General features: G+C 51.5%; 1 protein-coding gene across 1 annotated transcript; it reads right to left on the minus strand.

Moving 5' to 3' along the window:
• Positions 1-10,595: 10,595 nt before the first annotated feature.
• IGSF9B (immunoglobulin superfamily member 9B) lies at positions 10,596-59,005 on the minus strand. Its single transcript, XM_044258230.1, has 20 exons — positions 58,855-59,005; positions 47,475-47,672; positions 45,489-45,635; positions 40,142-40,293; positions 39,750-39,867; positions 38,254-38,395; positions 37,761-37,906; positions 35,055-35,197; positions 34,599-34,739; positions 34,399-34,515; positions 33,972-34,122; positions 32,760-32,871; positions 30,144-30,319; positions 28,887-29,113; positions 27,915-27,999; positions 25,278-25,439; positions 24,857-24,902; positions 22,631-24,280; positions 14,770-14,891; positions 10,596-12,063 (listed from the first exon to the last, which is right to left on the minus strand). Exons 1-20 carry the CDS (start codon positions 58,916-58,918, stop codon positions 11,855-11,857), a joined length of 4,308 nt encoding a protein of 1,435 aa, XP_044114165.1. The 5' UTR covers positions 58,919-59,005; the 3' UTR covers positions 10,596-11,854.
• Between the last annotated feature and the right edge of the window lie 12,014 nt (positions 59,006-71,019).

Here is a 71,019-nt window from a genome sequence, read left to right on the forward strand (position 1 = left end):
GTCTGCCTCTTGGATGGGCTCTTCATAGATGCTTAGCATTTGGAGATTTTGAGGGGAAAGCACCTGGTTAAGAGTGTAGCTGTTTCCATACACCTCCATTCCCCGACAGAGAGGAAAGGGAAGGACAGGAAAAAAGGGAGATGACACACTCCCCCTTTCATTACAACTAACCCACTTCCAGAGCCAACCTGGGTCTCCCTTTCAGACCCCTGGTTAGTGCATTCACTTTGGCATTGTACACCTGTAAGCACACACACGTACACATCCACACAGGCACACATACACAAATGCCTGGTTTCCTTTCAGAGCAGAACAGTGTCCCATCTTCACCATCATTCTCTGCTCCAAGGTGTCCCCTTGACCCACAGGTCCCCCAGCCCTAGCCCCAGCCCCAGGCTTGGCACACGCTGGCATTCCCAGACTTTTGAGAAGAGGGTGAGAGAGAGCAGGAAGCTCACCAGAGACAGGCTATACAGAGTGTAAGTATGTTCATATAAGGCTTTGGTACAGCACCGATTTAATGTTCTTATAGTTTGATTTCTAAATTGTCTCTTAGAAGAAAAAAAAAAAAGCTTACTGAAAAAATAGTGTTTTTATTTACTTTTGAGTTACATACCTGAAGTTCAAAAAGTAAGCCTCTATTTGCCATTCAAATTCACACTGAAAGGTGTTCTGTGTGCAGCTGTACAATTTGTTGGTTTGTCTTTAATAATTAACCAAAGTCAGCCAACCAATACCATGAAGTCAGCTGCCCATGATAACTGACTTTAACCAGTCCATACATAAAGAAAAGGGAGAGAACACAAACGCCACCCCCATGTCTCCCACCCCTAACCCCTAGGGGAAAAAAAATCAAATAGAAGACAAAATACAGCAAGATTTAAGGAACCAGTGGGACGAAGGAGGTTCAGGCCAGCTGGCCTCTTCAAGAACAGCACCATAAAGCACCCTAGCGCAGTTATGTGGTAATACTTGACATTCAAGAATGGAAACGAGGTTTGAATGGTCTTCACAAGAAGATCTGGCATGGGTGGGGAGCAACTCCCAAAGAAAGCTGAATAAGGAAAAGAAAGAGGTTGAAATGAGAGCAAGAACTCCCACGATGGAACTGATAGTCACATCCAGATTCATCAGAAAAGAACTCATAGAAGAGCCTACCAGGCATCTGGAGGTATGGAGTTTTTAAGAGGTCTTGGGGAGGAGGCATTGGGAGCCCCTCCCCACCCGCACTGCGTACTCTGTGTGTCCACAGGCCACCGGGTGAAATGGGCAAAAGAAATTCATACAAAATTGCCTCCAGGTGTGTGATGGAAGAAGTCTACTCAGGATGACAGAATCTGTCCTGGTAGAAGAGAAAAAGCTGAAGGTGAAGAGAGCCAAGCATCCCTGGCATGAAGCAGGATGTGGTCCCTGCGAGTCAATGGTTGTGGAAAAGGAGCAACGGGGGAAAGCACATGCCATCCGTGCTGCCCTTGGTCTCTGGCCCCACAGATGGTAGTGTGGAAATGAAATCTGAATGAGATGTCAAAAGATCTTTTGAGATTGATGTATACGACTTGGTACATGAGGCTTTAAACTGCTATTCTTCCCTAAACCAACCATTCCATCTAAAGTTCCAGCAGTTGAGATCATTCCATAAAGCATTCCCTCCCAGTCCCTGGGCACTGCAGTGTGGTTTACTAAACAACAGGAGAGACCCCCACCGTCCAGTCCAGTATCCTGGCCAATCCCTTAAGGACAAGAGGAGTGCTGTGCAGGCTTTCCTGTTTCCCCACCTCCCATTTTTTATATTTATATTGCCCAAAGTGGGGCAAAATGGACATCTACAGCTAAGGAGAGTGGAAGGGCCTACCAACAAGCCAAAGAGCAATAGATAAACCCCTCTTCCCCAAGCTCCTGGTTGATGATAAAGAGGGAAAGAATATGACCCACCCAGATCCCTGGGTGAAAAATTCCCAGTGACTGAGTCTACTCCAAACTCTTGTTCCATCTAGCAGACAGAGGTAGCAAAAGTAAAACAACTCCACAGGTTCTGCCACCAGCTACCAAAAGGGAAAAGCAAATCCCTTCTACCTTCAAAATAAATCCCTTCTACCACAGGGGGACCAAGGAGCATGGTGCAAGCTTATAGAACAGCTCACGTTCCCAACAGGGGCTATGGGCCTCGCCCATCAACCTGTCCCATTAACTGAGAGGTTCAAAGATAGGAAATCTTGCTTACTCCCTATATAATCAGATCTCAAACCATTTTGCTTCCTGTGCCTTTGTAAAAGGCTGGTTCTTCAGAGAAACTGGAGATCTACATTAAGTTATCTATCCTTCCCCCCTTCAGTATCTATCTTTTCACCATCTTTCTGAGGGCTTATGGCCAGGATCATGAAAAGGGTAGAAGAAAGCATTACATCCCCTCCAAGCTCCAAAATTCCAAGGTAAGGGCTATGTCCCCTGTCTTCACTTTTCCTTCCCTAAATGAAGAGTCAACTAAAGGTTAACGAATAAAATGGGAATGTGGTCAACAACTTTTGACCTTGTATACTTTGATGCTGCTGAGGATTCTTAAGGATCAAGCCTTGAGTATAATGTGGGAAGAAGCAGAGTTTTAGAGCAACTGTAGATCTACTGAGGGTACTAAATATCTGAGAGGCCCGGGATGCTAAAGTGATTTATTTTGCTGGTTGCATGAGTACCATAGATGGGACAGGGTTTATGGAGAAAGAAAGGATTATCACTTTAAGAGAAACAACAAACAAACAAACAAAAGCCAATAATGGAAAGCCCTCTTTGTGTGGAGGCTTGGGTAGGTTAGAAGGGGTTAGGTTGTGAGCTGGGAAGGGACATAGAATGTGCTGCTTTGTCTCTTGCCCAACCTCCCTGAAAAATCTTACTAAGAAACACCTGGCTATATCCTCCTTTGGCCTCCTGGAAGACTGCAGAAAAAGTTAGTGAAGGATGGACATACAGCAAATTGGACTCATATTAAAGCCCTTCCTGTACTACATGGACAAAGCCCATTTTCCTTCAGTATCCTTGGAAAATCAGAAGTGTTTTGAGCAAGTTATCCTGGGGCCTCTAGGATAGTGCCTGAGAGAATGTCAGAGCCCTATAAGGTCTACATGGGGGTAGGGGGGGCAGTCAGGTCAGAAGTCATCCCAATCTACTCTTCCCTTAAAACCCCCAAAAGATAAAGAGAGTCCCTTCCAGTGGCTGAAGCATCTGAGTCTATCTAATGACCAGACTCCCTAAGACAAAAGCTCTTGGGTAACATGACACTTTGGTTGGGGAGGAGGAGTTAGTATTGCCTTTTGTAGCTGATGAGCAGGATGAGAGCAGAGAGATTGCAGCCACAAGTCTCTCCCAGGCTGCCTGTACCATCTGGCCCTTTGCCAGCCTCAAAGACATTACTCTGAGCTCTTGGTAAGTCGGAAGAAAAAGCTAGCATCCAAGAGACAACTGTTGACTCTGCGAGGTGCCCAGCCCTTGCAGCATGTGAGGTCTTGAATTCTCAAGGAGGTATTCTTCAGACCACACAGAGTTTCCTCCTCCAATACAAGTGAGCTCCCACTCTCTAGAATCTCCAATTCTGGGCCAAATTCTCCCAGTATATTGTTGGGTTCTGTTGGTTCCAGGCCAGGTGGCAGGAGGTTCTACACAGCCTCATCCTTCCCATTGTGCCCAAAGTTCTCTCACACCTCATCTTCCACTCAGTATCCCAGGATCGGACCATCCCATTTCCAACAACACCTCATTTTCCAATTAAAATAATAACTGTAAAAAGCATCTATGATATATCTATTTTAGATATCACATTCACAAGGGTTCCAAGAATCTGCAGCAAAAATGACCAGGGTATTCTTCTCCATGTCTGAGCCTTTGCAGGCAGCCTGGCCCAGCTCTCTCAAGATGCTGCTGTCTCACAGCAACACCCTCCAGGAGTGTTCTGAGTCAGGGTGCTACAACCAGGACAAGTACTTCTGTAGGCCCACAGGTAATCCTAACCTTCTCCTTTCTAATGCTGCTAAGACAGATTCCTTCAGAGGAACTGGGTGCCAACCCTCAGCAATAAGAGGATAGATTCACACAGTCTTCAACTCTCCATACTCACTGTAGTAAGCACCTGTGCCAATGTGCTCAAGCCTCAGTGTCCTTACTAGTGACAAGAGATACTGGATCTGTGTTCCTTGTGGCTATCAGATCCAGCAGCTTCCCACAACCTTCAGCTCACTTGTCCTTTCTGCAAGTGGATTATTTGTTTTGCTATTTTTTTAAAATTTCATATACACACATTTCTATCAGAAAGACCCAAGCATCTCTGAACAGAGAGTATCTCAGAGGAAGAAAGGCATGGAGAAAGGATGGGGGAGATGGGGACATCAAGGCATGAGCTAGTATTCTAGACCACCTGCGGAAGGCAGTCCTGTTCAAAACATCTCTAAGCACAGGTACAAAAATAAAGCAAACTATGACTTCATATAGATATATAGATATATAGATAAGCTAGCTAGATAGACTTTATATAGGTTTTCTGTATATTTATATATGTGCACCAAGGGCGTGAGCCCCACTCCTCCTGCCTAGCTTGAGTCTCCTGTCCTCCCACTTCCCACTCCCCAGATGCCCCGTTTGCCTGAAGCCTCCCACTCTTGACGACTGCATCTGATCCTTGCACCCACCCACCCTTACATAAGTTCCCCTCTCTCCTTAAAATAGAACAAATTATATGTACTTATATAATTTTATATACAATCTCCATAAAAAATACACTAAAGATGGTATACTCCTAATTTCACCCTCCTACCTAAACAGAAGTTGCCTATCAAAGAGTCAACCAGAAAGAGGGTCATCTAGGCCTGCCTGATGCTACTCGGGCAAATTAGTGTGTCCTTATAAACCCTACACACACACACACACACACCCCAAACCACAAACACACCCCATACCAACACACAACAAACGTGCCAGACACAAACACCCACATTCCGCAAACACACATAACACACTCTGACCTACACATACCACAAACACGCCAAACAAAAACACCCACATCGCACCACAACACACGTGCCCCCAAACACCACATACACACCATACCCACTCACATCCACACACTACTACTCTCACACCCCACACATTCACACACACAGACAAACCGGACACCTCACACCCACACAGTGCACACATTCTCACTTCCTGAGCCCAGGAAAGGAACACAGACTAGACAGCTGGCTGGGACTGGAGGCCGGGACATGACCTGGCAACTTTAGAGGGGCATGTGAGACAGCCCCATTTCTCTGACCAGCTAGGACGCTGTCTACTCATGACAGACCTCTGATGGTTCACGTAGGCAAGACAGATATTCATTGACAGAATGACAGTTGCCTTCCAAGGGTTTCAGGATGACCATGAGGAGGTTTATTCCTCTCCATCACAGAAGAGATTTCTAGATGACCGAAGCCAAAAGGAAGCAAAAAGCCTCTAAGTCCTCATTACCCATGAGGGGGGGGTCAGCATTTGCCCCTTCCACTACTATGGAAAAACCCCACACATCACCCAAAAGCATGCTCACAGTATTTCTAAGGCTGAAAAATGTAAGTCCCCCATCCCAGCCCCACCCATCTCCCCTCCCAGATTCCCTGCCCCACCCAACCATCTCCCCATCATAAACCATGCACAAGTTCAAGATCCCTGGAGCCATAAAGAAGTGGGGTAAGAAAGGAAAGGCCTAACTGGTGTGTATATGGAGTGGAGGTGGAGAGCTTGCCCTAGTTCCTAAAATAAATCCAGGAAATCCAGTGCCAGGGAGAGGTGGGGATGGTAGAGCACATTTCGAGACTAAAAGGAAGAGACCCAGACAGCCATTCACGTCCCTGTCTAGGGAGACAGAAAAGGCAAATGGCCAAGGTACCAGGGACAGGAACTGAGAATCCGTACCCGATTCTCCCCAATCCGGCTCTCCCAGCCAGGAGTCCAGAGCTAGCAATTACTTCTTCAGCCCTCTTCAGAAACCCCAGATACTACTATAGACCCATAACTGAAAAGAATATCTAAGTGATTTCAATTGCTGGTTGCTGTCCTACCAACGTATTTATTAATCAAGATATTGCAACTTTTCCTCCTATAAGGTATGACAAGCTATTAATGATATTGGTACTAATGCCTAATTTTTCTTTATCCTACCCAGAAATCTTTCGGGTAAGGAGGGTCTTTAAATCAGACCCAATCTATTGGAAATTATTTGATCAGCTTAAAACAAGGTTATGAAAATACTTCTACCCTCTCAGCAACCCAAACCACCAAGCACATGGTGAGGATATTTGTTCATGAAAGACTTATTTGAAAGTATAGACAGGGGGCCCAGAAATAAAGCACTGGACCAGTTTGGTTTTACAACCAGTTGGAAGGAGGGGTGGTAATGGATCCCCTCCCTAACCCAACATCAAGGTAGGAGGGCTAAAGTCCCACCTGGACTTGATTTTTATGGACTTCTTCTAAAGAAGAGATTTTTAATTCTGCCTCTCGATCTGAAAAGAGGCAGTGTTGGAGACATCAAAAAGGACAGTGAATAGCTGGTCTAACTTTAGGGAGAAACTCGTTTGTCCTTCTATGTCAATCAGACTGTGGCCATACCCTGTCAAAGGAGGAGAAAGTGAGAATCAAACCTCTAGGTATAAAGCCACTGTGTGGCTTCATGGTCTGAAGGCAGTCTCTGTGCCTCAAGAAGAAAAGGTGACAAATAAAAAAGCAAACCCCAGTCCTTCCTCTCCATCACCAGCAACATCTTACGAGCAGTTTAAGATCATGGGAGACAGGGAAAAGGCCATCTGCCACTTCCACTTATGAAAACAAACTAATGAAGCTTATGAGAATGAGTCCTGCTTCTCCAGTGACACAGAGCTGGCAATACGATGGGGGTCTCAAGACAAGTCTAGCTTTGGGCCTGAGGAACTCTTAAAAACAAAACACATGAAGCTGAAAGACATCACAGAGAATATGACCATGTTTGGTTTGGGCACTTAGTGTTATAGGCTAATTCTAGAGGAAGCAAGGAAGTCTGGCTAAGCAGCAAGACCTCTTACAAGATCCAGTCTGGGCCTATGTGCCAAGACACCTTACTCTTTTTTTAATGACTGTATCACCCTCCCACACCTGTCCCCCCAAATGACCTTCACTGCTACTACTCTCCAGCCTGCCCCACCCCAGACAACTGCTCCTCTTTCTTTTCTTGGGTTGACCGCCCCCCACTTGTACACTGCACCCTTAGGGGTTAACTAAGTTATCACATGCCCCATAGAGAAAGGTAAGGCTTAATGTCCCTCAGCTTTGGCCTGTCGTATCTCAGAATCCCCACCTTCTTTCTACTTTGCGATTGACCTAGCTCTATATTCCCTTTCCAGCCTTACAGACACTACGCCAAAGAATCTGACCTCCTTTCTGTGCTCCAACTCTCTCCCTTTCTTGAAGTACCCCACCCGATCAATTCCCTTATTCAGTTTAGATCTGGACCTTCTCCCCAAAGCAACAAGTGCAGCCCCATAGGGCTCCAGCCCTCTGGCCTGCCAGAGCCTGTCTCCCTTTATTTTGGAGAAGATATGAAGGCAGAGCTTGCCCAAAAGGGCTGGTGAAAATGCACACTCTTCCCCAGGGGGAGCAGTGGGGATGCACTCAGGGGAGCTGCTTTTCACTCCTATCCATCTCTCCCCTTTCACTCCTTCCTACTGCTCCCTGGAAATCCCTGTGATGGCGCCCAAAGCTTTACATGCAAGCAAAGCAAGCCCAAGATTAACCATTAGCTTCTCTTTTCTTATGTTTCTATGTAGTAATAAAATGTACTTTATGTACAATTCTCCCCCTAGCCCACCCCAACCCCCCAGAAGGCTTTTCTAACAAAACTGGAAGAAACAGCTACAGCCACACATCCCTTGGCCCTGGATTCTAATCCCGGCAAGTGGCAAAGTCACCCTGATGCTTTGTGAAGTCTGTTTCTCCCTTGAAGCTACTGTTTTGTCAACTCAGCAAAAACAAACAAACAAACAAAAAAACCCAAGATTTAAAAAAAAAAAGCTTGTCAGAAAATTCCACATCTGAACCCTACCCAGTTTCCTCTGTGTAAAAGACATAGGAAAACAACTGGAATCAGTACAACCCTAAATATTTTTGATCCCAAATCAAAATAAAGACAGAGAGCATTGAAAAATATTAAATAATTACTCACCCCAATCCACCCCTGTTTGAGATGCCCCTAAGAGCAAGATCATTGGACACAGGCTCTTCAAAGTGGGGCACAGACCCCACCAGGCCTGTGGGATGAAGCACCCTTCCTTCCTTCCTTCCTATAGAGAAAGTAGAATCTCCAAGGGTCTCTCATACCACCCCCCACCCCATCTCTCAAGGAAAGAAGCTAGGGAGGCAGGTGGGGAGACACAGTGGTGGGGCTCACCAGCACATGCTGAACTTGGTCACAAATGATGATCCACACACATGACCCCACGCAAGCCATGAAACCCACTCTGTGTGGTCAGCCAGCCATCAAGAAACAGGATTCGCCTTCTCCTTATAGCTCATTTATTCCCCAAGCAATTGCAGTCTCAGACCCTCCTACATGCTTTCAGCTTCAGGCTCCTTCAAGAATCATGTACCCTTGTCCCAGTCTGCAAACCACTTAACCCTGAAACAGTCACAGTTTCTAGTCAGGGTGCAGAATGAAGGGGCAGGCAGAAGTCTGAGACACAGGAGTAGGTTCTTATCCGAGCTGCTTCTACAGCAACGGTACCAGACCATAAAAGAGGAAGTCTGGAAGACATTTGATGGCCCACAGAGTGGAGCACAAAAGTCATAGGAAGCTCACGAGTGCACATGGCAATTGTTCAAGGGCAGAGTACAAAGGACATTTGGTCCCTAGAAATGGCTACACCCCCATCACACAAAGGTACACAACCACACCCTCACATATGTGCACACACCCAGCATGGGAGTGTGTACCTACGACCTTTACCCTCCATCACACAGACAGAGGGGACTATATTCTGCCAATTTCCACTGCAGCTCTTCAAGGAAGGACTGAAATAGCTCCCAGGGGTGCAGGAAGGCTGCCAGCCTTCAAGGACACTGTCACAAGGAGGCCGTCTTGGGAGGAGAAGTGAGTGTGAGGCCACTGAGAGATACGTTTGTTGTGTGTCCTTTGCCTAGCCTTGGGGATGCCCCAGCACAACTGCCACTGGGTGGCCAGCAAAAAGCACAGCTCCCACTATTTGGTCTGATGTGCTGAGGTAAGGGGCACTGCCAGAGGAAGAAGAGAAGACAGGAGTCAGCACCTTTGTTAGCCCTGGAGATAGCTTGCTGGTGGGCCCCCTGGGAAAGCACAGCCATAGTCTGAGGCACCTCAGCCCAAAGACTGGCTCTCAGCCTTGTAGGATATCCTAGAGAGGCAAAGCCTTCCACCTCATCTTCCCCTCTTCTTTGCTAAGCTCAGGACCTGGAACTCCTAGTGCATGGGGATCAGAAGATTGGCCCAACTCACCCTGAAGTCCTACAGCTCTGGCATCCCACATTCACATTTCAGCCAGGATCCACCCTCGTCAGCAAGCCACACACCAAGAAAGGCTACAAACTGAGCCAGTGTGAGACCTGTGTCCGTTCCCCACACGCCCTAGGAGAGGTACTCAGCGTGTCACTCATCGGGCACGGTAGCAGAGGTAGTGCTTCCTCGGAAAAGCAGACGGAGTTGCCCAACCTCTGCTTTCCCGTTTCGCTGGAGCTGCTGCCCAGTAGTAAAGTCAGGGGTTTTAGATGCCCAGAGAATGGCATTAGCCAGAAGGTCCAGGCTCCACCCCAAGGACGCAGGCCCAGCCCAGAAGAGTAGAGCAATCAGCAAGATGAGGGCCAGAAACTGCCCCTCCCTCCTCCATCACAATGACTCATCGCCCTCAGAAATGAACTCTGGTTGTGTGACAGGTGACAGAACGGTCCCCCCTCGCTAGGCGAGAGAAAGGAAGCACCAGGGCTGGTGTGGCAGAGAAGAATCCACTCCCCTCAGATGGAAGCTCCCAGCAAGGAGCAGCTCCCCAGCTCTCAGAGCCTCCCCCTGCCAAGGTCATCGGAGCTAAGCCACTAGCAACTGCAGGGAGACCAGCAGAAGCCTCCTTGGCTTTGACCTGGCCAACATCCAAGCAGACAACAGGGGAGAGGCAGATGTCCCCAAACCCACCAAGACAACAGCACCAAGAAGGAAATACTTCAAGGAACCTGAAGCCACCTTTATTCCCAGGCAGCCAGGGGGCAGGCTCCAACAGAAGAAGAGGGGAAAGAGCAGACACACCCCCATATATCTTCAGGACCTTCTGCCCTGCTCTTGAGCAGCACCATTATCTCACTGGGAGAGAGAGATCCATCTTTAGTCACTGTAGGACAGCCTCACAGAAGCTTCTGGGTGCTAAGAGCTTGAACTAGGACAAGATTTTGGCAGAAAGAAGGATCAGAGCCCAGGCCCCCACCTACCACCCCTCCCACCTTCACCCTCCGCCTCAGCCAGCTCCATGTAAATAAACCTCGAGGGAATGAGGGGTGCCAGGGGACCCCCAGAACCCAGAAGCCTGAGGCACCCTTGCTTCATCCGATCCCATCCTGTTGGAGCTTGGGTCCACGGGTTGGAGGAAGGCCCAGGGCAAAGAAGAGTCTGCAGGCGGCACGTGGAGAGATGGAAAGGAGCCGCAGGCGGGCTCCCCACAAGTGGCAATTAATCAATCTGGGGAATTAGCTCCCACAAAAAGAAAGGAGGAATCCAATCAGCGCCTTTGGAACAGCACTCTAGAGGGTGCCGAGCCAGAGGCAGGATATAAATAGAGCCGCAGCAGCCTGGCGCTCCACACAGATGGCTCCAGAACAGGAGCCGGCCCTTGGGCCACAGGGCCCCCCGCCCGGCTGGACCAAGAGGGCCTGACAGATGAGTGTGCGTTTGTGCAGGACCTGCCTCTTGGCCCTCCTGCTAAGCAGCTTCTACTCCTGCAGCAGGAGCCAACCCGTGGAAGAAAGAAAGACACCAGTCTGCCCTTTGCTGGCCACCCTCTCTTCACCTAGGAACCAAGAAGTAAGGGCTTGCATTTAGTTCTGTGGTAACTCATTACCTCCCCCCCCAGAGCAGGCAGCTGGCCATCATGGCAAGCCCCATTTCTGCTCTGGAAGGGAGAAGGTAGAGAGATGAACGGTGAGTTCAGCGGAGAAGGCATGAATCCTGTTTCAGGAGGAATGACACCCTGGACAGACATCAGGACGCCCAGCCGGCTCTCTGCCGATCCTCCTTACAAACCGCACAAGTCTGCTGCCCTCCTCTTCCTTCCTTCACTGACCACAGAAATAAACAGCACTTTGCTTCAATGTACATATATATACATAGAGAAACCCACAAACTACATACAGATGCATTTGTATCTATATCTATATATATGTAGAATTGGAAGATGGGATGGGCAGTCCAGCCCTCTTCCAGGACTTGAAAAAACTGAAACAGAAGCAGAGAGCAGTAAAAGCCATTGCTTTCCCCTTCTTCACTTCCAAAGGTATTTGAAGAGGTGAGAAAAATCAAGCCAGTGAAGAGGGGAGAGGTGGGAAGGAGGCCGATCTCTCCCTGTCCCCAGTTCACTTCCTGATCTCTACCTACAGGTCTGCCCCTGGCCCGCTCTCCCCAAAGTGAGACCAGCTGGCCAGGATCTGGAGGAGGCTGCACTCTCGCTGGAGAGAGAATGAGCAGAACAAAGGTCGGAGCAGCCCCCCAGACTACCCCTCAGCGGGCACACCGTCATCCTCCCTCCCCCGCCCCTCAGCCCAGCGTGACCACACTAGGACCACTTAGAGTTGTGTCGCGTCACAGCAAGGTGGCGTGGCCAGGGTCGTCATGATCCACGCTGTTAAGAATCGCCGTCTGGTCTTCCGGGAGCTGGCGGTGGCACAGGTCTGAGAGGCGGGCGAAGGGGTCAGGCCGGGAATGTCTCTTCTTCTTTCGGAGGCAGACGGCTTCTTCGGGCCACAGAACCTGGGAATCTGGAAGCTGCTGAGCCTGGGAGGCAGAACCGTCTAGGGAGAAGGGAACAGGGGCACCAAACAAACAGGAAAAAAATAAAGTGGGTGAAAAGGAAGGTGGTCCCCCTCACATGCTCACCATTTTCATCTGCTGAGACATATATCCTGGCTCTCCAGTATGAGAATAAGAATCACCAAGTGCAACAGGGCCCGGGAGCCTGGTGGCCAAAAGGCCTCCTGTTCTAGAGTCATCTGTGCTGAGAACCAATGACCTGAGTCTGCTCCCCTGGTCGTTCCGAGGGTCAAGAAAGCAGGATGGGTCTAGTCCATCAGCATTTCTTTTTTATCTTTTATTTAATATTAAATACTTTTATTTAAAGAAGATTGGCCCAACTCACCCTGAAGTCCTACAGCTCTGGCATCTGTTATCTAGTATTTCTAGTATTTAAATTTTTATTAGAGTAATATCTGTTTATTTTTTAGTGCCTCCTGGGAACCAAGCATCATTCTAGGTTTTGGGGATCCGGGCTTCTAAGAGTGGGTTGGAACTCAATACATTTTCTTCACCTCCTTGTCCCCCAGCAGTGACAGACTTTACCCAAGATTTACCCTTGCAACAGAGCCAGGTGTGGCCCTTCCTAGACTCCCTGGGCCCCTCTTCTATCGCATGGCTCTTCTGCAGATACAGCAGTAGAGTGCTGGGTGTCTAGAAAACTATACTTTAGTGTGGAGTAAGAAGGAAGAGACAAACGTTAAGGACTTAAAAAATAGAGAAATGAAATTTCCAGATACTGAAAGACCTACAGAGAAAGAGGCAAACAGGGCCACGTGAGGGCAAAGGACCACAGCACAGTTCTAGTCTCCGAAGAGGAGTAGAGTCTCGAATGACAAGCCTTCCGAAGCTCTGAGTGAGAAGGGTTCCCAGCAGAAGGAGGGGCAAAAGTGAAACCCACGGCTTACGAGCGAATGTGCCGTACTTCAGGGACCGAAGGAAGGCTATCATAGCTGAAGCAGAGCACGCAGAGGTCAGAGAGGCAGGGAAGACGGAGAAGGGTATCGTAAGGAGCTTGAAATCTGCTCTGGTTGCAGTGGGAAGCTTCCGGAAGGTTTTCATCAGATGCGTGTGTGTGTGTGTGTGTGTGTGTGTGCATGAGTGTGCACACTGCCATGACTGAAAGAGGATGCTGTTACATCTTATAAGATCACTTCGGTTGCTGAGTGTAGAACATACTGTCGGAGGAGCAAAGGATGAAGCAGGACAACCTGGAGGCGGGTGCAAATGTCAGGGTGGGGAGGGCAGTAACTCAGAGCTCAGCTTTAGCCATCGAGGTGGACAACAGTGGTCAAATTTAGGATCTGCTATCAGAGTTGGGAGCATAGACCTTACCAAATGGATTGGACGGGATGTGTGAGAGCAAGAGAAGGAGCAAGGCTCACTCCCCCAGCAGCGAGGTCAGGAGTGGTGACCTTTAAGAAGCTGGGAAGGAAGCGAGGAGAGACAGATTTGGAGAGGATGATCAATAACTCTATTCTGGACATTTCAGAGGCGTATAACATCTAAGTGCATGTTCAGCAGGCAACTGGAAATATGAGATTTGAGCTCATGGAAGAGACCGGAGCTAAAAACAGACATTTGAGAGCCATCAACATATTACAGGGCACAGGATGGCGAGACAGAACAAGGGGGAGTACACGCATCTGAGGTGGCTCTTTCTGTTAAAACAAAACAAAACGTAAATACATAGGTAGGTAGGTACATGGCTCTTCAAATGCAATGGGCTTAAGGGGGCTGAACATTCAGCTTTAGGCTCCAATTTCTCACCCAAACCCTAAAAAAATCATTTTCCTCTTTTCTGCCCCAGTATTCCCATCTATAAACAAATAGGGTAAGAGCACCACCCAAAGGCTAAGTGAGAAACAAGTGCTCACTTCTTCCGAAGATTCCGGGGGCCTCTGAGGACCTCTTTTCCATAACCCAGTCCCTAAAGAAAGTTACTCTCCAGTAATTAAAGGTCTGCAAGGAAACGGTTCAGCTGCCTTTTTTTTTTTTTTGACACCCTGTGACAAGATTCCTAAAACCATTGATTAAAAAGAAAAAAAGAGTACATAATAAATACTAAAGAATGTTCTAAGTGTAAAAAAGGGCTGAATTTTTTTTGCACTATCTTAGCAGCTACTGATCAATGCTGGATATAAACATCAGACATATTTCAATAGAAATGTCCTTTCTATGATAAGGAGATTTCATTCTATCTCTCTAAGAAAAGTTTGGTCATCCTGCAGAGGCTGCGTCATGCCATGATGTCCCCTAAGTACTGAGTAGGACCCCATAATTTCCACGTCCAACTAGAAGGTCTGAAATAATAGAGAAGAAATATATAAAGAAATAGAGATAGTTCCAAAAGATATATGGCAGAGTGGAAAAAATTAAGATACTACTTATGTTGTTTAAAAATGCGTTAAAAAAATACAATGTATTTTATCAAGGTGTATGCATGGAAAGTCTCTGAAAGCATGCATCCTGCCAAGAAGGACACTTCCCAGAAGGGAAGAAACAATCAGGAGGATGATCAGAGACTTTACCTTTCTAATTTTCACATGAAAATTATATTTATGTATTACTTGGTAATTAATATTAAAAAGAGACAATAACATAAGCTGGTGCATTTAATTCTAGAGAAAACCCAAAGACGGGATCCTGAACCAAACAATCTCACAATATCGGCGGAGAGAGGGGGAAAGAGAGGATCCGCCATTTACCGGATCGTTTCTTTGACTTCGAAGAGCCCTTGGATGACTTTTTGGGCTTCTTTATCCGTTGGTATTTCAGAGCCTCCAGCCTCTCAGGTGCAGCAGCATTCCCGGGTGCAGGTGGATGTGTTCTGCAAGGGACAATTAGAGAAGCACAGGTCAACTCCCAGAAGAGGGAGCTTCTGAAGAGGGGCTGGAAGAAAACCATACAGCTGACCCACAGGAGGACAGAGTCCCAGGCATCCACAGTGGTTCCTTGACACCTGCCTCTTGATTGCTCCTGGAAGAGAGAAAGGCCAGTAGAAAGCTCCAGCAGTGGGAGGCCTGCCTCAGATGGAAACCAATCTGCAGGGCAACCAGAAGACCTAAGAAAGGGAGAGAGAGACTTTAATCATGAGGTTCATCACATGTCACTCAAACCAGGAGGAGGAAAGTCAGAGAAGAAAGCAGCTTCAGTGACCAAAGTTGTTCGAAATCATCATAACAAAGACCCTTAAAAGAAAAGTAAAAGGGAAGGTTAAAGCAGGAGGTGATGAAACCTACCCCAGTGAACGGACTGTCCTCTTTTGGAAAAGAGAAGGCCAGGGCCAAAGAGAAACCCCAGATCCAGTGAGACGGAGGGTACATAAAACCCAGCTTCACTGGGCTTCTTCCCGTCTGCCCACCAGAGTTAGGCAGAACCCCAGCAGCTAACAGCAACAAATATTTGTCATCTGCCCACATTTCAACAGGGGGGTCTCCCTGACGCTCTCAGATGTCACCAGTCATGCATGAGAATAAAAGAAGGTGGGAGTAGATTACGACAGTTAGTGGCCCAATTTGGCAGCCTTGCAAAGCCCTTGCCTTCAGTAGCAAGTTCCCAGTGAATCTCTGCATTTTACAGTTCAGTAGAGAAACGGGTTGGGAGAGTCGCCACGTATGTCGGTCTCTCCTCCTCCCTCAGCTGCGGGACGGATGCCGTCATGTGCCTGATGGATCAGCCATGAGATTAGAACCGAGCCCACAGTTCCGCTGGAGCCTGTGCAGCCCCTGTGACAAAGGAGACCAAAGGGAGCCGAGAGAATGGACTGTCTGTGACAACCGGTAGATACTGGAGAGAATTTTCCAAGAGTCATAAAAGAAAATCTAGGAGACAGGAATCAATGTCATTTCTTCTCAAAGTAAGCCAAACGTGGAGCCCGAGGAATAAAGGCAGAGAGAGAGGAGTTGCTCTTTCTTTCCCACCAGGGCTGGCCTTAGCATGCCATCAGCAGAGCAGAGACATTCTAGGGTCACAGCGCACGGAGGTGAATCACATTCTTCCTCAGTCCCTGCATCTCCCTCTCCCACCTCCCTCACATTGGTTTTGGGTAAATCCTGATTAAGAGGAGGACAGCCAACCCTGTGAGGGGAAAAGAAGTGCCCAGTGGTGAGCAAGCAATCTGAAGCAGAACAACAAATGACAGAGGGATGGGAGGTCTGCAGCCCCATCTCCCAAGTCCTCATCACACTCGTGGGGATAAAGGAGGAAAAAACTTACAGACTAATTGTTGATAAGCCTCTGGTCTCTGGGATTTCCTGCATTAACTGGCAATGAAGCAACCCCCATCTTCTTTGATGGATGTCATCACTCCATAGCCTTTTAGTAAATAAAGTATCAAGAAGCTCCTCCAAAGTTCAGGTCAGAGACAGCTTCTAGATTTTCCACATTACCCTAACAGCACGGAGCTCAGAGGCCCCACCTACACACACACACACAGGCAACACATGGTCTCAGAGAGAAATCCAACTCACCATGAGGTCTTCCACCCCCGAAGACCCAATCTGCAAATTCCCCGTCCCCTCCTCCATCAGACTCTACCCACAGAGATCCTACATAGCAGCAGTGGGGGCCGCAAGGGAATCTGGAAGGCGGGCAAAGGGTGGCGATGGCTAGGGTGTGAGGGAGCATGACTCTGCAATGCTGGCAGTATGTCCTCACCCCCTTCTCATCCTTGACTAGGGCTTCAGCTACCTAAAAGGAAAATCAAAGGTATGAATCAGCCGTTCAGTTTACCTGTCTCCTGGCCCTGGCCAGCCTCTTCAAAAGAACCACACAAGGTGAGCAACGCATGGTCCAAGGAGGCATCTGACAAGCCCGCAGCCCCAGGGAGGAGTGATTAAACCGCATAACCCAGGGTGCCCCACGAGGGCATGAGAGAAACTGGTTCAGAACACTCCTAGGGTTTTTCCAAGCCAGGTGAAACTTCCAAGGATACTATTACTAAAATTAACATATCATTACCTTTATCATTTCTATCACATAGCATTTATTTACCACTTACCATGCCCAGCACTGGTCTATGTTCTCTACAATAGTTTGCATTCATCCTTAGAATACCCCTAAGAGGTAAACACTAGACTGATCCTGTTTCTCAGAGGGAGAAAATGAATGCGGAGGGTTAAGCAGCTTGTCTACTTAATCCAGTTAAAATGCGTCAGAGACATGACTCTCAACATTAGGCTAAACTGCTCTTCCAACTTCCTCCTCAAGGAAAATGGTCCCGAGGCTCTCTAGAAGAAAACAGAGTTCCCACACTTCACCTGAGCGATAGGTCACTTCGCCGTGCTGCAGTAGCCCCTGACATTCTCTGCTCCAGTGGCACGGCCAGAATAAGACAGACCAGGGATGGGAAAACGCTGGCTGAAGCTGTATCTTCAGGCGAAAATTCCCAAACAGTAATGATCCATGGAGGAGGAAAAGCCAATTTTCCCTTGTGAAACAGCCAAGCGCCAGCCCTTCCAGGACACCTGCTGTCCACCTGTTTTCACTTGGGCTCAGTGCTCAAACACAGAAACATGACAGAAGGCTCCTGGAGGCACCAAGACACTCCACTGATGCAGGAGAGAAAAATAAAAGCAAATGTCTGGAAGGACGGGGTGGGTGAGGGGGCAAAAATGGATCTTTATTTTTAGCAAATGATACAGAAAAGACATGTGAAACAGGGCCCAACAGACTTTACCTGCAGCATGTTAAGCCCTTTGGAATCAAATTGCCTCTCTTTTCAAGGAAGGGTGACCACGTCCCCAGTCAATATCAAGCCCATGGGGACCTATCAGATAATGAAGCTTTTGATGCTGCTGTCTGTCAGACAGTGGAAAGCATGGGTTAAGCAACTTCATCCTATCCCTGGAATAAAGTTGGTAAGTGAATCTGAGGTTGACCAGCAGGTTACCCTGTTAGGAAAGCATCCAAACCTGGGCTCTGTAAGAAATGGAGGTCACTGTTCTCTTCCCAATCAAATTCAATTCTTCTAAAGTATACAGGAATCCAGCAAACTCTGGCGCTCTCCTCCTCACAGGAAGTCAGAGTATGAGGCCTAAAAGCCCAGAGGTTTTTCTGGATCTTCCATGTCATATGGAGTTCCCCGTGAACCCCAGTTCTCAGTCCCAGCGATGCTTCTCTGCAGTTCAGAACTACCAAAAACTGCCTGGAATTTACTCTCTCTCTCTCTCTGTCTGTTTTCATAAAACCCATACAAGACCCAAATCACAACCATTTAGCCCAGGGCCTTGGCTGCTTAGCTCTCTGCTTACCTAGGATAGTGGAGAAAAAACACAGACAAAAAGGTTCAAAAAATGGGCAAACCACAGGTCAGAGAAGTCAGAATCCACTGGACAGTTCCTGCTCTTACTGGCCTAATTGCTGACCACTCCAACATTTGTCGGCTGTCCCCAGTCAGCAGGCAGAGGCAGTGATTTAAGGAGTGTTTTGCTCCTCTTCATAACTGCCTGACAGCAGACTCTGCTCACCTGACCTTAAACCATGGAGGGCGGATGAGGACATCCACTTGTATATAAAGCACGGTCGGGAAAAAGATCTCCCCACTCTCCACTTATAAAACAGAAAGCCAGGATTTCGGAGGTCAGCTCCCACCCAGCAGTAATGACAGAGGACAACCTTCTCCAGTGGGGTCAGGGGACAAACCCAGTGTTTGGCCTCAGTGCTTGGGAGACACCTGTTTCCAAATGGGAGCTCCTTCCTACAGTCCACCCAGTAAAAGGGGGGCCCCATTCACCCTTCCAGACCCACCTGATTCGAGAGGCCAAGGTCGGCACTAACAGGAGAGGGAGCTTGGGGGGGAGGTGAGAAGAGGGTTGCTCCTGGTATTGAGACAGGAAGCCGAGAAAACCACCGGCCTCCCAGCGGGCCCCAGAAAGGGCTGGTCCACGCAATACAACTCCCCACTCTGAGATGGGAGTTGGCAAGAGGAGAAAAAGGGGAGAGAGAAAGGAGGAGAGGCGGGAAGACCACTGTAGGTACAGGGGAGAAGGAACAGGAGAGAGACTGAAGGAAACAGGAACAGAGCAAGAACGAACGTAGACAAGACGTGTCACACCTTCTCCAAGCAAGACCAAGTGGAGACACATGCAAAGGAGCAGCATGAAGACAGCGTCTGAAGAGGAGCCTGACGCCTCCCAATGGCCCCAGCAGCTACTGCGCCCGGGGGAGGCTCTCAGCAAGCGGGAGTGAGCGGTGGCTCTTGCTGCCCAGCACCATCAAGGTCTAACTCCAAGGCTGCAGGGAGCACTTAATTCTCCTAGGCTGGGGATGCTGGCCAGGCCCCCAAGGAACCAATTCGCCCTCATCACTGCCCTTGGTTTCTGGATTTGCCACAGCAGGGAGAATAGGATAGCTCAGCTCTCAGATCTGGTGCAGTGGGGAGGTTGTGCAGGGAGGGGTCAATGACTGGTGAGGGGAGTGGCGGTAACAACGGGGAATGGGGGTCCAGACACTTTCCAGGAGGGGAGTAACAGCTGGTGCTGCAGCTATCACCTCTCTGGGGGTGAGAGAAGGGTCCTAACTGGGGTTCAGGGAGGGAGAGCAGGAAGGTGGAGGATGGCCCAGTCATTGTCACTCTGGAGCATCCACCCAGGAGGCCAGAGGAGGCCCCTCAAGAAGGTAGGCCCATAACTCCTTCCTGACACCCTCCCTGCTCTCCAGTGCTAATGGCCGCCATGTGGTACCCAACTAGTCTCAGACACAATCCCACGGCCTCCTGGCTGTTAACGAGTTTATAGCTGCAGATCATAAAGAAATGGCAAAGCAATCCAATCCTTCTTCTGGGAGGCCACTTTTCTGACCGAAGCCTTACAGTCCTGAGTTAGGATAATCAGCCTCCCTTGACATTTCTAGGTGTGCAAGGGATGCAGATGCTTCTCACCTAGAGAAGCCAGGAAGCCCTCCTGTTCCCACTCTGCTTGTTCCCAGAGGCACAGGCAATGGTGTCCATGGCAAAAAGAAGCATCTTGGTCACCAGAAAGACGGTCAGTCTCGGGTGACTCTAAGCCTCTTAAAGAGACTTGATACCCGTCTAAACTGCCCAAGTTCCTGAGACCTCCACCTGGAAGAACGCCAGAAGAGGACCAACCTCTGTGGAGAGCAGAGGAAAGAGCACAGCGCTTCACTGCTCAGCTTCCTCCTGCCGCGGGGGAAGCCTGTCCTCTACCCCTGGGACTCTCCTCCCAAGACCCCAGAGCTGTGACCCAAGGAGATCAGGAGTGGCTACTACAGGGATCTTGAAAGCAATTTGGACCTGAGGGCGAGTTCCACATCTCAGTCCTGTAACAACCAAGAACAGGCTACCGAAGGCAAGGGACATGAGACATGGTGACAGTCCCCTGCCCTTGCCCTCACAGGACTACAGGTGACCTTATTCTGAGGATGACCCAGCTGAGGGAAGGAGTTGCCAGTTGAGGGAGGGAGCTAGGCCACACCCCAACCGTGTGTTCCTTGAGATTAGAAAGATCTCAAGAAGACTGTGAGGGACCAGCAACCCCAGAGGAAGATCTGAGTCTCTGGGGGACTAGCATGGAACTGGGGAGGGGTGGGGGGCGCTGCCTGAGGTTGCTGGGAAAACAGGGCCAGCGGGGGTGGTTCTGGATCTAAGTGTGGCCTGATGTTTCCAGAGGTGCAGAGATGCAAAGCGGCTCTTAGGCATTCTAGGCCCCTCAGGGTGCATGCAGGGTCCCAGGGGGCTTCTGTGGGAGGCCCTGGGTGTGTGGGCAGCAGGGGTCCAAGTGAGGAAAACTGCAGGGAGGCTCTGGGAGAGGCTTGGCATGTGAGGTGGGAGTCAGAAGCTGCAGCTAGGCAGTGCCCGAGCGTGGCCTGGTGAGGCTGTGGGAGCAGCATGATGTGGGGAACCCAGAAGCCGTGGGGTCCAGAGCAGCGGAGGCTGCCGCCCACAGAGGGGGTGAGGGGACATGGTTTGGATTCCCCTGTAAAGGAAGCGATGGCCCTGCGGAAGCCCCGTCCGCCTGTCCGCCCCCCGCCCCGCCCCAGCCGCGGAGCTCCCTTACCTATTGAGCTGAGGAGAGGCTTGTCTCGACAACACTGCCCAGATAGCTGAGATCAATCAGAAACAAAGCAGTTATCAACACGGGCGTGGGGGAACCACCCACGCACACCCAGAGGGGAGGAGGGGAGGAGCACGGGGGCCAGAGAACCACAAGCGAGGCCAGAGAATGGGGTGAGGGGAAGGAGAGGAGAGAGACAGAGAACCAGACGGCACGATGGACGAGGCAGATGAGCGCTGCACAAAGCACAGACGACAGGGCTGCGGCGCACAGCACCTCCTGCACAGACGGAGGCACGGGGTCCCGTGGGCGCGCCACGCCGGGCGTCCTAGCTAGAACTCTCCGCCTCCTTCTCCGCCTGCCAGGAGCAGGGGCAGTGGGAGGAGAACCTGTACTTCCAGGTACCAGAGAGGGTGGGAGTGCCTGGGGCAGGGGAAGGGCGCTGGGCTCCCTCCTCTCCAACCGCCTCCCATCCTGCCTAAGACCAGGCCAGCCTCCTCTGAAACACTCTGCTCCCCTGCACAGGCGGTCACATCAAGAAGAGAGACCAAAGGACGGAACCAGAGAGAGAGAGAAAGGGAGGGAGGGCAGGAGGGACCAGGGGGCCCTAGGGAGACTTTGCAAACCCTTCGGAGCCAGTCGGGCCAACCCCAAGAAGATCAAGAAGGAAGAAAGACAGACAGAAAGAAAGCCAGACTTGAGAAGGAAGGAAGGGAGAGGAGTGGAGGGGAGAGGGGGACAGGGGAAGAAAGACGAGAAAAAAAGAGGCACAGACGGGCGTCCAGGCCGACTCTGGTACCTGGAATACCAGCTGCTACAGTTTAGAGTGTGCTCTCTCAGGCAGGCTGATCGCAGGAGCTTGTCTGTCTGTCTGTCTGTCTGCAGCTTCCTGCGAGGCACACAGGTTGGGGTAGGGTATGTGGCTCCAGGATCACAGTTCACAGGCCTGAGATTTTGCTCCCAGCCTCCAGGATGTGCCCCCTGGAGAGTTTGTTGGGTGGGTGGGGGGAGGACCCCGCTCACTAGGCTGCTAAGGCCAGGAGATTGGGAAGAGGAGCCCCAGGCCTGGTGGTCCAGGGAAATCAGGCTTCAGGGTCCTGCCTAGCAGGGAGGATGGGCCGGGAAAGAAAAGGAGGCTGGATACAAGGTCTCTGGGTAAACCCTGGAATCACCCAAAGCCAGGATCACGGGGAGGCAGAGAGCACTACACTGCAAGAGTAACTGAGGTGACCTCTCCCTCAGACACATCACACTCCCCCCACGCCCCGCCCATGTGCATCTACTCCCCATCACCCTGGGGGCCTCCTGAGAGCTCTGGGCTGGGTGGAGAGGCTCCCTCATGCTCCTGGCAGGGTACCTGGGCAGGTAAGCCCCACCCTCAACCCCATGTCCACACCCCGCTGATGCCAGGACCAGAACTCTCCCGAAGGGATGCTGCAGCATATCCAGACAAGCCCTGTCATTTGGGTTGATGGAAGGGGCGGAGGGTGGGTAAGGAATGGGGGGTGGAAGATGACCAGGTGGAGGTGGGCAGGAGAAACCAGCTCACACTCACCCTGAAGTAGGTAATGGCGGTGGGGGGGGCTCTGGTCTGAGCAGTTCCTCCCCCATCCTTCGAGGGGAAGGCGTCTGTCCAAACACATCCAGGTTGTCCGCAGGCCCTGCAGGGCCTGGCGGAGGGGAAGGATAGCCTGTGGCCAGCGTGGTGAAGCCCATGGTGGGCCGGTAGCTGGGGCTCCCGCTGCGGCTGCTCTGGGAAGGGGAGCCCGTGGATGGCGTGGATTTGCGAGAGAAGCTGACAGCGGCCGGCGGCTGCAGGGTGATCTCCGACATCTCTGCCTGCTGCAGGAGGCCCGGGCGAGGCCGGGCCCGGGCGGCAAGCTCAGGGGAGCCGGTGCGGGAGCTGAGGGGGCTTTGGGTCAGAGGCGAGAGCCGGGAGGGCTGTAGCACCACTTGATGTAAACTGGGCTCGGCGCGCCTGGCCTGCCGGGGGCTGGGCCGGGGCCGGGGCTGGGGCTCGTACCACCGGGTGTCCAGGCCAAATGTGCTGGGGCCGCTGTGCCCCCCGGGCTCGGCCGGCTCGGGGTAAGGCAACACGGGGATGCCCATACCTTGGCTGGTATGTCTTAGCTGCCCTTGGCTCACCAGAGGTTGCATAGGTCTGTCCTGCCACTTAGCGGAGGTGGGCACTGGGACGGGGCCTCTGCCCGGCGATTTGCCTGCCCAACCCTTTGGCGCCTCCAGAGACAGGATGCCTGGGTAGGCCGCGGGCACCTGCAGGGAGGTGGGGGGCAGTCCTCGGGGGAGGCAGGCCTTGGGCTGCAGACTCTCGGCTACATCACAGGGGTGCAGCTGGTGGGGAAACATCATGGCCGGGGTTTCCAGGCCCCCAAAGGGGAATTCTGGCCGGCCCCAGGGCTCAGGGGATCGCCCTCCTGTGGGTGTCTGAGTCAAGGGCAGCGTGCTGTTGGAAGCATTCTCTCCGTTTTCCTCAGGAATGGTGGGGTGGCCGAAAGGCCCCTCAGTGTGCAGGGGTGGGGAGGACATGACCGAGCTCAAGGGGCTGCCCACTTCTGGCATGTAGAAGGGCGGCGGCTCCACCTCCCCAGGGCTGCTGCTGCTGAGGTACCCATAATACTGGGCATGGTGGAAGGGCCGGGGGGCGGGGGGTCTGGCCTGGCCTGTGGCCTGGAGCCGACCTTCCAGGCCGCCGGGGCCCTCCAACCCACGGGGCTGGAACCGAGGGCTGTATGCTGGTGGTGGCAGGTAGGACTCCTGGCTGGACGACAGAGGGGTCAGCTGGGACTTCAGGGCAGCCACAGATGTGGGCACCAGCGGGTCCTCGTTCTCCTCATCCGACTGGCGGAACTCGGGGTACATGTCCGTCTCCTCGGCAAAGGGGAAACCCTCGATGCGCCTGCTCTTCATCGAGGGCTCCATCTCGGACGGATCCATCACGAAGCGGCCATCGGGGCCTCTGCTGATGAGCTCGATGGGCGTCGTGGCCTCAGCCTCGGCCTCGGCCTTGGCCACACTGTACTTCTTGCTACTGATGGCCCTCTTGGTCTTCTTGTACAACGACAGCTCCTTCTCCCGGGTGGGACTCAGCATCCTCTTGGCTGCCGGCTGGCCTTGGTCATCGGAGGACTCCGACGGGGCCCGGAGTGTGCGGATGCTCTCGGGGCTCACCTTGCCAGAGGACAAGCTGCAGGGGTGAGGGAAGGAGCAGGAGCGTGAGGTGGGAAATGCCTGCTCCTCCACTTCTTTTTCTCCTCTTAACGGACCACCACAAACACGTAAGACAATACTCAAAAAAAGGGATGCAGATGGGCCGCATATTTTGTGGGAAATACTTTGCTCAACGCTCCGCTGTCTAGATATGTCCCGGCCATTTCTGAATGAACACCCACATTTCTGCTTTCGTTCTGCCCTGTCCTTCCTGCCTGCCCCACTCTGTCTAGTTGCACCTCTAAGTTCATTCCCAGCCTGCTCAAGAGAGGCAACCCCACCTTCGTACCAACTTAAGTGAAACACACTAGGAAGGCACATCCATTAGGATGGAAAAAAACATCAGAGAAACCCATTCCAAAGCTAAAAAGAAATGGACTGCCCACTAATCTGGACTGTCCACACTACTGCTCCCTTTGTGCATGTGGCCAACTTAAAAATACCACGCAGATGCGCGGAAAGCAAATAGTTTCGAGGGGCTGAGCGGGGCCAACCCCCTGCCTGTGTCCACCCTGCACCTCCGCCCACACACTAGCACAGCAGGGGCACTTACGGAGACTCCAGGCTCTTTCTGCAGTGAGTAATGGAGAGTGGAGGATCTGGAAGGAAGAAGAAGGGGGAGGAGAGCCTACTGAGGCCAGAGACACAAAACCCGTCTCAGGCGTCCACAGGTCCCGGAGCAAAGCCACAGAGGGGAGCAGCTCCTTCCAATGCTTGGTATCTCTGGGGCCAGTCCCCAGCCCTGTGCTCACCACCACTACATGCGTCCTCTCGCCCATTCTGGCCCCTCCCTCCCTCCCCAGCATCCTTCTTCCTTACTCCCTCTTCCAGATCAAGTCCCACTGGCGATTCCACCCATAAGACCCCATTTCCCTGTTTTCAAGGGGACCCATGCTAAAAGTGGGCCATCTCTTCCAACAGGGAGCATTTGGAGCTGGGCCAGGTAGAGCAGGGCGGTGGGGGCAGACACCCACCTTTTTTGCGCTTGAGCTTACGCTTGCGCTGCTTGTTGACAAAGCAGGCGGCCAGGGTGCTGAACAGGATGGCAGCTGCCAAGAAGCAGATGGTAGCTACGATTCCAGCCAACACAGGCCGAGCTAGCCCGTCATCGGTCAGGTCCGGCTGTGGGAAGATGTCTGTAGGGGGTTGCGAGGAACACGCATGACTCCTCCCCTGCCTCCCTCCTATAAAAGCCCCCACCTGCTCTGACACCTAGCCCTCGAGTATTTTTCCCTACCTCTGCAGAACAGATAATGTTAAGGCTCCGGATCTGTGCTCAACTCTAGCACTTGGAGAGGTTTGGATAGAGGGGGAAGAGAGAAAAGAGACTAGTTTATGGAAGTCAAGTGATTGTTACAGAGCTTAGAAAGAAGGAATCACATCTGTATCTTACCCCCATAGCAGTAATAATTTCCATAATTATGTCTACTTGGCTAGTGCTTTTTGTAAAGGGCTCTCATGCATACTACCAGACACCCTCGTATGAGGCCAACAGAGCACATGCTATCGCTTTCATTCCCTAAGGTACAGAAATCGTCGCTGGCAGAATTTGAGCAACTTGTTGGCATAAATATTGCCCATCAGTTCCTGTACCACAAAACTGTAACTCTGGTCTCCTGCTGGGGATTTGCTGCCTTCTGCCATGCCATCTCGACAAAATTAGAGCCCACTGTGGAGACACCTTGAAAGTAAAATACTACAGCAGAGAGAAGAGGTTGTGACTACAGAATTCAGATCCATCCATTTCTAAGTCCTTACAGCACAGCTGAGCAATTCCTACAGGGAGGGTGAGCATGTCCTGGTCGTCCCGGGTTCAGAATGCTAGAGCCAGCAGAGACATTCAACATAGGTCCAACTTCATTTTACTTAGTTTCACTCTGTGTCCAAATCCATACAGCTCATTAGTGATGGAGCCAGGACTAGACCCCCAGCTACTGTACCCCACTTCAAAGTCAGTTATAATAGAAAGTGCCAGTCTTTAGATTCTGTGGATTCTGATAAATTTGGCCAGAGCTCATCATTCTGCTGAAAATAACAATGGATGAAAATAACCCAAATCACGTTTATGAGTTGAGTAGGCAAATGGAATGTTATAGCCTTTGGTAATGGAGGAGCTTAGAGACAGGAGGCTGAGGTTGCTGTGCCTTCATTCACCCATGGGTAGTCTTCCCAGTTTGTGGGCTTCCTTTTGGTGCCAGGCATAAAGCCACTGAACACAGAACAGTTCACTGATGAAAACCCTCAAGTCTTCTATTCTAGCCTTGACTGTAAGCTCTGTTCCCTGCTCCTCCTCTCTGAGTCCCCTACCTGGAGGCAAGCCAAGACAGGGTACTTTCATAATAAAAAGGAAGAAGGGAGAGAGGGAGGGAAGGAAGGAAGGAAGGAAGGAAGGAAGGAAGAAAGAAAGGAAAGAAGGAAGGAAGGAAGGAGGAAAGAAGAAAGAAAGAGACAAAAGCCAAGGGTGCCATGGTGTGTAACATAAGGCAGAAGTCACACCCTATGGCCCCAGTGCTCTGGTGTCACTTGGAACCTCCCCTGTCCTTCCCCAAGTCTGCCTGCCCTGGTGCTTCTGTAGCTCTGAGTTCTGCTGCATGAGCTTCTTGGCCAAGCTCCTTGTCAACTGGCCCCAGAGGTCCTTCACTGCCCATGGAAATGGTGCCATTGCTTAATCACTAAGCAAAAGCCTCTTCCCATACCAAGGGAGCCACTTCACTGGGCGAGGGAGGGGCTCTGCTATGTTTCAGGAACTGTAGCTAGAGAAAGATGTGTAGAAATGGGATCAGGGCCAAGAGAAAGAAAGATAAATGGGGAAAATGCTAGGGAGTTGGCTTTATTTAGCCTGAAAAAAAATCTAGGGAGACGAAGGAGTGGAGGAAACAACACCAAACAGCAATTTTCCAAATAAAACCACCATAATTATAAAGCAGTCTTATAATAGGCCTTCAACAAATATGTGCTGACCTGTTGTCTCTCCAATTCACCGCCCCAGTCCATTACAGAGGATAGCACTAGAGGAAACAGGGATTTCATAACAAAAGAACTTAAATCAAGTTCTTCATGACTACTATCATGACAAGATTAGCTATATTTCTTCCTGTGGCTATCTTACAGAAAGTGTCATAAATACAGCTCTATAGTTGGAGAAATCCTGTCCATCAAGGGAGAAGAAGGATGGGTTGGCGGGCCTTGAGAAATGATGAGACTCAGTCTCCACCAGAGCTCTCTGTTGTTTCCATTTCAGCCTCCCTCCCCATATTAGCTCTCTCCCAAAGGGCATCCACATGGCTCTTATGTCCTAGAACTGTAAGAGAACCTCCCCCCTCAAAGTAGCTGGGCTGGAGATGCCCTACAGCTGTAAAAGAACCTCCTCCTTACCTAACACCCTACAGCCATAAGAGAAGCTCTTTCCACCAAGTACCTGTGCTGGAGACACCCTACAGCTGTACAAGAACTCCCCCTCCAAAGTACCTGTGCTGGAGACAATCTACAGTTGTAAAAGAACCTCCCCCCAAGTACCTGTGCTGGAGACACCCTACAGTTGTCTCTCCCCCCGCCAAGTATCTGTGCTGGAGACATCCTACGGTTGTAAGAGAACCCCCCCCTTCGAGTACCTGTGCTGGAGATGCCGGCGATGTTGCTGGGTTCGCTGATCAGATCCTGCATGACGGCCAGAACCCGGAATTCGTACCAGGTGTCCTAGAGCCCCCAGGACAAGACCCTGTCAGCCTAGGGACCTGAGACAGCGAATGACCCACTGCTGACCCTCCCCTACCCACCCTGCAACAATCTCTCATGTTACAGTGTACCCAAGGCAGTGGCCTACTGGAAGCGATGAACAACAGCTCTCAGTTTAAAAAAAAAAAAGTCCTGATCTGTAGCATTTGCCAATTTCCATGGTAAAAATACTCCCAACATGGCAGATTTCAATCTACAACTATAAGTTACTGAAAGCAGAGTTGGAAAGAGACGCACACATGGGTTCTCAGGAGGCCCCATGAGCCAATTCTACCACTAAATGAATGTCCGGGGAAGGAAGACAGAAAGACAAATGAGATTGTCCATATCCAGGAAATAAGCTGCTTCCTCTCTCCAGCTAGAGAGAGATCAAAGTTTAAAGGGGGTCTGCTAAGAAAAAAAAATAATAATAATGTCTCTTCCTCTGGGGACTCTGAATTGTTAAGGCAGGGGTGCTTCCCTGGACAAAGCTAGAAGACTACCCTTCTGGAAAATTCTTTGCCCAGCCCAAGTTAGACTGCTAGCAGGGAGCTAAGGTCACTGTCTAGTGACATATTCAGGGCTCCTCAGCAGCCCTGCCTGGCCTCGGCTTATGTGGAAAAGCCCTCACAGCAATAAAAGCCCATGCTGCCACACACTGGTCCTGAGTCTATGGGACCTTGGCTGCCATGACCTGAAGATCCCAGATCTTGGTAGCAGATCTGAGAATAAAGAAATTGGTGTGGGGCAGCAGTACATGGCTGCGCCTCATACACCTGACACGGGTCACTCAAAGCTTCTGGTGACTCCAGAGAGTCATGTCACTTTCAGGATTTGGGAATAGCAGCAGGGAAACCTAGGCACCTCACCTGTGACAGATCCTTGGCAAAGAACTCTCCATCAGTGCCTGGGATGGCACCATCTAACGTCTCCCAGTGTTCCCCGACACGGTATTCCATGATGTAGCGGTCAATGGGAAAGCTGTGATTGGCAGGGGGTAGCCAAGACAGGAGCACACCCTGCTGGGTCCGATTGGCTGTGAGGCACCTTGGTGGGGTAACCAGCACCAGGGGTTCTGGAGTTGTGATAGGGAATGCTACAGCACAGAGGGAAGAGAGAGAGAAGGGATGTGGTGGTGCTGAGGTCCCTGCTCCCTCAGCTCTCCACTTGCTGTCTTCTGGCTCAGCACGTGCCCCTCAGAACATGTCACATTCCCGTGCATGAGTCATTTCAGGGACAAGACTGTCACACAAAAGAGCCCTCCTCACCCAAGGGAAGTGGCCCACATGATCCTACTTTCTGAGTACTTCCAAAAACATAGATGAGGGAATGGAGTTCTTCAAAAGGAAAGGGGGAAAAAAAAAAAAAGCTAACAAAGGGGAATCATGGGAGGAAGATGGAAGAATTAAATGTAGTCTTTTAGATAAGATAGTACCTTAAGAAGATACTACAATATGTATCTACTTTTAAAGAAGTAGGAATGCCTTCCCCTAGCTCAGTCTTCTCTCAATTGCCTTCTTGGCCCAGGTGGGAAAACAGGGCCAGGGAGGAAAGTTCCAGAGTAAGGGTAAACATCCCAACACTGCTGCACCCCTTGTTGGCAGTAAAGGATCCAGGAACAGGCTAGAGGAATGCCACTTGTCCACAGCTGCTCTCGAGGTGGGATGGAGCGAGCCCCTGGGTCCAGGAAGGAAGAGGTGGCATGACTAGGAGATTCAACGGGGAGAACTGGCCACACACCAGCCACCAAATGAGGCCAAGGGCCAGAGGAAAGAATTGGTAAGAGCACAGAAGGAAGAAGGATTTCCAGCCTGCCTGTGAAGCCACAGGAAGATACAAACATGTGGCTTAACAAGGAAGGTTAAATGCTGAGCCTCTTCCTTAACAGCAATCTGTCCAAAAGTGCTCTGATGGGGGACAAGGCACTATGGTCCAGGCAAACCCCACAGAACAGTATGACAAGTCCTTCCTGGGAGAGCAAATGACATGATTATGTCAAGCACATAGGAAGGTGTCAGGCACAAAGTAATCAGTAAGGTTAGCTGCTAGGACCATCACCACCATTACCGCCCTTACCCAGCTCCTCCAGGCAATATCCTCAAGACATCCCGGCCCGGGGCCCTCACCTAAAGTGTTCACAGTGACCACCTCACTGAAGGCGCTCGTTCCCAGCTTGTTCTGGGCCAGGACGCTGAACTGGTACGCTGTCTCGGGCTCCAGGGTGTCCACTAGCAACCAGTTGGGTCCCGGCGGCACTGGCAAAGACAGCCAGTCATGGGGCCCAAACTGTGCCCGCTTCATCCTGGCCAGAAGAAAGAGAGAGGATCGGGGACAAGGGGGTGGGGTGGGTTACACTGGAGACACAAGAGTACATGCAAGGTCCTCAAGGAGGTGGCAGTGGGCAGACCTGGCCTCCCCAGGTTTTAGGACAGAAAGAGGTAATGACCAAGGTGGGATGACCTACCCAACTTTGGCTGTGCCACATTGCCAGCCGCTGCTGATACCTCCTCTGCTAAGAGGAACCCTTAGGTAGAAGTGACGCCCAAGGTTCTGGTCAAACCACCAGGTGCATTCTGGGAGAATCTCACCCTGGTCACAACCCTGAGAGCAGCTCTGCCTTGAGAGAGTCAGGACACACGGACCAAGGCAGGTACCATCATGGGAAGGTGAGGATGGGCAACTCAGCACTGGCAGACCCTATAGGGAAAGAACCCAGGTGACCTCAGCTGCACACCCTCTCCAGGACAGCCAAAAGTGGGATGTCAAGTAACCCAGAGGGCTACCCAGAGGGCACACCCTCTCCAGGACAGCCAAAAGTGGGATGTCAAGTAACCCAGAGGGCTCACTCTGTCCAACCAGCTTTGAGTCTTCTGAGGAAGTCTAGGGTATATAACAAAAATAACCAGGGGCTTCCCCAGTGAGGACCACAGTCCTTAAGGCCTCATGGTTAGAACTCACCATCAAGGGGAAGGTCACACTGTACGTGGAGAACCCTGAAACTAGGAGTGAAGGTTAGGCCTTGCTCTATACTGCCCACCTAACTCTCCACAGGCACTAAGGCCAGGATCTATAGGTGCAGTGCCCCGGCATCACCACAGGGAGGAGACATCAGCCTAGGAGACTGAGACCCTGGGCAGCTTTCTTCTTGCAGCCCTGAGCTCAAGCTGTAACTTAGCGGACGCCCGCCCACCGGGTTCCCTCTCTGTTTAAAGGCTCACTACCATGAATGCTCAGAAGTTTGAGCCAAGGCAGCAGAAAGCACAGCAAGAAAGAAGCTGGTGCCAAATGTCTGAGTCAGTATTGGGAGAGTCAGGCAATCAAAATGAGAGGGAAGGAGACCTCCCCAAACTTCACAACCACCCGTACCCCCAACCCAGCCCCGGGCACCAAAGCAAGTGAGCAAAGTGTAATAAAGCGGTGCAGATGAGCAGCAGCGTGGAGCAGGACTGCAAGCAGTGAGGGAGACCCCGGTCTAGGCCCAGACCTGCCACTCGGACATCCCCGAAGTTGGCTTGGCCATGCCAAACGCACTTCCCTGAACACACAGCCACCCGGCAGCACCAAGATTCTTGCAGTGGTCCCCTGGCAGGGTTGTCAGGAGCACCCCCTTCCCCCAGGCCGCCACCGCTCCCCACCTCTGGAGGACCAGAGATAAGCGTTGGAGGATGTTCTGGTTGCAACTCAGAGAGCTCCCCATGCTCACCATCCAGATGCAGTGTGTCTCTCCAGAACTCAAAACCCCTCATGTATTCAGGACATAGCCACCAAATCACCATGACGGGAAAGAGGGCAGCTGCCTTTCAAACTCCCTTGCTTTTGAGAAGCATACCAAGGATTCTCCCTGAATTTCCACCAGTCGCCCTCTGCAGGGATGTTTCCTCCTTCCCAGGCTCTGGTTGAGCCTGACTGGGAATACACACCCAGATGAGGCAGGTCTGAAAAGGAGGAAGTGGGAGGACTCATCCTTCCTGCTCAAGGATGTCCCACGCTGCAGGTGGCCAGTTCCTGGCTCAGGATAGGAATGTGTGGGAAGAGAAATCCTTGGGGAATGAGAAGGAGGTCAGCTATGGTTCCTCTCTCTACCTTTTCTGTGCCTCCTGACCTCAGCCTGATTTATGCATCTTTGAGATCCCTTACCTACCCTGAGGCTCAGGCAAAGATCTCAAATCACTACATCTGGCCAAATCAACAGCAGAGATAGAAACATGCTAGAGACACAGGGTCCTACAGAAAATGGAAATGCTGAAGACAAGGCCAGAAGGCAGACACCACTTCAAAGCAGTGTCTTCCCCAGAACCACTGGGGAAGTGACAATAAAAATTAGATTCTACACTTCTGGCTGAGCTGTTTCACAATGACCCTGAAGTCTAGGAGTCTCTTCAGACTCCAGAGGACAGAGGGACCTAAAAGCAGCATGAACGAAGGACACAAAAAGGGGTCGTGAGATAAGCTGAGGAAGAGTAGCAGAGGGCGATGGTCGCTTCAGACAACAACCTAAACTGGCATCCCAAACCTTCCAGGTTGGGAATGCAGAATGCCCCAAATCCCTCAGACAGATACACCCCTCCCCCACAAGACCTAGTCACTGTGTCAACACACCTCGCTGCCTGGAGGTCTAGCAGGCCAAGAACCATATCCTTCTCATAACGTCCACCCACCCTAGGGACTGACTGAAGTCGGGGGTTGGGGGGAGGGAGAAGCAGAGAGCAAAGCATGCGGGGGTGACTCACAGAGGTCCGTACCAAACTGAGAATGTCTGCTCGAATCCTCCATCATAGCCTGGCTCCCAGGACACGTTGGCAGTTGTCATGGAGACCTGGACCCGGACACTGCCCGGGGCATGGGGGCTGGTGCCTGGAGACCAAGTGAAGTCCTCTCAGACTGAAATGAACTGGGCCCAGGGAGCTGGGCACCCACAGTGGCACTGCGCAGTAGCAAAATGCAGTGCCCCAAGTGCAGTGCTCAGGGGCGAGGGATGCTCGGAGGAGCAGACGCCCTGCGCGGTCGGGCTGTAGAAGGAAACCCGTCCCCCTGTGCCGTCCAGTCCTTCTAGCAAGACATGGCGTGAGCATCAGGAATATGGCCAAAGGGAATCCAGAACCTTTGCACCCCAGGCCAAAGTCCTGTGCTCCCCTGGCAAACACAGAGACACTCTCCCTGAAGGTCACAGGCAAAGCCAAAAAGCCCCTGTCCTGTAAAGTTCTCTGGCTCATGAGATAGTCATATTTCTCCCAAACATCGAAGTGAGAGGCAGCACAACACAACTGTTAAGAACTTCAACTTGGGTTCGAGTCCTGGATCCAGCACATCAGCGATGCTCGGAGAGGTGTGCGATCCACGCCAGCCTTCGTTTCAAACGGATGTACACTGGGGACTTACCAGTTCTCACCTCATAGGTTATAAATGATGGGGCACCACTTGGTATAGAGCCTAAAACTGGTGGTAAACGCTGAAAAGTGTTGGTCACTGTTACAACTGGCTGTCAGTCCCCAGAGAGGCAGGCTACAATGGTACAAGCTGAGGTCATAGGGACACACACCTCAGGCAGAAGAAGTGGAATCATAATGCTTGGCATCCCAGGAAATGGGAACGCCAGGAACCTCCATGCCAGGCCCAGCCTATGGAGCTCAGCACACAGGTCCCCTCCCAGATTCCCCTCATTCCGTTCTTCCAGCTCCCCTTCTAGGCCCTAGACACAAACCTCTGAGCAGTTGCTCCTGCCCACACACCTGCCCCATTTCTGCATGGCAGTGTTGCTGGGGACATTCTGCCAGAAAAAGACCTCCCCGGGACAGGCCCCACGTCACCTTCCCTTAGGCAGGGTATTACAGAGGGCTAGGGCTACACAGGGCAGGCTCCGGGCTCAGGGGTGGGCTGATTCAGGAAAGATGCCCAGAAAGGGTGGACAGTGCCGAGCACCCAGACCACAGCCCTCCTGCCCACAGCCCCCGTACCGATGACGGTCAGGTGGGTACTGGCAGTGATGCTGGTGACCACGTTGGTGGCGATGCACTCCCACTCCCCGTGGTCCTCCTTACTCAGGGCTCGGAACTGGAGACTCCCGCTGGGCAGGGCATTGTGCTTGCTTCTGCTGGGCTTCCCTACCTTGGCCAAAAAAGGGGGCAACGAGGAAGGTGGGAGCGGGATGGCAAAGGAGGAACCAGGTCGACAGGGAAGAAGAGAAGCCACCAACACATCAGAAGGCCAAGAACAGGAGAACAGAACCCGAGCACTCGGCCTGCACCCCCACCGCCCCTCCTCCAGAGGGCCCATCACTCTAGAAGTCAGCCCTGCTACTCAGCACCTGCTCTGTTAGAACAGAGCCACCACAGGTCTTGCCCATCCGCCACACTTCCCAGGAGCTCCAGAACCCAGAGGTACCTTTCTCCACGTGATGACAGGGAAAGGGTCCCCTGCAGCAGCGCAGGGAATGAGCAGCTCCCGGCCAGCCTCCTGCCTATATTCCCAGCCTGGTAGCACCGTAAAATACGGGGGATCCTAGGGAGACCACAGCAAAGCCATGAAGTCGAGTGTTTTGGGTGTCCACTCCCACAGGGGCCTCTCTCAGCCCCAGGCCTCACCTTCAGGACAAGCCGTGCGGGAGCAGACTGGCCCATGGTCCCCAAGGTGTTGTAAGGCACACAGGTGTAAGTGCCAAGAGCCTCCTCTGTGGCCTCCTCAATCCGAATGGAGCCATCCTCCATCAAGGTCCAACCCAGGTTCTGCCGGAGCACAGACAGCAGAGCAGGGAGCAACGGTCAGGGGGCAGAAGCTCCGTCCTGGCCTCCACCAGGCCAGACCTCAGTTGGCAGGCCTGGGCAAAGCACCAGCTAGTCTAGGGCAGGGGCTGTCTACGTGTCCTGGGAGAATGGCAGAAGCTGCACCAGACTGCAGACCCCCCACCGGAAGCAGCTCTGCTTTCCTAGAGTTTTCTGGTGGGGAGTGGAGGGGTCCTGGCAGGGAACCAAACCCTCAGAGGCAGCATCTCAGTGACAAGAGTGTATTTCACTGTGACCCCACATGCATCCCTCTAGCACCTTCTCAACCTGCAGGGGGCGGCCATCCTTGTTCCACTTGACCACGGTGGCCGGCGGCTCTGCATCCACAGGGCATCGGATATAGCCGTGAATTCCCACGGGCACGTAGATGACAGGGGGCATGTTGAGGACACGGGCTGGGTCTGCACAGGGTTCGTGTGGGGTGAGAGAGAAGAAAGGCATGAGGGAAGTCGAGGAGTGAGAAATCTTGGCAGGGGGCCAAGACCCCTCACACACCCTCAGGGTCTCATATAGATACCCTATCTCCAAGGAACTGCCCTTCACACCCACCCACCCATTCAGTAAACTCTGCATGTGTCCATGGTGCTCACAACAGTGCCAGGTGCCGGGATCGCCATGAGGAACAAGACGGACAAACCCCAGAGGCCACATCAGGCCACCCCAAAGCCTGCTCGGATCCATAACACTCCTCAAATGCTTCTACACATGGGATGAATGGCAGAACAAGCAGAACAAGACTCTCGATGTCTGTATCTCCAGCCCCTAGACTCCAAACTTGAAGTCAACGCTTGACCACACCCTCCACCAATGGCTCCTTATCCCAAATCTCTCTTGGACGCCAAGCAGCTCTCGGTCCACATCCTAAGCCAAAAGAGGAACGTCAGTTCTATGCATGAGGTGTTCAGAGGCATGACCACCGGTGTTTCTTTTCTCTCCTCTCCATGGTGCTAGTTGCCCAGCTCCACCCTCCCCCCCACCGAGCCTCAGTTTCCCCTCTGTGCAGCTGGAATGCAGACTCAACCTTGGCCACAGAACAGATGAAAGGTTCTCAGGAGAGAAGCAAGAGCAGCACATCCTGTGATGTGGGTGACTCATAACCTTTCGATTCCCCCCATTCCCTCCGAGGGCTACCAAGGAGAAAGATCCAGAACTTCCAGTGAGGCAGTGAGGATGAATGAGCTGGTATCTTTTAAGCATTTGGAGCTCTTCAGAGAACAGCATTACATAAATACCAGGCCGAGTTATATATTTAGACATAGCTTCCTACTTTTGTATGTAGAGTTTTTTTTTTTTTTCTCCAAGATTTTCAAAGGGTTTATGAATGGGAAATACTCTGAACACTGCTTTTTAGCAGAAATAAAGATCCTTGTCTCACCCACCTGAAAATCCCACCCCCTGGATTCTCTTTGAAGGCAAGAAGGAGGTAAAAAAGGACAAGCAGAAGTGGGTGATGGCACCGGGGACAGACAGGGAAACCACATACCCCTCTTGACAGAAAAATGGCCCAGGGCTTCGCCGATGGGGGGCTTACTCCTGGTTAGATTCATCATTCTTCTAAAGACCACCCCTGCTGGCTTTCTCCCTCTGCCACTGCCACCTTCTTGCCCAAGTGACATAGCCAGACAAGATGCTACTACAAGTGGACTCTTCCCTTCCCCCGGCCCTTTCACGTCCAGCAAGTCCTATTCAAATAGCTTCTTGACTGGCTTTTTCCTCCTGCAGGCCTGATGTCCTGGGTCACATCACATCACTTTTCTTGGGCCTCATAGCCCTTAAAAACTTGAGAATTCCTAATGTAGCGTGCTGAAAGCCTCTTTGGGTTGACGACCACAGAAATGGTGAAATGTCCCCACCAGTAAAATTACTGCATCGAGAAGAAAACGATGAGAACGTGAGGTTAGCAGCTGAGCGGGGCTCAAAGGTCCAGCCAGGCTCCGTCACCCCGGCACCCATTCGACAGGAGACAAGTGCAAACACCCAGCTCTGCAGAGTGGCTTCAGAGACCAGCCCTACCTCCTGGGGTCACCAACTGTTCTTCTGCTTGTTCTCAGCTCAAATGCTGATCCAGGCATCTCCAGCCTGTCGTCCTTGTCCCCCTGCTGCTGCACACCCCTGGGGGTGAGTGGCTCTCCCACACCAGCCCTCCAGTGATGGAGAGCCTGTCACCTCCAGTAACATCCCAGCGTCTTTGTTGTCTGAGTGACAGGGCCATCCACAAATCAAACGGAAGAAATTAATCCTCATTACTCATCCTTCTCTCCCTTTCTCACAATGATCAGCTTGCCAGGGGGTGGGAAAGCATTGACTACGCTGACGGATTCAAGATTAGCAAACTGAATTATTGTGCTTGAACAAAAGCCCTCGATTGTGCTGGCATGAGGAGCAGCTCATCCGTGTGGATCTCTGGCAGCCCTAGAGAAGAGCAAGGAGAAAGCCAGGAGGGAGCCAGGTGTTGGCAGAACTAGATCAAGTCACCCCAGAAGAGGGTCCTGTCCCCCTCACCTCACACACCTACCCACAGTGGGGGAAGGCGGAGAGCTGACAAGAAATCTAACCCTGTGTCAGTGTCACCTACCCTCCCTCATACACCTGAGGGAAAAAAGGCACCAGAGACATCTTGTTCATGGTCCAGAGAGAGGTGCTGGCTAGCACTGACTGCAAGGACAATTACTCAGGTCTGCCCATCCTTGAATCCAAACCAACTTGGCTGATGGAACGAATCAGCCAACACGTGTAGCAATGCCTGGCCCAAAAAAAGATGCCCAGCAAGTGCTAGTTTCACCTCAGTTGACCAGTCCAGGTCTCGCCCTCCTGTTGGGCTATTCCTGCTTCCTGTCATTCCTCTGCCCACGTTCCCTCAAATGACCCTCGGTCTCCTGCTGTCCTCCAGCATCCAGTCCAGCTAATGAGGCCTGTCTCTTCTGGAACCCCCACCATGTGTGGCTCTCCCTCACCCCTACTCACACTGCACAGTTAAGTATGCTGAGGCGGAGGGGGAGCGCCCCAAGCTGTTGCTAGGGACGCAGGTGTACTTCCCCGCATCCTCAGGCTTCACTCGGAAGATGATCAGGGTCCCATCAATCAAGATCCGCACTCTCAACTTCAGGTCGCTGCAAACAAACAAGAAGACAAGGATGGGTAGGGGTTGGCATGGAGGGGAGAAGGTCTTCCAAGAGCCAGCACAGCAAGGCAGCAAGGAGTCCCCTCACCCTGCCAAAAAGGCGAGAAGAGCCAGCACTTCCTCACATTCCTGGCCCCTTTCAAGGCCGCTCTGCGCAGACATTGGCCTTGCACCTGGGACAGACTGGATGGCCTCTCTGTAAGCTCCCACAGCCCAAGGGCAGCCCATGGCAGCCCCTGCTCAAAGGCCTTGCACCTGGGAGGCCTGGTGGATGAGGACCACCACCGCTCCCCCTGCCCCAGGAGCCGGGGTGGGGGGGGCGGGCAGCATACTTACTTCTGGAAGTAGACGTTTTCATCCTGCCAATACCAGGTGTAGGTGAGGTTGCCGGGATATGCCTCTGCCCGGCAGGTGAGCAGAGCATCCTGGGATATGTTGACAGTGATGTTCTCAGGAGGGGAAACTATGAAGGGAGGCCCTGGGGAAAGAGGAAATAAACATGACCTTACCTGGTGCAGAGAGAGCGGCAGCTCAGGGTCCTCCCAGGAAGTTCTGAGATGACTCAGGAAGGTGTACCCAGAACTCTGGGAGGGAGCTGGAGGGCAGCACTGGCCCAAGAGGAACAGCATATGCTGGGCAGCTGTCCTAGATATCTTTCTAGCTGCTGCTGTGCTCAGGTCTTACTTTCCTTACAGGTCCAAGATGCAAAGGGTCCTGGGATGTGGTCACAGCGTGCCCCAGCCCCTTGAACCAGCTGCAGACACCTTTTTCGGTGTATGTGTGCCCCTCGCCTCCATGCACACAGCCTCTGTAAATCCTGGCACCCCAAGCCAGCTGTCTAACCTCCCTAGCACACACACACACATCCCTTCCTGCCCATCCCTCTCTCCAGCAGAACAGAAGCAGGGCACATGCAAGAGGGACAAAGGCCATCTTTTCAATCCAGAGCAAGGAGTCATCTGGCCTCTGAAGGAGCTGAGAGGCTTGTGCTGCTTATCCGCCAGAGGTCAGGAGGGCAGATGCGGAACGAAGAGCCAGGGGGCAAGCAGAGTCAACAGCAGGTGAAATCCCAGCCCTCCCTCATGCTGGCTTTCCGGACAGTCCACAGCTGCCACCTGGCTCTCTCCTGAGAAGGCAGCTCTTCTCCAAGCTGCAGAGGGACCTCTGACCCACACTGCCACTCAACACTCCAAGTCAGAAGAAGGCAGCAAGAACATGTGTCTTAGCAGCCCCGGCAGCCTAGACAGCCACCCCCAGCCCTTGCTCTTCCTCCGGCAGGCAGTGGGTGGGAGGCAAAGAGGGTGGCCGAGCTCAGCATAAAAGCACAAAGAGACCCCACCTCCCAGATGCTGCCCCCTCTGGGGTACGCCGGGGCCCTAGGCAGGGTGGACCGGCATTTCCCAAGACTGACCAGGCAGACCCTGGCTCTGCCAAATGCCCTCTGCGTTGTTTAAACGTCTGAGGTTTGGACTGAGTTCCTGTCGTTATTTATTGATGCCATCACTAATGGGGTGGGAACCCAAGAGTGGCCCCCTCCCCCGGGGAAGATGGAGGCATGGCAGGACACCATGTGGACAGAGAGTGAAACCCAAAACCCACTCAACATGCCTCCCACCATCCCAGGTGATGGCCACAGCAGGCCACCATGGGGGCTCTGGCTGTGAGCCGCACAATACTCAGGAGGAGCCTGACCCCACTACTCATAGGCTGCCCATCTCCCCAGCCACCCCAGCTGGGCCAGCCATGCCTAGGGCAAACCTCTCTACAGCTCAGATGGGCTGGAAGTCCCTGCAAAAGGTCCAGGGCATGAAGAGGAGAGAAACTGCTCTTACCTTGGACAAGCAGATGAGTGGTATGGACAGCCTCTCCCTGGATGCTGTATGCACGACAGGTGTAGGCACCTCTGTCCTCCCTACTGACCGATGTCACTGTCAGGCTGCCATCACTCACCTGGGGCCAAGGAGAGACAGAGCTCAGCACCAACCCTGGGGTCCCACCAGCACCACCCCCAGGTGTAGATGGACCTAGGGCTCATGCATTAGGGGGATATGGAGCCAGGCACTTCGTGTTCCATCTCCCTCCAACCAGACACCAGCCAGGCTGTATGCTGTGCAGAGTGTTACCAGTCACGTGAAGTGGGAGGCTGCCGTGGAGAGGGAGGAGGCAAAGGAAGGGTGAGCAAGGAGGAAGAAGTACAGCAGCCCCAACTGAGAACCACACCTACCTGGTATTTCCCACTAGCACCTAGGAGTGTCCCCTCCTTAAGCCAGGTGACAATGGGCTTGGGGTTTCCAAAAGCTGTGCAGGTCATGGTAACACTGCCACCTTCCTTGGCCTCAATGTATTGGGGGGGTGTTTCTGTAAAGGTGGGAGGAGCTGCAGAGAGAGCAGGGTGGGGTTAGCCAGCCTGCTGCCCCGCGTACAGCACCCACACATACCAGGCACCACATCCGCTGTGTTCATAGATAACCCTCTGCGAAGTGCTGGGATAAATGAAGGAAGAGGGAGATGGGCAAAATCATCTGCCCATGAGTCTGACCGGGGGAGGAGAGACCTGAAACTCAAAGTCAGCCCGGCTGGGTGCAAATTCTAAACTTCTCCTGCTGTACTTGGCTAATTCCCAAGAAACAAATGTTTGCTGAGCATCTATAACGAGGCTACTATGCTTAGCTCTAAGGACAGAGCAATAAACAAGACACTTTCTCACGGCCTGCACACACTTGCCAACAGCTCCAAACAGTTCTGTGATCCCCCTTTCACCTCAAGATCATCCCTGATACGCCTATTTCCTTAACCTCAGCCCACCCAGACCCCCCCATTTCCAGGATTTCTTCTATCTGAGCTTCATCTAGGCCTAACATAGACCACAGGCCATGGTTACAAGGAATCTTACGTTTCCAGGTTCTGCAAAGAAAACCTTCCACCCTTTCTTGCGTCCAGGCAGAAAGACAGCCCACTCTGCAGGCTACTCCCTTCTCAATTCTCTTCTGATTATGCCAGGTTATCCCCACATCACGACTTGCATTGATTGGAGTTTTGACTAAAATCCCATCCTGTTTGGATAATCAGCTGTTAAGAGACTCAGCCTCATTAGTCTGAGCTGCTTGCATAGGCAATCCGGTCAATCTTAACCCGTTGGACTATCAGTGCTTTTGAAGTGACAAGGAGGGGCCCCATAGTTGAACACCAGCCCTGGGGTTCACAATGCCAGGCTGGGGCAGGACATTTTTAGCTCATCTTAAGGTACCCAAAGGTCAAGACCAAGTTAAAGTGCTAGCCTGTCACTTGTTGGGTAACCCTGGGCAAGTCACTCAGCCTCTCTGGGTTTTACCTAAATCTGCCCCCCTCCAGGACTGAGGTGAGGAGTAAGTAAGATAGTTTGTGAAATGGATCTTGTAATGTAAATACGTGTGAAATGCTGGTTATTTTGTCATTACTCTTATCATTATCATCTACCCGGAAACCTCTGAGGCATCCATGAGAAGCTTTTGAGATGGATGTCACCTCTCCAGACAGTGCTGCCCTGAGAACCAGTCAGAGAGCTTCAGTATTTGGTCCTGCCTCCCCCTCAGTCTGCCAACCTCGTCTGCTACCACATACCTCCTTCACTGTGCTCTAGGCCCACTGGCCATCTTTGTCTTCCTTGAATGTGCCAAGAACATCCAACCTCAGGGCCTTTGCATTTGCCATCCTCTCTGTACCCAGACCTCACTCCTTTGGTTCATGCAAAATTTTGCTAAAATGCCACCTCTGCCTTGAGTGGTCAACCCATCTAAGATAGCACTTCCGGTACTCTCTACCCCCTTGGACTGCTTTATTTTCTTTAAAGCGGTGATCACTGACTTTCCCTGAGAACAAAGATCTTTTCTGTAAATCCCACTGCATGCCCGGCTTTTCTCCCAGTTCCTGGCGTGTAACAGAGCACACAACAAACATATGTTAAATGGATGAATGAACTTAATATACACACATACACACACCTACAAACCAACACAAATTCAAACACACAAAACTTCCCAGGAGCAAGATCATGACAAGACTGCTTTCTTCAATCATTTCCAACACCCTTAGCCTAGTGTGGGCATACAAGGGGAACTGGATATACTGAGTGAATTAAGAAGCACACGTCATCACACACAAAAAATACACAATGGACACCTGCAAGCATGGCAATCCTCATCCAACATCTAATACAATAAAAATGATGGCAAAAACCATTCCAAATCCTTATACGGAGATTCTGAAATCCCAACTTCTGAAATGGAATGTGTGCTCATCTCCAACAGAGCCCCTCTTGCCAAGTCTGCCCCTGGAAATATAGCTAATGCAGCCTCAGACTCTATTACCTCTGGTGTCAAGCTTAAAAGAAAAGATAATAAATTAAATTACGTCCTGAAGTGACAAATTAATTACTAATTACATAATTACTTTATTATTTAGGTGCTAATCAGGAAAGTACTTTGAACAATCTCGAGTTTTCAGGAAAATAATGGTTTGACTCTCGATTATTTACAGAATTAGGTGTTAGCTTGCCAGCTGCATTTCCAGGCTTAATTCTTTTTTACAAGTGCCCTATAATTAATAGTGCAGGTTAGAAACAGGCTGGCCTCTCCTCCAAGTAATTCACCAATCTAAATCAAGACTTGGCTTGGGCTTTTTGGGTCTTTTATACGTGATAAAGGAATAATTGGGTTTGTTTCCACCCAACTGGTCTTCAGGAAAACACAGAAGGGGAATGAGACCATTTGTAATTCTAATTTTCCCTGGCCTTTCATTTTCCAAAGGTGATCTCTGTCAGAAAATGCCTGACACTAAACATTCTAGTTTGGAAGCAATGGAATGTTGGCAATCCAGACTCTTTCCTTCCATAATGGAAATATTTATGCTGGAAGGTACCCCAGAACTCGGGGTGAAAGGAGGGGGGAATAAAGGGAGAGCTCTCTCACCTTGAAAGGTATCTGTTCTGTTATCCCCATTTGGGAGGTAGGTTTTTTGGAAAGGGCAAAATATTCTATGGTAAGCTCTGGTTCTGAAGCCTGGGGCAGAGAGGGGAGCATTCTTAGCTATTCTGCCCAACACTTCCCTATGAACAACCTGCCTGCCCTCCCTGAATGCACTGACTCTCATTTCTCTGGGCTTCCAGGCCTGCTGTTCCCTCTGCCTGGACTACCCTTCTGTACCTCCCACCCCTGCACCTGGCTAACTCCCTATTCACATGTCTGCACAGGAGTCATTCCCTCAGAGAAGCTCTCCCTCCTTTGTTCTCCCAAAGCCCGTATTGCAATAGTCCCTGGACTTGCTGCCTCTGAAAGTCTCCTTAAGAGCTAGGTCTGGGTTGGATCCACTGCTGTATCCTCAGAGCCTGCCACAGAGAAAACATTCAAGATGTGTTTGTGTATGTGTGTTACTTCTCTTTATTTACAAGATTTACAAGGAGCACTCCAGTCTGATCTCCAAGCCCAGGGTATACACGTTACTCATGTAAATACTAAAAGCCAGGATTCAAGATGTGTTGTGAATTGACAACCACTTTCCAACTACCACAGTCCTCTGCATCCTCCAGTCTGAGGACCTTCCCGTGCTCCTGCCTCCCTGCCACTACCTGCTCATCTGATTTCATCTTCTTTCTCTCCTGAGAAAGAGGATGGCCAGCAGATGACCCACATGTAATTAACGTTCCAGACACTGTGCAAAATGCTTTCTCACACAGCATTTCATCTGATCCTCACAACACCTCCGCAAACAGGCACCGGAAGCTGATGCTCAGAGACTTACTTGGGATCCTACAGCTATTGGATTCATGAAATGAATGCAGTGAGTTCGTGAAATAAACCAAACCTTCTCAGGGTCTTGTCCCATGCTCATTTCACTCTGAGCAATTAGGAATTCTCAAAGAATCAACTCCCACTCATGCATGCAGGGACATAACAGAACACACAATTTTTAACTAAATTCTACTCTGCTGTCATGTGAGCACCTACTGAGCACCTGATATCTCAGGTCGCTGAATGGACACTGCGAGGATATCGTGAAAAGAAAAGGGGGTCCAGATTTCAGCCTAGCTGTGGAAGGGTGTTAGAGAGACAGAAACCAACGTGGGGACTCTTGGCTCAGTGTTCAGTCAGTGAAGCTTTTAGCAGCCGATTTACCTTCCTAATTATGTTTTGCTTGGGCTAATATTAAGATGAGTTTTCATTCTCGGCACACACAACAGCTGGCATCAAAAGGAGGTGACTCAAAAGCTTGCTGTGTGGTGGGGACAGCCCACCGGAGACTTAAAATAAGCCTCCAGTCTCTTGGGACTAACTGACAGGAGCCAACTGCATTGAACGGGTTGGGCAATCTGGACCAACACTGTTCTAGGACCGCAATGGCTAACAGACCAGTGCCCTGGCTAAAATAGTCTGTTCTTTCAGGACCCTGGAGAGGTTCTCAAGCCATGGAGCATGGCCTGACTCCTATGGGAGGAATGATCCAACCCCACAAGACAGGGCAGACAGAGTCGTTCTTTAGAGCAGATCGATACCATCAGAAGCTTCCAAGCCAGGAATGACATCAATTTCTCTCTCCCACCCACAGCATCTATAGTCACAGACATCACAACCATAAGGACCCAAGCTGTGTGTGGCACATCCAAAGCATATATGCCACTTCTCCAGATTTTTCTCCATGGTTCCAGCTTCTTCTGGCTCCTCCAGAGTATCTCCTCCCAAGGAAGGACTCCCAGGGACACAAGAGAGACTCTCCATCTGGGGACACACAGAAGGTCCAGTGCCTGATGTGGTCACAGACTCAGACCCAGACTGCAGCCTTCACCAGCACTGGGAACTGGGCCAGCTCACCTGAGGCCTCTGCAAACACTTGAAAAGCATCAACATACAGTGCCAATTCACTTCATGTGAGCTATCAACACCTGATAGTTATTAAAACAGTTACTCTTCACAGGATCCTTACATTTCCTTGGACAGTAAACCCAGTACAAGCAGGGACCGTGTCTGGGCTTCGTCACCACTGTTTTCCCATCACCAGTGTGGGCGAGGCACACAACAGACCCTCACTGCATGTCACTCAAATGAACATATTTAACAAGGAACCAAAATATTCACCTAAAAAGGAAAACTGTCATGGTGGAACTCCAGGAATCCCACTAGAGTGGGAAGGCATTTCCTGGGCTGGCAGGGTCTTCCCAAGGCTAAGAAATGGAGCCAGCAGATACAAATTTGGCCTCCACAAAGCCTTAACCCTCCTGGTTTCAAGAACCAGATTCTGACCTCCCTGTAAGGAGCTCCGATGCCAACACCTGCAGCAAACCCTGCCTCATGCCTGAGGAGCTGTACCTCCCATGTACCTCCACTGACCCCAGAAGCTCTAGGGAGACAACTGAGGGAGAAGCAAGAGGTGGGAACTGCTAACTCAATGGGGCCCAGCCCTGCTGACTCCTCTTTGCAGCAGAGATTTGGAGCAGGGATACGGTAGTCAGGGAAGAGGCTTTCCCCAAAGCAGGTCCTTGGGGTGTAGCCTTCCAGGTGGCTCCCCACCCACCCGTCCCCAGGAGTGAGCCCCATACGCACCGTTGATGGTGAGATGGACCCAGCTGCCGTTGTGAAAGGTGTCATACTGCTGGTCCAGCATGAGCACTTTGCACTCGTACCAGCCCTGGTCCTCAGAGCGGACCTGTTCCAGCCGTAAGGATGCTTTATCATGAAGGCTTGCCCGGCCTGCAGGAAGACAGTGGGCAAAAGCCCAAGAGGCCATCAGGGTGGGGTGAGCAGCACAACACCCACCAAAGGCAGAGAACGCATTGTAACCTTCGGACCATTTCCCACGGCATGGCCCCAAAGTAACAGCCGGCACCAACACCAGGCAGCAGGTGGCAAAGGGAAAGGTGCACAGCCCAGCCATGGAGCCATTCTCCCAGCCTCAGTTGGCCCCACCCAGCTGTAGCTGTAACTCTGGGTCTGGCACTGGGAAGAGCTTCAGTCCCTTGCAATACTCCCGTCCTGCTACAGATCTCTTGGGACAAAGGAAAGGCATGAGGGATGAAAGTGTGGGAGGAAGCAAGAGAGGGAACAAAGGTACAAACAGAAGAAGGTGAGGTAGGGGACCCCAGAGCAGACCCCTGACCCTCATTTCAGGCTGAGTGACATCCCTCTCCCCGCTGGGTCCTCACCCCCTGCACCTGTCTGCCAGGCTTCCCTATGATAAAGCAGAGGGAGGGCACGCAGGGACCAGAGTGGTGGGGTCCCCTCCCAGTCCTGCTGCCCAGGCCGGACAGACTGCTTATCTAGCCAGAGCCAAATGTCCCCAGAAGCTGAGACACGAGGGCCCATAAGCCCGAGAATGAGGATAGGACTGGCAAGCAGAGCAAAGCCCCTCCCCCTGCCAGCTACTCTCCTTAACGCCATCCTCTTCCCCATTAGGAAGCCATATTTGTCTCATTCATGGTGATATGTAAGGTAAGACATGCAACAGGAGCCAAGCGGAATGGGAGTCCAGGATGAGGAGCAGCCCTCAGGGCCTGCCCCTCCCTCACCCACCACCTTAGCTCACCCCTCACTCCAATGTCACCACTGTCTCTGTTTTCATCCTGTCTCAATACTGGCAATCTGCCTAAAGACCAGAATGTCAAAGCCAACTGCAACCAAAAAAAGAATAAGAGATAGGTCCAAGAGGGAGAGAGAGAGAAATGGAACTTTCTGGGAGAAATGCAATTCAGACCTCAGGAGCCAGAAGTAAAGATAAAAGCAAGGTCTGCCAGCTTCCTGCCTTCCTTTGAAAATCCCAGCACACACATGCATTCATGCACACACACACACATGCTCACACACTCACGTTCACATAAGCACACTCACACACATACACACCCCACACTCTTCCTCCTCCAGCCAGGCAGGCTGGTGGTCAGGCACTGGCAGTGACTCAGAGTGAGGCCCCTGCTGGCAGGAGCAACTGCAGAGCAAGACACCCAGGGTGCCCTGAGGAGGGAGGCTGGCGTGGCAGAGAAGGCAGAAAGCAGGTGCCCACCGCTATGGCACGAACTAGCCCCCAATGTTTGCTTCCGCTCAGGGATGGGATGAGGCCCCAACTTCAGAGCCAGAGGCAAGGAGTGGGCCAAGGCAGACCCAGCAAACTCCACAGCTGCAGCCAGCATGCCTGGCCAAGGGCAGCAGGGCTCTGACTCAGCTTCTTCCTGCACAGAGCTGCCCTTCAGCGCAGCCCTACTGTCCTACATGGTGGGCTCTGTAGGCTTCCCTGTCCTTACCACTGCTCCTGCCCCTGCACATCCCTAACTGTGCTGTGATCTTTGTGTCTGCATCACCTCGTCCCTCTCCTCCCCACCACTTAATTAAAACCTCCCGAAGTCTGAAGGATGGAAGGAAAGAGGCAGAGACCGTGCAGCACAGATAACAGACCAGTTGTAAAAAGATAAGTGGCAACAGAGAGATAGGCAGGAGGAACAGTGACCATGACCACTGAGAGAGAAGGCCAGCTGTGTTAAAACCGGGAGAAGAGATGGTAGGGTCGGGCAGGGGGAGCCCCTGCAGCCTAGACCTTACCTGCATACTCAGGGTCCACATGAGGTGGATAGTAGCCAAACTTGATGAAGATAGGGATGGGCACCCCAAACTTGAACCACTCCACGACATAGGGCGGGGGCTGTCCCGTCACCGGATGAATCACGTCGCATCGCAGGACCACACTCTCACCGGCTCTTGCGGTCACAAACTCGGGCTCCTCTCGTAGGCCGTGGGCAGCTAGTGGATCAGCAAAGTCGGGATGCACAAAGGGAGGTGACAAGGAGATCCTGACCCAGCAGCCCAAGAGGCAGCCCTCTGCCCATCCACTCCCATTCCCAAGGCCAGCTGGTCACCCAGCCATCCTCCTGAAAAGGAACTCAGTCACTCCCCAGAGGGTCCACAGTGCACCCTGAACCCCCTTCTCCCCCCTCCCTACTCATATCTCCACAGCCCTGGGGGCCCCAGGTATCCATGAACCTGAGATGGGGAAGAAAGGGGGAAGAAGAGAAGGAAGCAGTTCTTTCCAGTCCTGCAAGCCAAATCTTCCCTCCCCAAATCCCAAAGAGCACAGCCGTAACCATATCCTCCCCCACTGCACAGCCCCGCCCCCCCCTCAGTTCTAAGAGGTCTGGCTACTGAGAAAGTCGAGGGGGCCTCCACCTCGTTGTGGAGACCCACAGCCTGGGCTACAGGGGCCTGCTGTAGCCGAGAGTATAAATATGGAATCTTTTCCTGTACTGGATGCTTCCTACCAGAGCCTGGTAGGAACCGCAGAGCCAGCCTCCTCCTACGCCCCACCCCCAGCTCAGCCTGATGTTCGCAGCACAAAACAAGAGTACTCCATACAGGAGCAGGGGAATCCCTAACAAGCTGAGCAGAGGCTGCTCATGGCAACACCGGAGGGAAAACCCCACAGGCCTGACTGGCCTCTCCAGGCCCCTCCTCCCTTGCCCCACTGCACCTGCTGTAGAGAGGGGAGCAGGAGGAGCCTCTAGCCCTCCAATTTTTAAACCCCAGACATCACCACTAGAATAGCAGGATGCTGGGACAGAGCGGGGCCCTTGGGACTGCTGAGCTCAGCCAGCTAAGGGGAAATCATCCCACCTCTGGCAGTGATAAAACATACAACAGGATAGGGTGCACCCATCCTCTTGGCATTGGGAGGGCAACGTGGAGAGAGACTCACCCCCACCCCCACCCCCAAGCTGGAGGACATAGAGGACAGATTAACCCAAGCAGGGCTTCTCTAGCCTGGCAGCCTCCTCCTGAGCCCCTACAGGAGGCGTGCCATCCCCACCTTCATTGTGAAACTGCTCCCTCCCACACAAGGACTCCATGCCCACAAAGTCACCTTGTCCGGCTTGTTTCCCAGTGAAAGGGACAGCCTGGAGAAGTCTCTCCCTCGGCGTTCCCTCACACTACCCAACACAACTCCGGACTAGACCACAGCTCTCCCCATCCAAACTCACTCACCTCCCTTCCCAATCCCGGCTGGGCCCCTCCAGGCAGCACCAAGGACAGCAGCTGCTCTACTAGAGGCGCAAAGCCAAGAGCTGATGGGTCCTCCCACCACAGAAAATATGCCCGGAAGAATAGCACCTGCCTGTCCTTCTATCCCTGTCTGTCTGCCTATCTGTTGTGGTGCCTCTGCATCTGACTCTGATTGCATCTCGGACCCCTGTGTGCTCCCACCCATCTCCTCTCATCTCTCTCTTTTCCTTCATGCCCCTGCATCTCTGGCTCCTTCTACGTGTCTGTCTCTCTGATTCCTCCTCTGTCTCTCTGGCTCTGAGACAGAAGTCGCTCTCCTACTCCTTTTCCATGTCTCTCTGCGCCACTCTGTCTCTCTTCCAGTCTCTGTCTCTGTCTTTTCCTCTTTAGCTCTCACTCTATGTGAATGCTTTCACTTGTCAGTCTTTCTCAGTTTTCATGCCTCTATCAGTATGTGTGTCTGTGTGTGTGTATTGGGGGAAATATGTGGATTTCCCTTGCCTATGCACCGAGAAGGGGTTTTGCCAGCTTTCCTGTGTGGAGGGACCTCTGTGTGCTTACGTTTCTGTGTTTGCATTTCTCTCCATGTCTGCCTACATGCTGTCTGTTCATCTCTGTGTCTCTCCTTCTCTCCCTCCCATCCCCCTTTCCCTCTCCTCCCTAAGTTGCGGAAGGAGGAGGAGGCAAGCTCTTCTAGAAGCTGATTGGCTACTGGTGACATCACTGTTTTCTAGAGAAAGAGCTAAGATCACAGAGTATTTTTGGAGCAGAGCAGAGTGTTGCACTCACCTGCCTGAGGCCCCAGCAGGTTTCCCAATTCCCCCACCCCCAACCTTGCTTCAGGCTAGGTTTGAATTCCAACCCCTCAGGGAAAGCAAGGAGAGAGCTCAGCTGCAGCTGGCCCCTCCCCCACAACCCCAGGGGTACCTAGAGAGGGACAGAGCCTGCCTCCCAGCCTCCAGGAGCACAAAGGCTGATCCTGGACTCAGAATGGGCAAACAGCGGGCACCATGAGCGAGCAGGGGGAGCAACGTGTGTATGCAACGTGTGTATGCATGTGAGAGTCTGTGTGCATGCGAGTAGCTCTTGGTAAAAGGATGTATGAGTGTGTATGAGTGTAATATGTGCATATGTGTAGCTCTTAGCAAAAGGACAAGGATGAGTGTGTATGTGGCAGAATGTGTGTGTGCATGTGTGAGTATGTATATGTGTGTATGTGACTGTGTGCATGCATATGTGAATGTGTGTCATGCAGAATTTCCAGGAGGTGAAATACAGGAGCCTAGGGAAGAGGAAGGAGTTATTCCAGGGCCTGGTTACTGGGTGTGGGGGAGGCATGGGGGAGACAGGCTGTCCACAGCAGGGGGCTTCTTCCCCAGGGGCTATCGCCCCCCAAAGCCCAAGGCAAGAGGAAGAAGCTGTGAGGAAAAGGCCAGCACTGCTGAGCAGGCAGCTGCCCACCTTCAGCAGCAAAGCTTGACTCTGTAGCTCCCCAGCTCCCAGGGTTCAGGGCTCTGGGGGGCAATGCCAGGAGGTGGGTCGGCTTTGAAATGGGTCCCCACAATGCCTGCTGCTCAGTGCTGCCTCATTCTCACCGCATGGCAATGAGGCAGCCACTTTCACACCTTCCCCAGCACTGGTGTTGGCTCCAGGTTTCCACCCCCACCCCCTAGCTGGCCCCTGGGCTCAGGACTGAGCACCCAACCCAAGGTCAGCCCTCTTGAGCCAGTCAACCCCACCCCTCCTCTCTGTGTAAGGACCCTTTCAACCAAGGACAGGCAACAGAAGAGGGGACTCGGTGAGAGAAGCATCACAAAGATGCTAACCAAGGCAAAAAGAGAGGGTGTTTCCTAACACACACCTAAGAAGGGTGTGCCTTCTTTCTAAGAAGAAAGTAGAGGGGTGAGAACCCCTCTCGGTCCAACCCCTCCTGGTTTTCTGAACCCTAAAATATTGTTTTTTAAGATTATATTTATTCAAGAGAGAGAAAGAGCAAGAGTGAGACCACAAGCAGGAGCAGCAGAGGGAGAGGAAGAAGCTCCCTGCTGATCCCAGGGCTCCATCCCAGGACCCTCAGTCAAAGGCAGATGCTTAACTGACTGAGCCACCTAGGTGCCCCTGAATCCTAAAATATTCATCAGCTTCCTCAATTCTTCAATACACACGCACACACAACACTCTCACTCGTCACCTACAAGCACTTCTTCCTAAGCCTGATCTTTTCTGAGCCAAAGCATGTCTAATAAAACACATTCCCCAGAAAAGCTCAAAGCAAGAAAGAAAAAGTAAACAAGCCAGGCAGTAAAAAGGGAAGAGGGGCTTGGTGGAGCAGAGATAAACTCTGACCCAGGAGGACACCAAACCCAAATCGAGGAGTGAGAGACTCAAGAAAGGAAAGAGAGAGAGGCAGGGATGGGCCCAGTGCAAACTGGACACAGGCAGAACCCAGCCCAGGGCAGGAGAGAGAACTCTGGGGCACAGGGGACACAGAGACACAGGCCTTCAAAGGACCCCAGAACCAGGAAGGGGGCAGAATGGAGGTGATTCCTTCAGGGAGCAAGTGGACTTCTCCCCAGCAGGACTGACTGGAGTAACTGCCCACCAGCTCCGAAGGGAGCAAGGAGGGAGGGAGAGATGAAGGGAGAGGGGGAGGGAGGGAGGGGAAGGGAAGGACTGATAGTGACCTGGGTGAGGAAGGGCTGCAAGAGGGGTGACACCCCCAGGCCCCTTCCCCACCAAAGAAGCCTACAGCAGTCCCTAGAGATGAGGCTCCAACCTCAAAGAGGAAACCGGCATCTGCAGGGGTGAGGGCGGCATCTGCAGGGGTGAGGGCGGCAGGAGGCCTGAGGTGCCCTGGATTCTGCATACCCGTTTTAGAGGAGGCAAGAAACAGCAGTCCCCTGAGCAGAGCAAATCTGCATTTTGGGGCTCTGCCCAACCCACTCTGGATTTGTTTTACCAGGAGAGGGAAGAGAAAGCAGGAGAGCAAAGAAGAACGAGGTAGCCCCTGCTGTCTGGCTGACCTTTTGGGAAGCCCATAGGGTACAAATCCCCTGCTCTCTATGCCAGGTGGTGCCCGGTGGGCAGCCAAGTTCAGGCTGCCATTGGATCCCTCGTGGGCATAGAACCATGAAGATCCAGGCCCTGGCACGGATCAGTGTGCCTGACACTCACAGCCCAGGGCTCTTCCACCAGGGCAGGGCTGCAGGAGGAAGGGTACCTGAGAATGACAAACACTCTAAATGCCTAAGAAGGTCTAAGATGCTGAGGAGGAAGAGCTTTGGCTGTCAGGCAACCTAACCTCCCCTAAACAGCTACCACATACCAGGCTCGGGGCCGGGCAGGCCCGTGACACAAATTTCCCGTAATACTCACAATGCCCACCTGACAGAACTACTACCAGCTCATCTTCACAAATGAGCAAACTGGGAGGCTACCTGGCTCAGCAGTCACTCAGGGACAGGTGGGGGAGTCAGGGTCCAGCTGCCATGTCCCCTTTATGCCCACATTCAGGGATACCATCCTGCCGGACCACAGGCCCAGGCACTGCGGCCTCTCCGGCACTGCACCCCAGACCCAGCGCCCTGCCCCTCTCCTCCCTGAGTCAGAGGGCAGTCCCTCCCCACGGCACACTCTGCTCAGTCCTCCACCAGAGAAGGAAGACACAGTGGACCTGCTGTGGGACGCAGCTGGTGCTCTCTGACTGGTTCTGGGCTCAGCATCACTCTGCAGTCTCTGGCTAGGTCTGGTAGTGGCTGTGGTAAGGGAAAACCTCGGGGTGAGCAGCAGCCTCCATGATTCATGAACACAAGTCCTTACTGCAGCCTCGGGTTCTTGTTCCTCCTCCTCCTCCTCCCCCTCCTCCACCCCCTCCTCCGCCCCTTCCTCCGCCCCCTCCTCCTCCTGGTCCCACTCCTCCGCCCCCTCCTCCTCCTCCTCATCCCCCTCCCCCTCCTCCTCTGGGCACCAGACTCCCAAACCACAGGCCTGTTGTCTAATAATACCAGCGACAGCCACCGCCACCTCCATCTGCCAGCCTAAAAATAATCCCTGCTGAGTCCAAAAAAGGCACAGCCCCCAATAGTCCCCCAATCGCTCCTCCCCAACAAGCCAGGAGGCTCCAGGAGATTCCAGGAAGCCCGGGACTCAGGCTTCCAGGGAGCCTCCCACAGCGGTACACACCCAGAGGGATGGCCTGAGGAAGGCAGAGGACAGACTCCCTATTGCCCAGAGCAACGAACACTACAAGTGTGTGATGGACACAGGACCAAAACTTCTGGCCATGTCCTTGTTCCTTCCAGAAGGCAGGTGGACTAGTGGTCATCTGGCCATCATTCTGCCTCCAGCAAGGGCCCCCATATTCAGCCTAGGCAGGCTCTCAGAAAAGTCCTTCCATGGTCTCCCCATCAGTGTCCTCACAGCCCTTTCGGGTCCCACTCCCCATCAAACCTCTCAGGGTGGGAAATCGGAGTTCAGGTGAGCCCAGATGGGCCCTAACCAGGAAAGCTTCCCATCTTTCAAAGAGCAAGGCACTGGGGAGGGAGGGGCAGGAATTGCAGGCCTCCTTCCTCCTGTGGGTGCCTCTCCTTCCTAACCCTCTTGGCTGGGCTCCCCTCAGCAGCCCACGAGGCAGCGATGCTATTAGCAACCTTAATTTGCTCTCAGCTAGATTGTATTTCCAAGAGCCTTTTCCCCATGAGCCACTGACAGGAAGCAGTCAGTAATTCAACCTCCGCTCTGCTCCTTTAATGGCTCCTCGGCAGAAAGGCAAAGCCACACCCCACCCCCACACCCCACCACGCGGTGGAGGCTTGCACCCTGCACACTCACGCATGGCCAAGTGCACGCGTGTACTCCAGAGCCAGCAGGCAGGCAGGCCCAGACAGGTGAGGGCACTGTGGGCTCTGCCTGCACCAGGCACCCTCCTCTCCTCAGGTTAGACAAGATAGGGAAGTAGGAAACGGAAGCTCCCATATATACTCACAGTGAAGCACCGCATTCTCTACACTGAAGCCAGAAAATGAGGACAGAGGCTCACCTCAAACAATTTGTGAAGGCGAGCCTGTGTGCAAGCTATCTGCCACCGACCTTCTGGGTGGGTGGGTGCCTGTGACCAGAAGGGTGGTGAGGACCTGGGGATACGACAGACTGAAGGACTGTCCCAGTCCCCTCTCTTCTCAGAAGGACAGTTAGGCTGGCTGGCACCCCCCTCAAAGCTTTGGCTCACATGGAATTGTTCTCCAAAACCCTTACAGAGGCCCTGTCTCTGCTCACCAGTCTCCTGCTTATTCACGCAAGAGAGAACAGAAAAGCAGGAAAATTCCTAAGAAAAATAGGTCAGCTGCCTCGGGCAGACCGAGCTGGCACCCGTGGGCAGTGCCCCAGAGGGGGCCAGGCTCTAAGCTGCAGAGGCAGCCCCAGCACCCTCTCCCATCTCCCCAGGGATCCAGCCACTTCTCTACTCTAGAGTGCACTGGGTTAACAGGGAACTGATGCCAGAGCCCACTGGAGCAAGACAGGCCCATTTTCTATGTCCCCCGGAGCTCTGCCTGGCTTTGTGGCCCCCTCCCCCACCCTTTAGGCTTCCTCTCAGGACCTCAGATATTTTTCAATCCGGCCCTTGGGCTGAACCTCCAACTTCGAAAACTTCTGGGCTGCCTAGATTCAAGTGCAAAGCGGGGGGGATGAGGAAAGTCAGGTGTCTGCTCCGAGCGCAGTCTCTCTGCCAACCACAGCACTTGGAGGGGAGTGGCTCCCCACGTCGTGCCTGGAGCCTAACTGTCCCCCTGCCCTCCTGCATTCTACACATATGCGTGCAAACACACAAGTAAACACATACACACACATAAGGGTATATACACACACATGCACACATATAAGCACAGGCAGGTATACACGCATGTGCAAACGTGCACACCTATACAGGCATGTGCACACATCTGTAGACAGCTCACACCAATTACAGCTCCTTTCATAATTCAGACCCACCCTTCATAAAAGCTGCTTAACCCATCCTAGGCAGCAGACAGAAGGAAACTGCCCCCGGAGACCCTAGGCCCCAGCCTGAGAAGGTCATAGGATGTGTCTGGGGAGGGAGGAGACTTTCAAGAGGAACACAAGTGTGTTAAATCTCAGGCCTAGCCCCCTTTATCTCCCCACCACACCACCTCCCTCTTTATCTCCCTGCCCTCACACACAGCGCCCCCCACCCCTGCCCCCAGCACACAGGAAGGTTGGGAGAGAGGAGCAAGCAGTCAGCAGGGCTGAGAAAGACAGGGCCAAGGGAGAAGACAGAGCAGCAGGCCAGACTCTGAGAGCTGCACCCTATCTGGGGTGGGCAGAGGGGAGAGAAAATGCATCAGGAGAGCAGTGCCAGGAGCCAGGAAAGAGGGAGGAGCAGAGAGATTCTGAATTTCAGCATCTCCCCAGCTAGGCAGCCTCTGCTCCTTGGGTAACCAGATCCCAACTTTCTGTCTCAGAGCCACAAACATGAAACCACCCAGCTCTGGGACCTGCCTACTCCAAGTCTGGCGCATGTTGGGCCTCGGGCCAGGAGCTGAAAGCTGATTCTTCCCACTGCCCCTCTGCCATGCCCTTTCCGACACATCCCGTCCTCAGCTTCTCCCTGGATGCATGCTGCCAGACACACCCCCGCCTTTGGTGTGTGTGCAGGGGACACACACACACATACCACTTGGCCACTTGCTGAGCAGAGTCCTTCTTTGCTGATGGATTGCCCATGGGGTCTTGCTAGCAGCCTCCTGATCTACACCTCCTCCTTCCCATCTTCATCGGCAAAGGGAAGAATGAAGGGTCAAGGCCAGGCTGAGAGTAGAGGGCACTCTACCAGCAGGATCTGAGTCAGAACCCCTCTTGGTTTGGGTACACTATAGTCAGAGATAATCCAACCAAAGACTCTGTGGTGGACAGGAGGCAGCCTTGGGAATAAAGGCCCAGACTTCTCCTCTATGCCAGGCCCAGGGTCATCCCAGCAGGGCCCAGGGTCCTCCCCCAAGCTTGCTCAGTCTGGGATGCTGAGTCTCCAGTTACCATCTCCCAGAATCCAGATACCTATCTTCTCCATACCCTCCCCAACCTCTCCACTGACCTTTATCACCTTCCAGACACACATGATCAGAGTCAAAAGGGGAGCCCATCCCTAACTCTGTCCCAACCTGACACTGCCTAAGAGCCCATTCCTTTTTAACCCTCTGATAGAGCAACCCCTGCTTCAGCCAAACCCTAAAGGTGGCATCTCCAAGTCCGTACCTCACAGGAATCTCCCCCAGAAGTTCCTCTGCCAGTCAGAGAACAGCTGAGCTCTCACAAAGAGCCAGCATTTGAACAGTGGCTGGTATTTCCCATGTGAGCAAAACCCTGCCACACAGGTCTCCCCTCCCTCCCTCCAGGTGCTGCAATGCTATGACCTGCGTGCCTCCTGGGTTTCCTGCATCGTTCCCACAAGCCTCTGGCCACTGACAAAACTCCCAGTTCTACAAATCTTTGAAAGGATTTCCAAGCAGTCCTGAGGTCTGCACACCCTCTGCTCACCTCCCTGGGATTCAGAGGAACAAGAGGTTCTCCCCAGACAAGGTCAGCCTGCGAAAGGATACTTGGTTCCTGACAGGTCAGCCTTCTGAGCTTCCCTCAAGACATTTCTAGCTCCCAATGCCCTGAATGGTCCAAGGGATAGAAACTAAGAAGGGGTCTGGAACCCCAGAGATACTGAATATAATAATAATAATGTTAACATTTATTGAGCACATACTATATATCAGGTAGTCATTCATTTCTTTACAGCACTAATGTTCACCAAAAAACCCTACAAGCTCATACTGTTCATGCTATTTTCCACTGAGGCAAGTGACATTCAAAAGGTTAAGCAACTTGTCCAAGGTCACAGGGCCAGCAAGTGGAAGAACCAGATCATTTGACTCTATACCTAAGCCCTTAACCAGCATACAAGTAGTCTTTTTAAGCTAAAAGGACCCCAAGACCAATTGGGGTGGCAGGCTCAAGGGTGCAGATCAAGCCATCCCAGATAGAAGGACCTCTCCACACCCAGAAAGAAGGTATAACCTTCATGCCCAACCACCTTCCATGCTGGGAAGTCCTTCCTTCTGTCTGGCCATTCTGCATGTTGCTGCAATATAAACCCATTTGCCTTTATTCTGTATTTAAACTTGCACAAAGTCCATTACCCTCACCCTGACTTATCAGGGTGAAGGCTATTTCAGAGCCTCCTTTCAGTGTCTCTTTTTTATTCAAAGATCCCAGCAGCTCCTTTTGTGCTTTCAGCGACAGTCCCATAGCAGGAATGTACCAAAAACTGGAGGGGAGGAGGACGAGGGCACTGGAAGACTACAAGAACATAGGGGAAAGGAGGAGGCTGAGGCTAAGGGCAGATTCTCATACACAACTGGACCCACCCCACCCCCACCCCCACTCCATAAGCTTCTGAATCTCCTTAGCCTCAGTGTTCCCACCTGACAAATGGAGTTTTTAAACCACCCAGGTCAACATACTATTTAACAAAATCACCCTTCCTTTCTCCCTCCTCTGCTTCGGTTTTTAGACTCCCTCCCTTCCTCAAATAGCTTGGAAGACACTCCGTTCTAGAAACTTTTTCAAATCACTCCCCTCTCCCCCTACACATACCAAGAGAAGTAGAGAACCCTGGCTATAAAAGGCGTCTCCTGCGACCCCCTCTGCCCTAGGGCAGCTGGGAGCGGGTTCTCTCTTCGCGGGGTCCTCCCGGCTGATTACCACCCACCAACCGGTTCTCTCCCGGCTCTCCACTCCTGCCGGCTTCGTGAACTTGCCTGCAGCTGGGTCGTGTCTGCGTGCTGAAAACAGTGAGCTCAGAGTCCTAGCACCCTCCAGGCTGGCTCCTACTTCCATACAAGGGCCGAGAGACTGGGGTGCCACCCAGAGGCTCGTAGGTCGCTTTGCCCGTCTCCAAAGCAAAAGCGCGCGCGCTCACGCACGCATCACCCAACTCGATGGCTTGCGTCTTGTCTCATCCCCCAGCTCAGAAAGGGAAAATCAGAAAAAGAAAAACCTCCCTCCGCTAGGAGACGGAGCAGAGGGGACCCCTAGCCCGCCGTCCTCACCCCCAGCCAGTTCTGCCTCACAGCGGGGAACGGCGGCGTGGGGTCTGCCAGGATGCGGCCCGCTCCCAGGGAACTTTTGCCTGGCCCGGGCCCAGGTGTGGCTAAGACAGGCGCGGACACCCGGCAGGGGTAGGCAAAAGCGAACACACCTTCTCCGAGCCGGCGGAGGGACCCAAGCGCTTAACCAGCTCTTCCCTCTCCTGGCTCCGTGCGCCCCATGCCCAGCGAGAGGGATCCAACTCCCAGCTGCCAGATGTGTGATCGGAAGGGGTGTGAGCTGGAGCGGGAGACGCCCGCGGGGCCCAGAAACCTGTCCGTTTAGCTAGCGGTGGGTGCCAAGAGTCCCAAGGCTTTGGGTCGCGCCTCCCTGCAAGGGCTCGTCTGCGGAGCGGTGGCGCTGCGCGGGGCTCGAGCGTGCTGCAGCCTACCCAAAGACCCGCAAACTCCCCGGCAGCCAGAGTTAAGAAAGCCGCCGACTCCCCAGCGCTAGAAGAGGCTGCTGCTCAGGCAAAGAGCACCTGTCTTGGCACACTGGTATGAAGTCCTGGGGCCGAAGGTGGGCGAAGTCGACCCGAATCCTAAGATCTTTTCCCGAGTTCCCAGCAGCGTACGGACTCGGGCCCCTTACCCGCCCGGCCCCTCCGGCCCGCGGCCCCTAGCCCTTCCCGGCAGTGCCCCGGAGAGCGCCTCGCTGGAACAGGAGCCTCGCCCGCGGAAGGGCGCAGCGCTCGGCCGGGCCGGGGAGCCCCAAGCGGGAAAGAAGGGGCTGAAAGCGCCGGAGAGGGCCAGAGGAGGGGCGCTGCACTTCAACTCACCTTGAGCCGCAAGACCTCGGGTGCTGATCACACTTGCTATCAAAGTGGCCACATACCAAATCATAGTACTACCGCGCGCCAGCCAAGAGCCTCATCCTATCGCAAAGTGCTCCTGCGCCCGCACACTTCTCGCGCCCGAGCGCCTGCTCACGCCCGCTCGCGCCCGCCTACGCCCCGCGCCGGTGCTCCTGCAGCCCGGGCGGCCCGCTCTCCATCCCTCCCCGGCTCCACTCGGCTCGGCGCGCAGCCTCCCCGGCCCCCGGCGCAGCGGCACCTGCACTACTAGCCCAGGCAGAGCGCAGCCAGCTCCACGGTGAAGCCTAGCCAGGCCGGGCCTCCGGGACCGCCCCCGCCGTCCTTCCATTGGACACTGCTCGCAGACCTGGGGGCCGATTGGTTCGAATGTCTGTCCGTCGCGGCGCGAAGGAGGCGAGCCCATTTCAAGGTGCGTTGAAGTGTGGCGAGCACAGAGCCGCAGAATCATGCGCATTGCCAGGGAGAAGGCGTTGTAGCGTCTCCGCTCTGTTCTGTTCTCTGCTCACACTGCATGGCAAGTTTCTGGTGAACGGAATGGTAGCTTCTCGAGCTTGCAAACGGGACCCCGGGAATCTCAGTTACCCCCAGACAGGTCCGAGGGGACGTCGCCCCCGCCCACCCAGGAAACCCAACATCCGGTTTTTAACCAGCAAAAAGCTGTTCCCTGGAGAATGATGCTGTTTCAATGATGGGGAAACCCAGGAACAGGCAGCCTGGGAAAGCTAGTGAACGTCCTTCGCTGGAGATCTTTTCAAAGAGGTCACGGGATACCCTCCCCCACTCCTTTCCACACACGGATATTCTTCCCTCCGCAATACCCCCCCCCTTCAACCCAAACGTGATGTTAAGTCAAACTCCATCCGGCCTGAAGGCAGGGGGATGACTAAAATGACCTCCAAAAGTCGCTCCAATTTAGAATGAGTCATTTGGCCCAGCTGAGGGAGTGTCAGAGACCCCTCCTCAGGAAAACAAGTACATACAGACATACTGCCACCCCCAGTGCAGGTCACCGTTGCTCATTACTAAGTGTCTACTTTGAGCAATAAAAGTTTTTTTTTTTCCTTCTCTTAAAAAAAGCCTGCCTTTTCATGCACAAAATCCCTCTCCTTCCCACATATCTGGGAACCTAGTTGCATCTCAGCATCAGGAAGGCAAGCTGGATTTGTGAAATTCCCTGGGAAGGAGGGACCCAGGGAAAAGGCCAGATGGACTTATTCCTAGAGGAAGATAGATAAGGCAACTGGAGGGTTCCCATATTTCTCAGTCTTTCTACTCTAACCTCTCATCCCCTCCCCCAACACAGTTGTATCTGCAGAAGAAATAAATGAGTGTCATGGAAACATCTACTATAAACAATCACCTCACACCAGTGTTCTGAGGCTGCAGAGAAGATGTTTGTTCTTTCAAGGAGTGAAAGCAATGTGAGAGCGGCACAGTTCCCTAGGATGGGCTATGGGCCAAGGAAGGAAGACATAGGGGCAGCAAAGGAGAGCTCAGGAATTTCACTCTCTCAAAGCACTCATTGACCACAAAGCACTGGCTCTAGGACATGAAGCTCCTAAAAGAACAAGAAGGAGACTTGCTTCTGGGAAAACACATCCCCACACAACATGGCCACACATCAAACCTGGCCTTGACTGCTGGAGGAACAGCTTTCCCTGAAACCTGAGACTTTTCAGCTCACAGCCAGCCAGGAGATGAAAAATTGGGACCCCTAGCAGAGTAGCAGACCCACTGATAAAGTTTTAGCATCTGGATGTAACCTGGAGAACCAGAACATCCCTACCTACCCACTCCCTCCAGTCATGCAAACACACTCAAGAGCATAACACTGAGGACATCTCTCCATGAGTCTTTGCTCTAGGCTCCCTTTGTCTGCCTCAATGCTTTTCTTGGGAATATGAAGTGGATTAGAAGCTCTGAGCCCCCATTGACAGGCTAATTTCCAGCTAGCTTACCCAAGAATGACAATTTCATCCTCAACATATATCTAAGCACACATACACATACTTTCCCAGGGTTTCAGGTTTGTAAAGCCTTATAGGGCTCCATTTGTAGCAGTAGTGATAACTGAATACTTTTGTTCCAAAACCTCCAAGCAAGTAACTGGCATAGAAAGAAATGCTGAATTCCCAAGGGCTAGTCCCAGCTCCATAAAGAAGGCAGAGTGGGAATCATCTCTGCTCAGGAAAATGTTCTTCCAATGACCTGCAGAGTTAAAGAAAAAGATGGAGCCTCTCTTGCCATCCGTCCTGATTGTATCTGCTGCTTTGCCATCTGCTTTGTCCTACTCAGTGTGGAGATTTCTGCTAGAGAATTAAAACTCTGTCAAGTTAGCAGCAGAAAAAAAACAAAAACAAAAAACATAAAAAGCTTAAAAGCATGAGTTGCGTTGGGAAGAACTACAAAGGAACTTTCTTAAAAAGTGACTACATTTCTACTTTTTTAATTTTTTAAAAGATTTTTATTTACTCATTTGAGAGAGAGAGAGAGAGAGCACAAGCAGGGAGGGACAGAGGAAAGTGAGAAAGAATCTGAAGTCGACTCTGCACTGAGCACAGAGCCAGGCCTGGGACTCCCTCCCACAACTCTGATATCATGACCTGAACTGAAACCAAGAGTCAGACGCTCAACCGACTGAACCACCCAGACACCCCAAGACTAAATTTCTTCTGAATAAGACTATTGGAGATGAAGAGGAACAAGAAAGTGAAGGCAGAGAGAAAAGGGAAGAAAATTGAGGTACAAAGGGAAAAGTTAGCATCATCACTGTCATCATCATCATCATCAGACATGCCTCAGTTTGGTTTCACATGAGCTCAAAGAGCTAGACTATTTCAGGTTACAGGGAGGAGTCAGTCTGATTAAACCTTCACTGCTTGGCATATGGCTCATTTCTGGACCTATAAGGATGGCAGACCCTCCCTGGCATGGACACATATGGTGGAGTATTCAAGATGACCATGGACCCCAGCTGTCCAAGAGGGACACTAGGGAAGAATAGGAGCTGCTTATGGGAGTGTACCTGATTAATCATTAATGACACTAATAAACAGAGTATATGTATATCAAGGAGGGGTATATAACATCCCTTCTTCTTTTTGGAAATACAAAATGCTAGTCTTATTGGTTACTCCATGAAAAACCATATCTGGTCACCTACCTCCACATCTCCATAGGCCTTGGAGCTGACAGAAGCTTCAAACCTAGCAGAAGAGGACACCATCCTTACTCCCTATTCATATCCACTGAGTAAATAGGACTCAAAGACAACAGTCCACTCACCTGTCACCACTTAGCTTCCTCAGCAGATCTAGACATCTCTGTAGAATCTAGGTTAGAACACTTGTTGGGACAGCTGCTTGTGAGAAAGAGAGGCAGCTCTAAGTCAAAGCAACTTACCCAAAATAAGCACCAGAAACCATGTTCAGGGTTTATATAACTAAGGAACTGTATCAGTTATCTTGCCTTATAAAAACCATACCAAAATGTAGTGACTGAAAACAACAAGAGTCATGGATTTGCTAAATATCTGCCATTTAGACAGAGCTTGGTGGTGGCCGCACTTGTTTACTTCATATGATATCTGACCAACTAGGGGATGAAGGTTGTATTTCAAGATGGCTCACTTACATGGCTAACAAGTTGATGCTGGCTGTTAGCCGAAGCTGTAGACAGAACTGTAGTTTTCTCCATATGGGCTTCTCCACAGGCTGCTTGGGCTTCCTCACAACATGGAGGCTGGGTTCCAAAAGATGGCATCCTAATAGAACCAAATGGAAGATATATTACCCTTATGTCCTAGCTTTAGAAGAGGCTTAGCATGACTTCTGCAAGAGTCAAAACTCTGCCTCAATTTCAAGGCAGAGGATGTAGGTCTCTACAGCAGCAATGTCTGTGTTCCATTGTAAGGAAAGCTCATGGGATGGGAGGGAATGTTGCAGCCACTTGGGGATGATATGCTCTACCACAAAAATAATCTCCAAACTTGAAACAAAAATAAACTTTAGAGAAAATCCCTAATAAGAATGGGTTTGCAAACATCATCTAGATCTTAGGATTTTCTCATTTCAATTCAAACTGCTGCCACAAGTCCCAGGCACAGGAGGATGTATGCTTGACCCTTATAAAAGTCTAACCCATGTGTGAAGCAAATCCTCTCACCCCGTTCTCTCTTAATACACCAGGGACCAGTCAGCATGTTTTAAAAGAACTTGGAAGGAGAGAAGAAAATAAACAAAGGAAATTGTATTTCCAAAATATAAATATCTAATCTTAAGATCTGATACAGGAGAAGTGGAGAAAAGCTTTACAGGATTTTCAAGACTTCTTATCATAAAAATTTTCTATCTAGGCTCAAAATGTTCACAGAATTTTACAGGCACCCTGCTTGGCTTACTTCTCTCCCAGATCCCTGCTTGTCTCTTGGGCAGCTGGCCTCTGGTCATATATTGTTTTTCCAGACATAAGTAACTACTCTAGCAATCTACTTTTCCCTCTCCAAAAATAAATTCCTGAGGACTCTGTCTTAATAAAACTCAAACTGAATTGTGACTCAAAATTTTCAGAGGATCCACTGTTCCCTATTCTGCTCCCGTTTCCCCTAAGAGCCATATCTTGGTTAGGAGGAGGTGACCAGCACAGAGACACATCTAGTCCTTTCTGGCTTAACACACTTGTTCTGATCACCATAGGATCATCTTATGATATTTCATCCAGATGAATCTCCAAGCATGCAGAAGAGAGGCTGTCAGAACCCTAACCACTACAGAGGTGCAGTATGACATTGCTTAACTGTACCCTCGCCATCATGTGCCTATGATAGATAGATACCCACCAGTGAGTGGGTAGGAGATGACACTCTCCCACACACTGCTTTGGTCATACATGTATGCACACTTACCTTTTCCTGGAATTTGAGCCACACTATATTCATTTCCTGTCTAGCTGACAGGGGAACAAGTTCTTGCCCAAGAAGGAAAGTGGGTCCACAATTTAAGATAAGTTTATCTGAAAACCAGATAGATATCCCCCTCAGCCATACCAACTACTTTCTTCTTGGCTTTCTAGGACAGCTCTGAACAATCTCAAAGAAGGTGTGCTTCATGTTTCTATAACTTAGTTTAATAATGAAGAAAAGAGGGTTTCTGCTTTGGATCAAGTTTGTCCACAGAACCTAGGTACTCTAATGATAGCCTTCCTTATGAAGTGCCCCACAGGAATATGTTACCATCAGTCTTTACCAACCCTCACCTTGCCAAGGGCTACACCATAGAAAATGTGATTTGTAGGACTCCTAGGAAACTCTGGCCCACCTGAGTATGCTCTTGCCTACACAAGACCAAAGGCCTAGCAGTGAGGTACTAGAACAGATGGTCAGCAGTGGTTCCCACTTACACACTCTGGCATTCAGGAGTCTAAAAGACAGCTGGGAATCAGAATTCTTCTGAACCATCCCAGCTCTGGCTCTACCAAGTGGAGAGATCAGTGTCATTCTTTTGTCTGAGTTATAGTTTCTCTTTGTACAGGAAGGACAGCAGACCATAGATAGGAATGAAGGACTGCAGGAGAACGATCTAAAGGCTCTTACGTATTGTTGCTCTGTCTCAGTCTCCAACAGTCTCAAGCTATAGCCCAATTCCATGCCTCTGTTACATTATATAGGAGGAAAATTGGGCCTGACTTAATCCCCAAGCGTCCTAAATGGTCAGGGATTCTAGTACGGTATAGGAGCTTCCACAGAGGTATGGATTCATGGGTTAGAGCAGCTGGCATCGTTGCTATTGGCAAAAGATTGATATTAGCAGATCAGGAGGATATGGGGAATCGGCCAAGAAGCAGGTCATGCTAGAATGGAGATCAAGGGCCTAGGCTCAAGAAACACCGGAAAAAGGAATTCTCCAATTAACGAGTAGCCACTGCACACCAATTCACAGCATTGAGTATTCTAAGTATTGAGAAGGACACAACAGTGACAGACCGGGATTCCTATCACTGGAGACCTTAGTATCTGATTGGAAAGCTAAAGATGACGCCCTGAGCAGCACTTAATAAACTGCCAACATGGAACCTGGAGAGAGAGGGTGGCTCCGGCTGGAACTGCTGTAGAACCTCAAGAAGGTGGAAACAGTAGGAATAAGTGAGAGCTGAGTGGAGGAAGTGAGGTGTGAGCCAAACCTCAGATGAAGGAGAATGAGAGACAGAATGGGTCAAATAAGGCCCTGCAGTCCTGGGAAACTGCCAGTCTGTAACTCCCTGAGAGCAAAGAACTGGTCTATCTAGTTTACTGCTGTCTAGTGTCCCCCCGGTACCTGCCACAAAGTGGGTGTTCAATAGAGATTCTTGGGAAATGAACATACAGAAGTGGTAATGAGTGACATGGCTGGCATGTCTGAGAAAGCTTCCATTTTAGAGCGGGGACTGTTTTAGGGGAAATGAGGAAATAGGTCAGCTAAGAAAGGTGAGAGGAGGAGTAGGCAAAGAGGAGTAACACAAGTGAGTGTGGGGTTAATTAGAGAGGAAAGGAGGGAGGCAGTGAGAAGCAAGTCTGGGCCCAAGCGAAAGATGAGGAGAAAGCATCTCTTTTGGCTCAAATAAAACCAAGGGGTAAGGAGGTGGGGGGTGGGGAGTGACAAGGAGCCCAAGCAATGATGTGGGAAGGCCTGTGCTTCTGCTTTGGGCCCGCACATGGATGGGCTGGGGATGGGGGAGGAGAACAAGCTTTGGAGCCACAGCTGGAGGGCTTTAGGGGGTCGATTTCTGGCACACATTCGACCCCCAGACCTCTCATTCTTGGACCCCTCCACACTTAGTTCTCAACCCCCACACAAAAGGGCCTTGTGTAGAAGTGCTAAGAGATGCCAAATGCATCTTTATTCCCTTGCCTCCCCTCCCCTCCTTCCCCAGAGCCTTGGCTCAAGCATTGCTCTGCCAGGTGCAGGAAACAGGAAGAGAGGGGCTGGGGACCAGACGTGAGCCAGAGGTCAGATGGAAATGTCAGCCCTGCCTTCCCTGTGTCCAGTCCCCCTTAACTCTCTGGTGCTTCCTCTATGGCTCCCCATCAGCGGCACCCCCATCTCACCCCGTCCCTTTTGTCCCTATCCCCATCCTTCCTTCACTGCCCTCCTTATCACAAGTCCTCAATCCTCAATGCTCTCCTCCCTGTTCCTCCCCTTGTTGGGATTCAGAGTGGTGTGGAAAGCCTAGAGACAGAACTGGATTTATTCTTGGAAAAAACATCCATGGCAGAGGGTACCACAGCAACAAGTTTCCATGGTGCTTGGACACAAGGTAAATATGCTATGAAGGAGCAATTACCGGACTCAGAGTCGAAAGACCCGAGCTCCACCCCAGCCTTACCTCACCAGCAGCGTATCCTGAAGCAACTTGTGCAACTTCCCTAAGCCTCATTGGGAATTCCACGAATGTCCAACCATTTAAGCAGCAGCTGGCATTCACAAATAGGTATTGAGTACCTATTGTGAGCCAAGCACTCTAACAGGTGCAGGATGAGCAATGCAGACGTGGTTCTTCCCTTCATAGAACTTACAGTTGAGAGCCAGTAGCACTGTTCAGAAGAACAGAATGAGTAAAAGGATTAACGCGGTGGCCAGCCCATAGTAGGTGTTAAAGAGGCACTGTGCCCAGGAGGTATTTCAGAAGCCCAGTGAAGGTGGTGGTCTGGCCACATAGTCCCCATGATATGAGCTGCTGTATACATGTAGCAGCTGCTACAACACTGATTTAAAATTAGAAGATGGTGCTGAACTTCTAACCTTGCTTGCAGCTCGGTGTCTGTTTCTAAGTAGTTAGAAACTAGGGAACAATGTGAGATAGTGAAGATTTATTTGCATAGGAGACAAGATTGTCCAACCTGGGAAGGCCCAGATATGTGGGAGATTCTGGTGGATATACTTGAGAAGGGTGTATTCCTGGGGGTAGGATGGGAGAAATAAATAAATAGTGATGTATTTATGTAAATATAAATAGATATTTGGGAAAGGAGAAGAATTCATCCAGCATCCTGACTTCTGAAAATTTAGAAGCTAAGCTGCCTCTCCATCCCTTTCTAGGAAACCAACTTGGAAAAGCTTGTGGACTTGGGGGTAGTCACAGCTGCCAGGGAAGCCCAGGGCAGGAGGGTTTTGTGGGAGGAAGCTGGTTCAGGCACTGAAAAGAGAGTCTCACAGGGGATCCGGGACAATGAGCTGATAGAAGGAGGAATGTGGAGAGAAGGAATGAAGGGGGCAGGCTGCCATGACGGCTGCTTTCCTGGCAATTCCCCAAGGTTAATGGAGGGACACCAAGAAGCCACTGCAACATTCCAACAAGAGGGAGGCTAGTCTGAAAAGAACATTTGCTGTGGGGAGAAGGGGCCTTTCTCTGCCCTAGGCTGCTGTTCCTTTGTGAAGGTTCTTTGAGGCATGAGCCCTGCAAAAACACATGGGGTGGGGGTGGGGGGTGCAGAGTGGGTGCTTCACCATTCATCATCCAGGCAACTGGTGTACCCCTGGCAGACAAGAAGGGGTCAGAGGCTAGTTTGACTGCCTTTGGACTCTGAGATGACAGTAGCTGAGAAATTTCTATGCATGGAATTCCAGAATTTAACTGCCGCATGAACTATGGGTATTTAAAGAAGGACAGAGAGAAAGGGAGAAAACTGAGTGTTAACTGGAAACTAGGCAGTACCTTTAGAGGGAGGGAGAATCAGGAGTGTGGAGTAGGAGATGCTGACACTTCCCAAGCTCAGGGCCCTGTGTCCAGATTGAAAGATTTGGTATAAAATGCCAAGGCTTTTGCCATATGGTAGGTTAATACAACTAAAATCCATGTCTACACACACACACACACACACACACACACCCAGAGGCAATACACTGTGCTCACACTGCTCTCAAGACTCACATACACATATGCAAAATCACACACATGAATGCAGGATGCTCTGTGTGTGCACACATTCACAGGTAGCATCTTTTCATATAACCACACCTATGTCTATGTCTACATCTGTACATATTTACAAAGTCCACATTCTTTTAAGCTGATCACATGAGCAAGTGGATGCCATGCCATATCCTCGTGCATCACAAGGCTGACACACATTAATCCATTTTTATATGTTTATGGGATCTCCTGCTTTCCCATACCAAAACTCCCAGCATGGATGTCCCTAGAAAGTTCTTCTCTTCTTCTGCCCAAATCAGGTCCCACGGAGACTTGTCCACATGAAATCCACCTTCTCAAACTCATCCTGAGCCCAGTGTCCAGGTTGCCCTAGGCTTCGCTCTAATTTTTGTCTACAGGGTACCCAGCTCCCCATCCCCAACCTGTTACAGACACTGGGTAGCAACTACCAGCAGGTGGCGCCAGCAGGAGCCTCATGTAACCAAGATTTGTATTAATGAGAACAAATCCACATTTCTGGTGGGAAAAGTGGTCATGCCAGTGTGTAACCCTCCTTACTATGTCCAGGGATGAGCCCAGTAAATGGATCTACTAAGAGCACCAGGCCAAGGAAAGCCACTCCCAAGGAAGGGAAGGAAGAGTACAAAAGATGGAGAGTTCCAGGGAGGATGGGAAGCTGAAGATCAGGGCTAGAAACGAGAAAGGGGAAATCAGAGAGCGTTTCTGTGTGATCTGCCAGAGGTTTGCAAATGGGTTCTTCTGTTTTGTGTGCACGTGTGTTAGTGTTGTCATGCACATTTGAGTGCTGTATTATTTTTTTTTTTTAAAGATTTCATCCATCCATCTGACAGAGAGAGATCACAAGCAGGCAGAGAGGCAGGCAGAGAGAGAGAGAGGAGGAAGCAGGCTCCCTGCCAAGCAGAGAGCCCGATGCGGGACTCGATCCCAGGACTCTGGGATCACGACCTGAGCCGAAGGCAGCGGCCCAACCCACTGAGCCACCCAGGCGCCCTGAGTGCTGTATTATAATGCTGATGGGTTACTTGTGTGTCAGTGAATATGGAAGAAGGAAGTGTGAATTAGCTTGCAAGTGCAGGTGTGTGAGTGCACCTGTGGGTGCTGCTGTGTGTGGTATGGCCCGGGGGGTGCACCTGTGGGTGCTGCTGTGTGTCACATGGCCCGGGGGGTGCACCTGTGGGTGCTGCTGTGTGTCGCATAGCCCGGGGGGCATAAAGATGACGCTGAGCAGACTAGACTCCTCACAACTACAGTGCCACAGGCACCACACACACACAGTTGTTAGCCCCCTCCCACACATTTTTCACACACACACACTCCAGGGACACACACACACACACTCTCTAACACCACCCACACAGACAGGTGCTATGCCGCCATGTACAGACCTGCCCACCCACACACTTTCACACATATATACGGGCCCTGTACAGAACCACAGGAATACATACAGATGTAGCCAACACGCACACAGACACACAGGCACACACTGGCCCTGCACACACATGCACATGTATACATTGCACATTCTGTCCTGTATCTCCAAATTCTCGGTGCCCCACCTCACTCACAGGAAAAGGAAAGAGAGGTTAAGGATAACTCTCCTGGCCTGTACAGCATCCTAATTTCTGAGCCTCTGAGGATTAAAAAGAGATGTGTAAAATCTGAAAACTCCCTTGTCTGAGGATTATGGGAACACACAAAACAACCACTCTACACACCCTCTGCTGGAGTCATGAGCTGCAGTGGTAACTCCCTGGCCCTTGGTTCCTGCTGAGATCCCTCAGCACTGTGGACAGCGCCTCAGCTGGCAGAGTCCCGCATCCCCAGAGCAGTTCACAGAGGTTCACGACACTGGCACTCCCAGTGTCAGGCATCCAGAAGGGCAAGTGAAGTCAGACACATTGAAGTCCTAAGTCCTTTGACTTTGGAGTCTTGTGATCAGGGAATAAAAAAACCTGCCTTTTGGGCTGTTGTGAGGATCAAATGACGTGAAGACCATAACACTCCCAGAACTATGCCTGGCGTGCACCAGAGGAAACTTTAGAAATCACACGTGTTTTGGGTTCCATCCTCATGAACTTCCAGCCCAGAAGGTGAATGGTCTATGCAAAGAATATTGATTGACTTGGTAATGTGGCATTGCTGTACTGTGGGACCATGAGCCGGCTGATCTGAGTTCAGCCCTAAAATTGCCAAAATTTAGCTCTAAAACTTGGGCAGATCGCTTACCCCATCTAAGTCATAGTTTTCTCTTTTATCAACCTGGAATAATAATAGTAATGATAGTAACACTAATTGTGCTTTACACTTTAGGCCCTGTTATAAATACCTTACAAAGATTAAATCACTGGATCCTTGTGATATTAAATTTGGTTATTATCCTCAATTTATAGAAGAAATGAAAGTGCTTGCCTAACATCACACCAGCAGTAGGAGCTGAGACAGGCTTGGAACACAGAGATCCTGCCTCCAGAATCCATGTTCCTAACCATGAACTGCACTGCCTCCTTCACAGTGAGTTGTGGGCATCAAATGACATCATGGGGATAAAAGTAGTTTGAAGATGGCAAAGCATTATACAAATGTGAAGGTATGTTGTTGTGCATCTCAGCCTGGCTCAGGCTGTGAGTAATTGCACAAGGAGTGAGAAGCAAGATGAATACAGGAAACAGGTTGGGGATGGGTGCCATCTGGGAATGGCACATCACACCAAGAAGAGAGAAATGGGTAGAGGATAGACCAGAAGGGACAAACAGCCATAAGCATCTTTGTATTGCTTTTCACTCTTAACCCATTACCAGGTTGGAGGTGAAACTACTTTGTAGTACATTAAGAAGATCATTTGTCAAGTCACCCTGAAGTGTTCCTCTTAATTCTAACCCATGGTCTCAACAGCTCCTTTCCCCTCTGCACCATTTATTACTACTCCTCAGCCACAGCCCCTAGTGTAAAAAATGCCACCTACTCTATGATGTATCATGGTTATGGAAGACTGCTGTTATTGCCCAGAGGATCCTTGGGTAGTACAGTCAAGTCAAGTGGCCCCTGTGGATCAGAACAGGTCCCTCTGCTCTCTCCAAGAGTAGTATATGAGACCAGAAACTGTGTTTGCAACTTACTTCAGGAAAAGAAACCTCTGGACACTCTCCTTGGTTCCCTACCTGACATATGCTGATATGACCTACTGCTTTCTGAAGAAGA

Source organism: Neovison vison, chromosome 7 (genome assembly GCF_020171115.1).
Source record: "Neovison vison isolate M4711 chromosome 7, ASM_NN_V1, whole genome shotgun sequence".
NCBI classification, from domain to species: Eukaryota; Metazoa; Chordata; class Mammalia; order Carnivora; family Mustelidae; genus Neogale; species Neogale vison.

What these genes read in the sequence shown, in the direction of transcription:
- IGSF9B (XM_044258230.1), bottom strand. Translation starts at nt 58,918, where the DNA reads ATGATTTGGTATGTGGCCACTTTGATAGCAAGTGTGATCAGCACCCGA. An exon ending in CACTCATCTGCTTGTCCAAG is followed by an intron (nt 38,396 to 39,749) that starts GTAAGAGCAGTT and finishes CTCTTTCCCCAG; the next exon opens with GGCCTCCCTTCATAGTTTCC. An exon ending in GAGCAGACATTCTCAGTTTG is followed by an intron (nt 30,320 to 32,759) that starts GTACGGACCTCT and finishes TCTTCTGGCCAG; the next exon opens with GATGAAGCGGGCACAGTTTG.